Source organism: Phoenix dactylifera, chromosome 2, assembly GCF_051530095.1.
Source record: "Phoenix dactylifera cultivar Ajwa chromosome 2, Ajwa_hap1_PhDact_Kaust_v1.1, whole genome shotgun sequence".
Classification (NCBI taxonomy): Eukaryota; Viridiplantae; Streptophyta; class Magnoliopsida; order Arecales; family Arecaceae; genus Phoenix; species Phoenix dactylifera.
The window spans coordinates 29,415,151-29,487,239 of record NC_143191.1 but is presented as its reverse complement, the minus strand read 5'-3'; the positions used below and the strand labels follow the sequence as shown (position 1 = coordinate 29,487,239).

The 72,089-nt window shown below is 39.3% G+C and overlaps 1 protein-coding gene and 1 long non-coding RNA gene across 3 annotated transcripts; one reads left to right on the top strand and one right to left on the bottom strand.

Moving 5' to 3' along the window:
• Positions 1–23,467: 23,467 nt before the first annotated feature.
• Positions 23,468–26,339, bottom strand: LOC149768272 (uncharacterized). The gene is made up of 4 exons (XR_016399208.1): positions 25,850–26,339; positions 25,062–25,772; positions 24,375–24,672; positions 23,468–24,117 (listed from the first exon to the last, which is right to left on the bottom strand). It is a non-coding gene; the product is annotated as an uncharacterized LOC149768272 (long non-coding RNA).
• A 36,576-nt stretch (positions 26,340–62,915) lies between these two features.
• LOC149768271 (uncharacterized) lies at positions 62,916–65,391 on the top strand. Of its 2 annotated transcripts, XR_016399207.1 has the most exons (6): positions 62,916–63,105; positions 63,196–63,279; positions 63,363–63,539; positions 64,556–64,746; positions 64,905–65,105; positions 65,187–65,391. XR_016399207.1 is itself a non-coding variant. In XM_089928854.1 (5 exons), the coding sequence occupies exons 2-5, from the start codon at positions 63,226–63,228 to the stop codon at positions 64,921–64,923; spliced, it is 441 nt and encodes a 146-aa protein (XP_089784980.1). In that variant the 5' UTR covers positions 62,916–63,105; positions 63,196–63,225; the 3' UTR covers positions 64,924–65,230. The 2 variants fall into 2 exon arrangements, 1 of the variants encoding a protein (XP_089784980.1); XM_089928854.1 differs by having other exon boundaries at positions 64,905–65,230.
• The last annotated feature ends 6,698 nt before the right edge of the window (positions 65,392–72,089 follow it).

Genomic DNA, 72,089 nt, shown 5'->3' with positions numbered 1-72,089 from the left:
GGAGGGGAGGCGTGTGATGCTTAAAAGAAGAAAGAGAGGGGCATAGGCATATAGAATAGAGTGCGGAGTAGTAAGAACCACATGGAAAAGAAATTAAAAAATTTAAAAAAAGAAGGGATATCTGGACTTGGGAGAGGACACCAAAAAGAAGAAAACAATGAAGGGAGAAGGAAAACATGCACATTCTCAACCTGCTGATCAACCTACATGTGGCAAATGGGAAGGAGACATAAAGCAGAAAGAGAGAGAAGAAAAAGGAAGGACTCAACTATGCAAGGCGTTCATATAGGATTGGCGGTCTGGTAGGGAGAAAAGAAGGAAAGGAGGAGGAGAAGAAGAATATAAAGGAAGAAGAACATAAGGAAAGGAGAAAAGGAAAAAAACAGTGGGGAGGAGGATTTAAAGAAGAGAGGTGGGAAAGATAGGTATCGCCACAATTATAGAGTTATTTAGATAGTTGAATATAAAAACAAATAGTATATGCAAGAAAAAAAAGAAAAGGAAAAGAGTATAAATCTATTCTTACAAAGGGTTTTTATCGTAAAGTTTCAAAACCAAAGAGATCTTAGGCATAGTTGTTAAGTTGCACGAAACCTTAAACCCCCATCTTGATGCTAAATATAGAAAACAAAATAACTATGAATGAAAGAGAGTGCTCTTGAGGAAAGCCATGGTGAGCACCATTAACTCCATCATCTAGGTAGTTAATCAATCATAATCATGGTGATCACTATTGGGGTAGCATGTAAAGATTATGATCAAAAGCTTGTTTGAGAGAGAACTACTGTATAGGTGAAGAATGAGAAAATAATGATGGTAAACCCCTCCTTAGTCTCAACCTTGATAGCATCTGAATATTTGGAAGAGAAAGGTCTCTCCAATAACAACCTCTCATTAACACAACAAAATGATGGATCCCTTCAACTTAGACAAATATACAGATATCACCATAATGTTACAAAGCAATAAGAAATTCATCATGGAAATTATCATGTGTTAGCATTTATCTACTATACTCCTAACAATACTAGGAGTGTTTAGGGCATATTTCAACCCCAAATAGAAAGAAAATTAATCTAGGATACTCTTGAATAATGTAAACTAAATAACCTAGAAAAGTAATAACAGTATCTAGTAGCTACAAGCCTATTAAGAATGCTATGATCTATAGAGTTTATGCAATCTATCTATGGATTATGTAAAACATGGATATGCATATATATAGATGCAATTAAAAGTGTAAACTAATGAATATTGTCGTGTACTAACGAACACCTATAGAACAATTGCACACTAATAACTAGACTTTTGAAAGATGCAATAAACTCTTGAAAACAACAAAATATAAGATCTATCAAATACATAATTTTTAAAAAAAAATCTTTAAATGCATTGATGGCATTAGGCAAGTTTAACAATGTACCAGACTTGCGAGTGATAATATTAATCTAAAAAGTTCATGCACGTACACAATGGTGGATAATTAATGAAATTATTCTATTTTAAACTAATAGTTAGGTTGGTTGTTACTCTCTAAAAACAACAAATTTGGAAACATTTAGTGCATTCTTGTAACGACCGAATCTAGAGAAATTCTATTAGATACTTAAAAACGACAAAGATGTCCTAAAAAGTCAATAACAACTCTTAATATATGAATCATGCACGTGCACAAATAGAAGCAACCATTAATTTTGAACTGACAGCTAGATATAGTTATGATCGCGTTCTACTTTACACTTAAAAATAGTTATGACCGCTAACGACAAAGACTAAAGTGGCATATCGATAAAATCTAAATTAGATCTACTCTACTTTCAAATATAACAAAATCTTCGTTGAGGACAACACTGCTAAGAACAAAATCTCCGTTGAGGACAACACTGCTAATATTATGCAATTTGTCATGTCTATTGTAATAACCTAGGACCTCACCTAAAAGACAAGCCAAAAAGTATTGTTTATATCCTTTGACCTTGTATAAATATTCAAAATCTTTCTAGCATAGAAGATCTAAGACTAAATACAAACTCATGTGGATCCTTATATACTCTCTCATTTATGTTCTATTATTCTCGCTAGATTAATGATCCAAATCTAGTCAAATCCAATCTAAGAATTACAATTTACCCATAATTAACTTAAACAGGCCATGTTGCAACTCTCTACTCCACATGAGAGACATTGGTGCACATTGATACCATTTGTAATGCCATAAGATATTATCAAAAAACTAACTAAAAAGTTTATTTCACTCCTTAATCATGTATAAGTATCCAAAATCTATCTTGCGTACAACAGATGTAGGAGGGTCCTTACATTTATCATATAAAAAATTCTAACCATGCACGTATGAATGAAATATGCTAATGAGTTAGTCAATAACTAGTTCTTAGTTGAACAATGAACAAAATGCTACACCTTCGGTTAATCATGGGCCAACCATAAAAAAAAAAAAAAAAAAACCATAGAGAAGTTCTCCTTAATTTGCAAATTATAGGATAAAAAACAAATCATAATTAAAGAGCAAAATCTAATAGGTTGCATAAGATTGTGCATTAGCCTTTCTTTCTTTTTGCCTTTCCTTTCTTTTCTCTTTTTTTTTTTTTTTTTTTTTTTAGTTTGAGCAAGTGTGCATAGAGTTTTTTGAAGAAAGAAAATGTGTACGGACTTGTTGGCGGTTTCTCTCTCTATTAGACCACGTGTACAATCAAACCCAAATGCGTGAACTCCATAACGTTCTTTAATGCCTTCTTATCCCTTATTATCTCAGTTAACCAGGTTTTGCAGCCATTCAGTACCAAAACAAACAGGCAAACACATACATAGGAAAAAGCCAAAATGTCGAGTAAACCAGCTCCTCCCAAACCAATTTGTGTCTTCCAACGTTCGGAAGGGTTACTGCTTTGTTTTGCTGGCATGGCCTAAAACGATGAAATACACAAATTTTTAATGTTCTTTTGACGCACCAAAATTCATGAATCTTTCTTTTAGCAGACCTCACATTTCTCTCCAGTCAATAGAAATGATGGTACTCCTTCACCCGTTTTCCTCTGAAAAAAAAATCCTACTACCTTAGTGATACGGTGATCTGCCACCGTATTTCCCGAAGATTTCCAGGATACGTTAAAATCGAAAATTAAGTAGGAGTCCTTCGGTTAACGATTCATGACCCATCCCAGCCTCTATACAAGGACCTACTGGATTCCTAGGGGACCGCTTGTCATAAGCCCCCTGCATCCTCCTCCCGTAATTATCGGCCCCGAAATCCCCAAGCCTCCTTTCACCACCCTTTATCACTAGTCCCTTGCTCTCGACATGGAGGGGCCATCCTTTCCTTAATGCCCCCGCTCTCCCTCCCCTCCATCGGCCGAGTCATCCAACTCGCTGGTGCAACTGGTCAGGATGCGGAGAGCGGAACATCGACCCAGGGCTCCCCACCAGTGCACCGACTGCGGTCAGATATTCCATGACGATGAAGCCTTAGCAGTTCATCGGTCTCAGGACGACTGCACGACCGCCGATAGCGCGGATGTGCATCGCCTGGGGTCCGGGTCTGTTGTTTTTCGTCGAGGTACGGAAATCATTCGAGGAATTCCAGGCCAGTATGCCCATCCTAATCGATCGGCTCCCAGGTATAGTTTCCCATCTTATGCTCCGGCCGTGGAACAGCCACCTCCGAGCAACTTTTTAGGAGGTGAAAGGAAGCTGATCGACTTGAACAGTATGCCTTCCCTTTCCAGTCTTTCAAATCCTATCGATGATCAAAATCCGATCAGAAATGACCCATTCCATCCTCTTGAAACGAGCTATTCGGTATCTTTTGATGCCGATGATCCCAAAGGGAAAAGGGTTCTCGTGGATCTAAATGAACCAAACCCTAATCCTAGAGAGTTTCTGCCTTTGAACGACCTGAATCGTACTCCTGATTTTGATGTGAACAATTTGGCGCCTCGCCGTGATACAGATCTTCTCACAAAGGATTTAATGTCTCCACTGAGTCCTAACCGTAACAGGGAGAGAGGCCTGCGTCCTCGTGATGGGAGAAATGGTAACAGCGATCAGGCGGGCAACCTTTCGGGCCTTTTAGCCCGTCCTGGACCGGCAGAGGCGACGGCTGCAGTGGAGGAAGATGGCAATCCGATGGCTTTGGACTTAAACCTGCACTTGTAGTGGGTTCCGAGTTTACTTTCTTCTCTTTTTCTACCAGTTGTGGGTATTCTAGTTGGTATGCTTATGAGAGTCCTTCCTGCTCTCAGTTGTTTTTCCTTTCATTCTCATAAATCAGAATGTGCCAGTGTTATCTGTTTCATGCTATGGATGTGCTCTATTGCTCTATAATGTATAGTTGTTGCTTCTTTGTACACATGATTTGCGTTTTCCCCTTGTGATCTTGAAAGTTTATGACAGGCCACTGGTTTTGAATTGAAAACTTACGGGAAGAGCTTATGTAGTTGCATAGTAAAGTTGCAGAGAATCTTCAAATTGGTTATGAGATTATTCAGTTTATTAAATAGTTTAACGGGTCCATTTGCAGATCACTATCTTTGTAAAAGGCTTCTATTACTCTTTTTTTCTTCAAATCCTTTGTAAATAATTTCTATAAATTCTCTTTTTTTTAATAAAAAATGGGTGGCTTTGCCTCCCTCTTTATCAACAAAAAAAAAAATTACAGAAAGAGAAGGGTTTTTTTTCTATCAATAAAATAAGGGCTTTTTTATTCGTAATTTGAAAAGAGGAAGAAGAGGGATTGCGATAGAGACGAGGGACAATTTTTCTCACAAAAAAAAGATAAACACGGCGGACTAAAAGTAACTGACTGCATGCGCTTGGCAGTATTTCTTCCACACAAAACAAGAAACTAAAACATTAAAATTATTTTTTTCTCAGAAAAAGCACGCTAAGTAACATATTTTGAAGTCAAATTCATCACCAGACTGAATTGAAAAATTGTAGAAGCAACAATTGTTTTCAGTTCGGAATTAAGTAATAGTGGTTCTGGGAGACTCCAAGAAGAAGTTCGATATTTAACCAGCCTGAGTTGAAAGGTTGTAAAAGCAAAAATTTTGTCTTGATATCTTCTTTGCTGCTGTTGCTCTCTCGCTTGTTCAAATTATCCTTTTTGCCATAATTTGGTTTAGCTGGAAAAAATCATGTTTGATCAGCCTTGTTCGTTTTTGTTCATTTCTATTTGAGTATCTGGTAATAAGTTCTAGTGTCTTGTCCTAGTTGCAGTTTGAATAATCCCAGTTATCTTAAAACTGCGCACAAGGGGATGATAATGAAATGTTATTTTAAATGCAGCCATAACAAGGTTAAACTGGTTTATTAAGAGCCCATGAACCACTTCTAATTAATTTTTAGAAGAATAACTTCAACATGCAAAGCCATAACAACAAGGATTGATTTAACAGCTTCCATGGAGTGAGAAGTGGAATGGTTTCCTAAGAACTAGACATCTCAAAGAAAGTGATGACAATGTGATTGCAGGAATTTAGAGCCAAATTTGAATCATTTCCTCCCTATCTTTGTCTCTGAAGCCCCTAAAGGAATTGTTTGAAAATAAAACTCGTTGGACAAATAAGTATAACTACTATACAGTCTCTAAAGGGAAAAGTCCTAACAAGCAAAGACAGCAAAAGCAATCTTAGCAAAAAAACAAGGACAGCAAAAGCAAGGAACCCTTCATGATTATTTGCTGCTTCTTTTATCTCATTTCACAGAGAGATTTCTCTAAGTTGAAGCTCTCCATAGAGAAGATTAATCTAACTAATATATATTTGTTTGTACCAAATTCTCTAATTTACTTCCAAATTGACCTTTAAGAAAATGACCACAAGTTTCTGTAGCCTTCATATATTCAAGTTACCTCCTTATATATGCATGACGATGTTAAAAACTTAGGAATGGAAATGATTTTAGCGTTATTCCTTCAAATGTAATATCTGAGAATTTTCCTTCTGCATTTTGTTCTTTCTTTTCCAACTTTGTTAGGATATAAATATTTGTAATCAAAGTCTCTCTTCTTGCCTCTCCTTCTTAAGTAGGCATAGTCTTCCTCCTCCTTAACCAAAGATGGTGTAACCAAATTTAACACAGACAAAGAGGCTTTACTTCCAATGAAGGAGAATAGTGAAGAAGAAGTTTCAAAAATGAAATGAAAATGTAGAATGATTTCACATCTATTGGAAGTAAAATGGTACATCAAGTGTCTTCCACAAATTCTTTTGCCAGCCAACAGCTAACCTAGTATTTCCTCATATTGTGAAAAACCCAGTTGTGTAGTTGCTTTCAAAGCACTTACAGATTATAGTAGATCCAAGAACCTTAAAGTGACACTGCAAGAAACAGATCTTCCGCCTTGATGAAGAAAGTATGATTTGTTCCTCGATTGGCCGGTTATAAGAAAAATATCATATTCATGGCTTCCAAATGCTGGGGCCCAAATACTACATTATCGTCACATGCTACCTTAAGGGAATAACATTTGCTAGTAAAGAATACCTAGCTTAGATTTGATATGTCTTGTGCCAACATTTTTCAAAAAAGGCGGAAAAAAAGGAGCGAATTATTGCATCAACAAGGTTTAAGATTCTGCGCTCACCGAAAAAGATGGAGATCTAATGTCTCAGGTGCTCGCGCCAATGAAGTACTCTTCATCAAGCATTTTATGGTCGATATATCCATGACACTGTTGGTTTATTGGGATCTTTTAAACCTAACATCTTTACCTTGAAAAACCATTGCTCCTTCTTCTACCTTTTCTTCTTCTTCAATCTCAACTGTCTTTATTATTTTCTCCTTCCCCCCCAATGTCAGAATTTCTAAATTTATTTTTGAGACTGAAAGAGGTTCTTGACCGAAATATAAAGCAAGCATCTACAATATTTAAACCATATCTTTTACAAGATCCTCTTTTTTTTGGTGAACTATAATACTTCTTTAATTTCCACAGTTTATTTTCTCCTGGTCCCTCAATTTCAGAATTTCTAAATTTATTTTCGAGGCTGAAAGTGGGGCTTGATTGGAACATAAAGCACCCATACACAATATCTATACCAAATTTCTATGCCTCCGAATTATTTAAATATGAAACAAAAAGGAAGAAGCATTCAACATTGCATGGGCTCGTGGCAGTTAGGTACGCTTCATCAAACCTTTTACGCTCAATATATCCATTATTACTACTAGTTCATGGAATCTATTAAACTTCATTATCACTCTTTATCACAAAAAGCCGTCACTTCTTTTTCCTGTACTCAATTTCCATATTCTAGGCTTATTTTCTTCTTGCCCCAGTTTCGGAGTTTCTAAAGTCATTTTTTGAGACCGAAAGTTGTGCTTGATTGAAATATAAAGCATGAACTTAAAATATTTGTCCCATAACCCATATCCTTGACAACTTTACATTATATATATATATATAGATAATAAGAAGAAGAAAGGGAGAGGGTGTGCGCGGGTGTGTAGGTGTGTGTGTGTGTGTGTGTGTGTGTTAGAGAGAGAGAGAGAGAGAGAGAGAGAGTGCGTTTTACACAATCACATCAAACATTTCATAATCGAGTTTTATTCCAGTTCAACGGATGGAGATAAATCTCCTTGGTGATGCATGGAATACATGCTCTTACATGGCCTTAGAGGTGGACACCTCACCACCTTCTCCTGGAGCCTCTTTCACAGGGTTCTGAGGCTGCGGTTTTGGCGCGGCTGCCTCAGACTCCCCCTTGACATTTTCCTCAGGCTTCCCCACCGAGGTCTCAGAAGCAGCATTCTCCGTGGAGGTGCTTCCTCCTACCAGAGGCTCAGGAGCTTCGTTCTGCTCGGTCAGACGGATTTTCTTACTTGCAGCTTCAAACGTCGCCCAGCATTGATGGCAGATACAGGGCTCAGGCTCCTTCACTACAGCTTTTCGAGGTCTCGACTTCTTCCGTCCCATGGTAAATCGAGAGAATGACGAAGGAGGAAAGGAGGGCAATTTGCAAGGAGAGGTTGAAGGGCTTTATAACAAGTACCGGTTTCCCGAAGGAAGGTTTTTTAGGGCATTTTCGAATCAAAATATTAGAAGTTTCAAGAATCGAGATAACCGCATGAACATGTGGTTATACAAGATTTTAATATTAATAAAAACAATTCAGGAGAGTAAAAGGCTCCAAAATGCTAATTGATACAAATAAATTCAAATTTAATATTCTATGAAGTACTATGAATGGAATATCATTCAGAAAGGAACAATAGTTCAAGAAAAAGGCAAGAGATAAGAACAAACTTAAATGCAGTATTAATGCATGCATTTGATATAGTCATGGCAAACAATTTTTTGTCATTGTGTGCATATTCATGAGTTGAACTCAGCTGACATTTAAAAAATGGTTAATGAGGTTGTTGCATTCGTGGTCTCTTCGAAGTTTACTTTTATGGTAAGTGGTGACCACTAGGGGAGGTTGTGCCAGCTTTAACCCATTTTAATTTTTCGGTAGAAGTTAACTATTATCTGTTTAATGTAACCGTTGGAACTTCATTTGCTTCACCACTTGTTATGGCAAGATGGCGGAACTTTCTATGCGAAGATGCCACGTCTTGCATGGGTTTGTTGTAATGTGCCGCAGGCGGGTTATAAGAAGGAGCCTACTCCATTTCCCCCTCGCTCCACTAGCCAACTAATGAATAACAGAAAAGGGACTTATGCTGGCCCCCAATACAAGAAAAGTTTGTCAGATCTGTTGAACTCCTGGTACATTGTAGCTGATTCACTTCAACCTCGTGAGCAGTAACTAGGATTATTCTGTTTGGTTTCACACCGTCTATGTACTCTAACCATTCTTTTCTTTCACCCACAAAAATATGGTCTCCACTAGACGTATAATGGAGAACCATCTGATATGATAAGAAAGGTAGAAATGTTACAAATGCCTACACTTAAATTAATAATAAGCCACTTATTCATACACTTAAGTTGGTTGCCACCTATTTTAGGTTGCATCCTCAATCTTGACAACTCCATTGTATTTCTTAAAATAATTATAGAAAAAATCTTTAAAGCTTGTATGCACCATAATTATCAGCTGATAAATTTTAAAGTCCAAATTCGATTTAAATTTAGTAAATGGCACATTTACTTTGAGTGTATGTAAAAGAGGTTTTGGTATGTGAACGACATGCACCGGCATTGGGAAGCTAGCTAGCAAAGGTTACATGCATTATACAACTTGTAAGCATATAACAATTTTTCTTTAGAGAAATGTGATTATGTTAAAGTGATATGTTTCACATATACCTCAATATTTAGAACCATTGCATCAAACAAAGTTGTAGTGAAACTTCTTTACCGTTCTAGCTAACAATAATTAATTAAATCTAACGAGCCTCAACGGACTTTCTCTATATCATCATGGTCCACACATAAGCATCACACTTTTTAATTACGTGTCAAAGGGTTGCGTGCCCATAACCATCTCTGTCTTCATCCCATCACCTTTTCATCTACAATGAGCCTGTCTTCCTACCATCATGCACTTTACATATAACAATCACATTCTCAAATGTCCTAAAAGAGAATTCCTCATAACTACTGCTTTGTCTTCAATCCATCCCCATGCCCTCTACCTGTGCACTTGGCTTCTCAGCAGGACCACCATTCTCTCATACTTGTCCCCATCTTATAAACCCTAAAGATACCTCCTCACCATCCCCAAAACAAACTTCCACTCCTCTAATGTTGACTCGCTTCCCTATGCTCCGCCAATATATGATGTATGTACCTAACGTGTATTTATTTTAAGAGTGTGCAACAAGATGGATTTCTGCATGTTATGGTTATGCGTCGATATTAGGTAACTAGCTAGCAAACGTGACATGCTTTATATAATTTTTAAGCTTAAACTATTTTTCTTTAAAAAGAAAATAATTATGTAAAACCTGATTTTTTGCATATACTAGAAAGTTTGGAACTGCTTAAGTCCACTGCAATCACTACTGGTCCAAGTGTTTGTCTGAACAAAATTGTATCAAAATGTTTTTTTTACAGTACCAACTAACATGGATCTATAATAAAACTAGTGAACTTCTTATATACTTCCTATTGTCATGCAATCCTCGCATAGCCACCTTATTTTGATAGGTACAGAAAGAGAATCGGTCATAAGTATTGCTTCATTTTACTTAATTCCATCCCCTTTCCCTCTCTCTGGGCACTTGGCTCCCTAGTTGGACCACCATTGCGTCATATAGTTGTCCTCATCTTAGAATCCCTAAAGATAACCACTCAACATCCTCAAAACACACATGCACCTCCTTAATGCTTACTCCATCTATAGATGAGCCCATACATGATACAGTAGCCAGCACATATTTACTTCGAGAACGTGCAAGGTGGATTTTGCCATGGTTAGGCATCAAAATTGGGCGTCCAGCTTACATTTTTCGACCTTAAATCTTTCTTTTTTCTCTGAAGAAATGTGGTTACGTTAAAAGTGATAGTGTGAAGACCAGGAAAAAAAAATTGGGATTGATGGGCCGGCCCGAAGAGGCCGGGCCCATCATCATTTACAATCGTGCCCTGGGCACGATCGTGGAAGAGGGGGCGACACAGGAGGGGAGGTGATTCGCCGGAGGAGACCGAGCGCCGGAGAAGCAACGGTTCCGAGATCCGGCCGGTCGTGGAGGAGGCCTTAAAGCCCTCTTTCCTTCAGCGAAGACCCCTCACAAGTTGGGTGAAGAGGTCTTGGATCCGTGCGTGTAGATCCGAGTTTACTCACAGATTTTTCCTCCGATTTTTCGCCAGAAAGGTTGCCGGAGCACCTCATCGGACTGAGGTAAGCATGGCTCGCCCCTTGCACTTCATTTGCTAGGTTTAGAGCTATGTTGGTTGGATTTTGGCCGGTGAGATTGTCGAAGAAGAGTCCGAAATAAGGTACCCCTGTTTTGGCTTCTCTCTTCCGGATCTTGCCGCCGCCGGCCACCGGGTTGGCCGGGATCCATGGTATTTGGGAGTTGATCGGGTCTGTGTGAGGATTGGTGAAGGATTACTGGATTTGGTTGGTGAAGGGGAGTGATGGATCCAAGGTCTTCTTCCTCGTGATCCCATCCTCTTCTTCCCTTCCTCTCGTCGGTTGGCTGCCGACGGCGACGACTGTGAGTCGTGAGCCATTGTGGCTGCCATCGGGTGGGGGCCGAGCCACCATCATGGTGGCCTTTCATTAATGATGGAGGAGGGGGAGGGGGGGAAATCATGCCGGTTCTCTTCTTCTCTCCCTCTCTTGGCCGACCACCATTGCCGGCGACTGCAACAGTGGCGGGAGATGTACTCCCATCCGTGAAGAGAGTTGGGATGGTGGTGGTGTCTTCTTCCCTTCTCTCTCATTCACCCTCCTTTTGGTCTTTTCACCGAGACCGACCATCATCGTCGGCATGGCGGCGGCCACAGCTGGCGACGACATGGGTCGATGGTGAAAGGGTGGGGGTTGGGCCACCCCGACTGCCCCTAGATCTGGAGGCATTAAGATGTTTGGGGATCTGGTGATGGGACCTATAGTAGATGTGGATTATGGCTTAGAATAATTAATATTAAATGATTTATTTTGTGATTTATAATTGATGTTGTAGGAGAAGAATCAGCGGTGTCAGGAGGTTTTGATCAGGGGACTCAGCATTCCAGCTCGTAAGTTGTGATTTGAATTCGTGTTGAGTCAGTCTACAAATTTCTGTAAGAATTCTTACAACTGAGCACCTTTATTTATGCATGTATTGAATTTATTATTGGATATATTTTATCAGTATGTTGTTATTAATTTTATGAGCTTGTATGACACATATGAGGTGCACATTTTGTTTATTATGAAAATAGTACAAAATAATTAAATTAGAAAGAATTATCATATTTTTGAGAATACATGAAAATATGTGATGTGATGGAAATTTGATTAAATATATAAAATTAGACATGTAAAATGGATTGGACTAGCCTTGTCATGAGATAGCCTCTACGAGCTTATGCGTAGGATAGCTGCTACGAGCTGATGCGTGGGATAGCCTCCACGAGCATACGCATGGGATAGCCTCTACGAGCTTATACGTAGGATAGCTTCCACAGGCTTACACGTGGAAAAGCTGCCACGAGCTTATGCGTGGGATTTGTACAGTCTTGGACTGGATCATGATCTTGGTTAGTCCAAAGCCAGAAGTGAAAAACTTTGAAACTTAGGAATCAGATTAATATGAAAGTGGATAACATAATGTGTAAAAGGGTATTTATGTATATGTACTAGTTTATATATACTTGTTGTTTGTTGAGTTTTTTTGAATGATGATATAACACTTATTTGTTGCTCGGATTATTTTCTTATTATTACTGGTGTGGCTGTTGGAATTCTTACTGGGCTGGAAAAACTCATACTACACTTACTTTCTTTTTCAGAGGCACTGGATTTGTAGAATCCATCGGATGGGATGAGAAGTGAGATCGATCTGGAGTCAGACTGCTAGATAGTTAGAAGATAATTTATCTTTTGCTTATGGACATTTGAAATTATGTAATCAATCAGTACATTTTAGTTGGTTTGATTTAAATACATAAATCATTAATTTCCGGCATTGTTGTGAATATTGTATCTCTTTAGGCCTTACATGATCTCTAGGGTTTTACTTTAGAGATTATGTGGCCGTGTCACGTGGTCGACCCGAGTGGTGGGTTTGGGGCGTGACAGATAGCTTTGCATATACTTCAAAAGTTGTTACTCTTTTAGTCCATTGAATAACTAATGAAATGGTCTAAGTCTTTGGCTGAATAAAATTGTGGTGATTTTTTTTTTATAGTGTCAATATAACAAGCATTGAACCCAATTAGTCTCTAACAAACTTCATTGTCATGAACTCCATGTATCATCATCATAGTCCAATGCATCCAAAAAGATTACTGTTCACAATCACTGCTTGTCTTCATTCCATCCTTTTCCTCGCGCAGGACGGTAGCTCCTCAATTGGACCACCACTCTCTCATACTTGGCCCTATCTTAGAAGCCCCATGGATAATCATAGTCATCTCCAAAACAAACATCCGCTATCTTAATTCTGACTTGCTTTCCCATACTCCCGCCAGACATCCATATATAATGCGTACACTATATACCTGCCCCACTTTGAGAGCATGCAAGATTGAATTTGGTGAGCAATGACCATTCACGAACTCGCCGTGATCCCATGCGCAATACAATTTTCAATCTTAAGCCATTTTTTTCTCTAAAGAAATGTGAGTATGTTAAAGTAATATTTTTTACATCTACTTGAAAACATGGAATTGCTTCAGTCCTTCACATCACTAACTAAATGGCCTAAGTATTTTGCTAAATAAAATTGTGGGGAATTTCTTCTTGCAATAATAATAGCAAAAATTAAACTTAATTAGTCTCTAACAAACTTTTATAGTCATGCACTCCATGTATAGCAATCACACTATTATGTGTTCCAAAAGAGAATTGTTCGTAAGTGCCACCTGCCTTCATTCCTTACCCGTTCCCTCACCCTCGGCACTTGGTTTCTGAGCTAGACCACCATTCTTTCATAATTGTTCCTTCCTCAGAGACCCTAAAGAAAGCCACTAACCATTCCCAAAACAAACATCGACCCCCTTAATCCTGACTTGCTTCATCATATATGATGTCTTTTCCTAACACAAATTTACTTCGGGAGTGTGCAAGATTGAATTTGGCATGCAATTATTATGCACTGACATTGGGGAACTAGCTAGCAATGGTCACATGCACCATACAAGTTCCAAAATTAATTCATTTTGTTAAAGAAATGTGAATATGTTAAAGTAATATATTTTCCATCTACTTTAAAATGTGGATAGCTTTATTTCATTTCATCATTAAGTAAATGGCCTAAGTCTTTAGCTGAACAATATTGTAGTTTTACAAAACTAGCACAACAAGAATTATACTTTATTAGTCTCCAATGAACTTTCTTTTATGATTCACTCCATGTATGCCAATCACTCTGGTGTGTCTCAGACTCATAACTACTGATTGGCTTCACTCCATCCTCTTGCCCTCTCCCTAGGCACTTGGCTTCTCAGCTGGAGCACCACTCTTGCGTACTTATACGTTTCTTAGAAACCATAAAAATAACCACTAACCATCATCTAAATACATATCAACTCTTGATGCTGACTTGATTTTCCATACTCCTGCTGTACCCCATAGATAATGTATTTACCTAACACACATTCACTTGAGAGTGTGCAAGATTGAATTTGGTATGCAATGATTATGCACTGATATTAGGTGATAAGCTAGCAATAGTTGCATGCACTATACAATTTTCAAACTTAATTTAGTTAATTTTCTAAAGAAATGTGATTATCTTCGAAATGAAATTTTTGCCAAATCTACTTTAAATTGTCAAATTTTTTTGTCCCATTTCATCACTAAATAAATGGCCTTAGACTTTTGCTGAACAGAATTGTACTATTTTTTTTTTCCTTCAATACCAATAATAAGGATTGGACTTAATTAGTCTCTAACAAACCTTTTATGTCTCATAACTACTGTCTGTCTTGATTCCATTCCCTTTCCCTCTCTGTGGGCACTTGGCATTTCAGTTGGACCATCATTCTTCATACATGTTCCCATCGTAGAAATCCTAAAGACAAACTAACCATCCTCAAAAACAAACATCGACTGCCATAAATGCTGACTCGAATCCCTATACCGCCATTCATGCGTATACCCCCATAGCATGCAAGTCTAGACCCTTAACAATCAATTGATATTAAACCTAAAATATACTCCAAATTTTCAATAACTCGTCGAAGGAAAATAGAAAGAAAAGATGATAAAACTGTCTCAACGCTAGGCATTGCATTCTCATTCTCTTGATTCCTGGCAGCCCTCCAACACCAACACCTCTACCTGTCTCCAGAGTATACCCCACTTCCTCCCATAAATTAACGTCACCAACCCCAAGCCTCTGAACAACTCCGCCCCTCCCCCTACTTTTCTTTTTTGTTCTCTCCACTTGCCTTCAATGAGGTCTCTCCGGTCCCTACGCTCCTCCCCATCCACAAACAGGTCCCTTTCCCATATTAACAGGCCAGGGGCGATGGCGAGAACCTCTGCCACTAATGCAGCCACCTTGCAGGCCCGCTATTCCACTGCAGCTGCAATGGCGGAAGCCCTTGCGGTCCATGCGGCCTCTCAATCGCCACAGGCTCAGAGGGAGAGCGACGGCCGGGCCTTCTTCTATCGTTGCAAATTCTGCAACCGGCCGTTCCCCACGCCACAATCCTTAGGCGGGCATCACAACTCCCACCGCCACCTCAAGGTCATGTGGCAGGAAACGAGGGGCCGCTCGGTGAGGAGGAGCCAGGAGATCCGGCCGCTCCAGGCCGCACCGCCCGCTGTTCCTCCTGCTCTGAGTGGGCCTAGCCACCAAGAAGGGACTGTCACAGTACCTGATGTATGGGTTGTGACACTGAACCTGCCTGACGAGCCCACGGGTGCTATTCTGCGGCAAGAGCTCCGCCAGTCGGTGGAGGAGAGGCAAGGTGCTCGCCATGACCCAAACCATCGTGGCTGTAACGCAGTGCGTCCCGAGGACTTGAGTGAAGATGTCATGAAATGGGTGGAAGGTCTGCTGGTTGATCCCGAGGAGGAGGCTCCAGCGCCAGCTCTTGCCGGGTTCAAGGGCGGCGGTGGTTTCGCTGATGGCAGCTCCGTGACGATGGATCTGAACCTTAACCTGTAGAAGGCTTGATCTCTCCTCGCCGTTGCCTTGTCTTAATTTCTCGTTTAGAAGTAGGTACTTGATAGATCAAGAGAAAGGGAGAAGAAAAAAAAAGAGTATGTCAGTGTCTAGATAAGGATTAAAGAAAGTGAACGATATATGTGCATACGTCTTTCTTTAGTCTCCTCAGTATCTATGTTTATTGCAATCCAGAATATGCAGTTCGATCGTCAGTCTGTTTGATAAAGTGGTCTGTCTCTTCTCTTGATCTAGTGATATATTAGTGGGGAATAAATAAATTTCTAGTAAAATGTCTATAATTCTCTCCTTCCATGTGATCGTCAGTCTGTTTGATAAAGTGGTCTGTCTCTTCTCTTGATCTAGTGATATATTAGTGGGGAATAAATAAATTTCTAGTAAAATGTCTATAATTCTCTCCTTCCATGTGATGATAGAAAGAGTTGCAGACAATTTCAAAACATCTTTGAAGAAGTATTAAGTGTGATCGACTACCAGCACATGTTTTGCTATACGTGCTGTCCAAATTGATATCATTTGCTTTAAGTAATTGAATCCATTCGTCACCTCCCACGAAAAAGGTGAATTATTTGGCAGGATGTACTCAAGTTAGAGCTATATAAATTGCGCATTTACCAAAAAAAAAAGAAGGTGAATTTAATGATTACAGGAATATTGCTGCTGTTTCATTTGTATATGTTCTTTATGGGAAGTGATACTAAACAATTTCAAAGCAAATCACAAAAATAGCATGATTCGAAGACTATCCATGATCAAATTATTGTTTTGCAAAAGATTGTCGTTGTTGATTCAAACAGCAAGGCGAGCGTGACAAACTCTGAAATGTTCATGCAGATAATTTTGATTCTATGTCTCTCTAGTCAATCTCCTTTTCTTCCTTTTAGGGGTTTTGATTGGACAATATGAAAATTTGAGGTAGATGGAAACTTTAGTGATCCAATGTTCAGGTACAATGGCATTGAGCAGGGTAGGGTTTCTACTGTTTCTCCAACAACAGAGGCTAGGCAGATTCTACAAAAGATCCAGTTACTATAATAATCATTCAACAAATTAAACTGCATTGACTAGGAAAGATCCCTTAATCCGTAAACTTCCATTGCAATTATCTCGCATGATCTTCTTGGTTATGATCTACATAATTTTTCCATGAAATAAATATCACTTTTCTAAGTAAGAAAGCTAGTGTTTTCATGCTAGAATTTTCAGGGTGCTAGACTGAAGAATTAGCTCAAAGAACATCAACTAACTTGATTTGGATTTGCTAGAACATCAATTTATAGACTTTATCTTTTTTATTAGTAGAAAATTCAGAACCTGGACCTTAATTTGTTTGAGTCCATTTTTCTTACAACTATTTTTATCAAGTTGTATATACATCAACAATGCATTTAGCTGCCTATAAGGATCCATGTAGGCATGTTTAGTCCCACGTTGGCTATGCACTAGGTAAATTTTAACAAAAGCCAAAGAATCCAGATAACACCTTCTATCTAGCCTTTTTAGATGAAGTCCTACATTATTATCAATAGTATCAAAGCAAACTAGGCTTATAATTTATATGGACCAAAAAATACTGCAATATAAGTCCAACTGGATTAACCATAAGTTGATTATGGTATTTGTGATTGGATTCGTAATACTTATGAGTATATTTAAATAGGTTTGGATTTTTAGCCTAGCAAGGATACCAAGACTTAAACAGAGAGGGTGTAGGTAAAGATTCATGTGAGCATATATTTAGTTCCATATTAATTGTGAATTAAGTAGATCTTAAAGATAATTAGAGTTATTATAGTTAAGCACCCTAAAAGAAAAAAAAAAAAAAAAAAAACTCCGGTCCCATATTCTTGTCCACATATTAGAGAAATGGGATATTGGAAATTAAATGTCAAATCCCCAATACGACCCGGGCTGCACGTCATCCCTAAAGCGACTCGTGCAATAGGTAATATTTTGTCTGCATGCGAACTTCTGTTCACTGAAGAGACAAGTGCTCGGGTGGCTTTTCCTGTGGTGGTAACGGGAGGCGTTACACGAGACCCTCTTCTGGTAGCGTCAGCACTAAATGCTTGGTTAGAAGTTTGGAAGCTGCTTATGTTACTACCCACGCAAGTTGCACCCGGACGAATTATAAGAGATAAAGTTTCGCACGGTCCCGAACAAGACTCTTTATAACATTTCGGAGTCTTCCTGGCTATTCAATATTGGATGGCCTTAACTGTGGGCAAGGAATTAAACGCAAAATGGTTGCCTTTGATGAGGACTAATCCTTAAGTAGATGTCAAACAAATGATCTGTTAACTCCCTCAGAATTCCTTCCAGACTCATCACGGAGCTCCAGGCACATGGGTTCCGTTTCTCCCTAACAAACTTCAAACAAACTTCCATCCAGAATGTTCCCAGGAGAGTTATAAAACCTCCGTCTCACGCTCTCTCATGTATTCTGTGGAATGAAATGTAATCTCATTATCTTCTCCATTCTTTTCACTCTCCTTCTTCTTCAACGTACTCCAGTAACTGGAGCGTCTGTGCCAGCTACTGTTCATCATTGTGCCGGGGTATATTAGTCCAGGCTAATAACCTCTTCATGGTATCAGAGCAGGAATCCTCCCTGTGTTTTGCTATGGCATCTCCCGGATCAACAAACAATTCCACTGATGCTCGCAGAAGTTTCTCCAACTCTGCTATCTCCCCAAATCTAAAATTCCTCATCACAAGGATTCAATCCTTGGTTCCAACTCAACTCACAGCTGAGAACTATCTTACCTGGCGCTCACAAATCACTCGTGTCTTCAAGGCGAGTGGGTTTCTTACCTTTCTAGATAATACAGCACCCTCAGTGTCTTCCAATGATTCCGAGGAATTCGACAATTGGCTGTTTACAGACCAATTTCTGTCCACTGCGCTGTACTCTACAATCTCCCCTTCTCTTCTTCCTTTTGTAGTCAACTTAGAACACTGTCACCAGATCTGGAGGACTCTTGAAAATCGTCTGAATTCAGCCACTCGGACACACATTATCTAGCTAAAGAATGAACTGCACAATATTCGGAAGAACAATTTATCAATGCAACAGTACCTTAATGAAGTTCGATCAAAGGTTGATGCTCTGGCAGCTGCGGGATCCAACCCTGAAGCAGAAGACGTCATTCTTTACATTCTAAATGGCTTACCAACCTGCTATGACTCCTTCGCCACTGCCATTCGAACTCGTTCTTCCTCCATCACCCTTGATGAACTATATGCTCTACTCTGTAGCGAGGAAATTATCATGCTGTCTAAAGAAAAGCAACACTCTGTTCTTGATAATTCCTTTGCTTTAATGGCAACCAGAGGACGGGGCCGTGGACGTTACTTCTCCTCCTTTCGGGGACGTGGTCGCTCAAGACCAGGTGGCTGGTCTCCATCCTCTCCCAGCAAGGATTCCACATCTCTCATCGAGTGCCAGATCTGTCATAAGCCTGGGCATTCAGCAGCTCGCTGCTGGTTTCGTATGGATCCCAGTTATCAAGGCAATCCTCGCCATTTCACTCGACCACAAGCTCACCTCGCTCATTCCTCTACTGGATCTTCATCTGGTGATTGGATCATTGACAGCGGAGCTTCACAACATATGACACCAGATTCATCCTTGGTTCATCAGCCCAGTTCCTACTCCAGCTCAGACAAGGTTCTACTGGGAGATGGTTCTTCCACTGATATTACTCATACAGGTTCAGGTATCCTTCATACTCCATTACACAAATTTTACCTACCTATGCTTCTACATACTCCACACATATCACATAACCTTCTTTCTGTCCACAAACTAGCTTTGGATCATAACTGCATCCTCATCTTTGATTCCTCTGGTTGTGTCATCAAGGACAAGCATTCCAACAAAACTCTATTCCAGGGACGATGCTCTGACGGCCTCTACAAAATTCCTTTCACTTTCACCCAGTCATCTCCTACAGCCTATACAGCGTCTACATCCCTCCCATCTTCAATCTGGCATCGTCGTTTGGGTCATCCGGCAAACACTACACTGCAACATCTCTCCAGCACTCTCCGTCTTCCTCGGTCAACTAACTATTCTTCCCTCTGTGAGCCCTGCTGCATGGCCAAGAGCAGTCGTCTTCCATTCAACTCACACTCACGGACTACAAAATCACCACTAGAACTAATCCATTCCGACATCTGGGGTCCCTCTCCTCCCAGCTCCGATAATACCATTCGTTTCTATGTGTTGTTCGTGGATGACTGTACACGTTACTCGTGGGTCTATCCCCTTGCTCGCAAATCGGATGTATTTGATAAATTTTTACATTTCAAATCTCTTGTTGAACGACAATTCAGTCATTCCATTAAATGTTTTCGCTCTGACGGAGGGGGTGAATTTGCTAATAACCGATTCCACTCTCTCTTCTCATCTCTTGGCATCGTCCATCAACTCTCTGCACCATATACCCCAGAACAAAATGGGATAGCCGAGCGAAAACACCGACATTTACTAGAAACTACCCGTAGTATTCTCATTCATTCCTCTCTTCCCACAACGTTCTGGATTGATGCCCTGCTCACAGCTATGTATCTCATTAACAGATTGCCTACATCGACACTCAATTTTCAATCTCCATTCAAAGCACTTTACAACCACCCTCCAGACTACAATTTCCTCCGAACATTTGGTTGTCAATGCTATCCCTGGCTCCTCCCTCAAACCCATAGCAAGCTATCCCCTCGTTCCACACCTTGCATCTTCATTGGCTATTCTCCAAACCACAAGGCCTACAGGTGCTATAACCTAGCTACGGGAAAAGTCATCATCTCCAGGCATGTCCGCTTTGATGAATCTAAATTTCCTCACTCTTCCGCTCGTTCCACAACCTCAGCACAACCTCCTCTTCTGCCTTTTCTTTGTCTTGTACCACCCTCCCTATTACCTAACAATTCACACATCATTGCCTCGTCTCCACACTTCCCACAGCCAGCAACTTCAAATTCCATTTCTACCATCTCACCACAACCAGAGGATCGAGTCTCCTCCTCCTCCACAACTACCACACCTCCACCACCCGTTCGCCACCACATGATCACCAGACAGCAAACTGGTTCCCTTAAGCCCAAACAAATATTCTCACTCCTCAGCACCTCACCAGAACCATCTGAACCAACCTGTTACACAAAGGCAGTCACAGATATGCAGTGGAGAAAAGCCATGTCTACAGAGTTCGATGCCTTACTCAGCCAGCACACCTGGGATCTGGTACCTCGGACTCCCTCCCAACAGGTTCTCGGATGCCGATGGACATACAGAATCAAGAGGAATTCAGACGGGTCCTTAGCTCGGTATAAAGCCAGATTAGTCGCCCAGGGTTTCAAACAACAATTCAGCATAGACTACACTGAGACATTCAGCCCCGTCGCCAAATTCCAAACCATCCGGCTCCTCCTTGCTCTTGCAGTTACCAAACACTGGCAGGTCCGACAACTAGATGTATCCAATGCGTTTCTTCATGGGAAACTAGAAGAACTGGTCTACATGGAGCAACCACAAGGTTTCAGTGATCCTCAGCACCCAGACCATGTCTGCCTGCTTCGGAAGGCCATCTACGGTCTCAAACAGAGTCCCCGGCAATGGTTCGCTACATTTTCGAACTTCCTTCTACAACATGGTTTCAAATCCAGTGTTGCCGACCCGTCTCTGTTCTTCTCCCACCAAGACAATGCTTCAATGTATATTCTCATCTATGTGGACGACATCTTGCTCACAGGAGACTGTCCCCAGGCCTTAACAAACTTATTTCTTCAACTACAAGGTCAATTCCAGATGAAAGACCTGGGCCAATTATCTCATTTCCTGGGTATTCAAGCTACATTCTCTACTCATGGCGTTACACTCAACCAACAATCCTATGCCCTGAAACTTCTACACAAGGCCGGCATGCAGGATTGCAAACCAATGGCATCACCTCTTCCTTTGAAACTACCTGTCTTCCCTAACAGTTCGGCCCCATATTCCGACCCTACACACTACAGATGTCTCACTGGATCTCTACAATATCTGACTACTACCAGACCGGACCTTTCTTTTGCCGTTAACTATCTGTGTCAATTCATGCATAAGCCACTCGAGATACATTTTCAACTTCTCAAGCGAGTACTTCGCTACATCAAAGGCACTGCTGCTCTCGGTCTCGTCTTCAAACCTGGCTCTCTTCAGCTTTCAGCTTTCTCCGACTCAGACTGGGCAGGGGATTTCAATGATCGGAGATCGACCACAGGATACTGCATCTATCTAGGTCCCAACTTAATCTCATGGTACGCGAAGAAGCAACCCACAGTCGCCAGGTCCTCCACCGAAGCCGAATACAGAGCTCTAGCAGTCACTGCATCGGAAATCATCTGGCTTCGTCGCTTGCTATTCGAACTTCAAATACCACCCGGTGCATCAACTCCCTTACACTGTGACAACATATCAGCGTTAGCCTTGGCATCCAATCCTGTATTTCATGCTAGAACTAAACATATTGAAGTAGACTATCACTTTGTAAGGGAGAAAATCCACTCCGGTGAACTATGCACAGCTCACGTCGCCTCCGATGATCAGCCAGCCGATATTTTCACCAAGGCCCTCTCAACTCGCCGCCACCGTACTCTCTGCAACAAGCTGATGCTGATTCCCTCACCATCATCTTGCAGGGGGATGTTAACTCCCTCAGAATTCCTTCCAGACTCATCACGGAGCTCCAGGCACATGGGTTCCGTTTCTCCCTAACAAACTTCAAACAAACTTCCATCCAGAATGTTCCCAGGAGAGTTATAAAACCTCCGTCTCACGCTCTCTCATGTATTCTGTGGAATGAAATGTAATCTCATTATCTTCTCCATTCTTTTCACTCTCCTTCTTCTTCAACGTACTCCAGTAACTGGAGCGTCTGTGCCAGCTACTGTTCATCATTGTGCCGGGGTATATTAGTCCAGGCTAATAACCTCTTCATGATCGAGTTGTTAAGTTTCCCAGTGTGTAAAGAAGCCTAATTTGTAAAAACGACTAGACATACAACGGTTACGGTGCAAGGGCAAATCATTATGTAGCAGAGAAGCAATTATGACTGGGTGTTAAGTGTGTGGGAAAAAGGAGCCTGTTCTTAAACAAAAGCGAGAAATTTTTCTTCGAGGAATCTCCAGCCAAGTTCCCACCAGCAATTGTGAGATTGAAACACTACAAAAGAAAGGATATCTCCCGACGCTTTTTTTGGTCTCTCCCGACGCTTTTAAGCGTTGGCGAATTTCCAGCCCACGCATCGCAAAGCGTGGGTCAGGCGTCGGGCAGGTGGGAGTGGGTCGGGTTTAACCCGACGCGTCAAAAAAGCGTCGTCGCTCTATGCCGACGCTTTTAAGCGTCGTTCACTTTATACAAACCCGACGCTTAAAAGCGTCAGGAAAGCCCAAAAGAGTCGCCAGTTTAAAGAAATCAAAAGGTTTTCACCGACGCTTTAAAGCGTCGGTAAACCTGTTTTTGCCGACGCTTTTTAGCGTCGGCGTAGTCGTATGGTTTACCGACGCTTTAAAGCGTCGGCGAGCGCCACTTTTTTTACCAACGCTTTAAAGCGTCGGGAGAGACCATTTTTTTAAAAAAAATAAAAATACGAAAAAATGGCACCAGCCAAAAATGGCAATTGATAAAGGCGCTCTTGTCAACAAGAATTACAACATCTCAACCTGAGAGAACAAGAGAATTGTCATGTTATTAACATCAGTCATTCCCACAAATTTTCATCATCTTTCCAATTCATGCTTCAAGAAAATGATAAACATCACAAATCCACACTGCTAGCTTCCAAAGAATGGTTCAGATATGACGCTGGCAAGGTACAATTTACTCGACCGAGAATAAAAACTAAAATAAATGGTTCAGATATGACGCTGGCAAGGTACAATTTATGTAGAGGAGGACCGACATGCAGGAAAAAGCTAATTGTTGATGCTTAATATTATGTTTTTTGGGGTTCCGGAAATAGAAAATTTGCTAGTTAGATTCTGAATACCTCAATAGCATCTCCAATATTCACCACTAGAGCTTTTGGAATTGGTTTTACAGGAAACCATTCCCCCTTGTGCTTAATTTGGAGGCCAGTTATATTGTCATCTTGCAAGAGTATGGTGATAGAGCTGCCATCTGAATGTGGACTCACACCCAGAACTAGATCAGGTCTGCAGCAAGTTGGATAGTAGTTCATACGCATAGCTTGTTTTAAAGCCCCATGCAGTCTTAAAAGCCCATCTTTATCCATGTTCATTAGCAAAGAAAGATTGGCAAGCAGCTCAACAGTTATCCTGTTCATTTCCATTGAAAACACTTCAACCGCATCCCTGCCGAAAGGGGTAAAATGATATAGATTAGTATGGAATCAACCGACAGACAATGTATGTGTGCTGAAACATGATTACCATCTATTTATTGAAGTAATGGGCTAATAGCAGTACTAATAATGATAAGAAGAACAATAAGAAGAAACCAGTTTATTAATAGCAGTACTAATAATGTTAACATGTGGCTCCACAAGCGTTCTGGTGCACATCATGCGTCAAAGATAATACAGAAACCAGTCACTGTCCACCAAATTAACCTGAATAGATGGTATATTCCCTGATGCAGAACATGAGCTCAAGGCAGCGGAGCACAACCACCAAATTCTCAAAGCTTTGGCAGCATCTTCTAGCAAATCCAGAAGGCGAAAAAAGTAGCAGTCTTATAAATTGTATAGCTTCAGTTTTGGAACAGTCATCAGTGGCATTGTTAGGAGCAAGATTCGTACAAAGTGCTCGTTGGATATCTTGCTCATGTGAGATGACTGAAATTAGTAACACTCACATAAACTGGATCAATTGGGCAAATATTATGGACTACACGAATTTGTCAAGCTCCTGTAAACATAAAAGATGACACAAAACAAAATTATTTTGATTTTCTTTTTCACTCTTAAGTGATTGAAAAGGGAAATATTAAGTCGAACCTTAACTTCTAGAATAACATTAACATACTTAAAACAGGATGAACACCCATAACCATCAAACCTTCTCCCACCTACTTGGGATTGGCTTATGGATCTTCAATTGCCAACCATTCCCACAAGGGGCTGCCCAGGATATTTAAAACAGGATTTACGTGTATAGTCAAAATTTCTGTTTTAAGCTTGCACACAAAGTTGATCTTGAACTCAAACATATTGAAAAATGATGCTAAATTTAAAGAAAATGAAAGGACTGGTATTTTAAGCAATATGACTCAAAAAATAGATTAGCATTTTACTTACCGATGATAACACTGGGGCCGGGCTCAAGGACAATGCAGCAATGTCATCGTCTACAAGACCTTCCAAACTCCTTTATATTCCTTAATAAAGAGGACATCATCACGGGGATGAGCTTCCTCAATAACAACAACTATTTCATCCCCAATCTGTTTTCCAACTGAAACAATCGCAGAAGCTTGAATCCCTACCTGCAATACTCGTAAAACACTCGTAAAACATTAGTAACACAGAACAGAGAAAAGCTCTTGATTATTCCTAGCAAAAAAAAGCTCTTGATTATTTAAAACAGAAAGAAGCAGAACCAGCGGACTACAGGGATTAAGGCGTTCCTTGAGTATCATCTATAGGTCCAAATCGATTAGCCGGCCACCAGAATGAGACAAGTGGAATCAAGGAACATGGTGCCTACGGATACGGCTAGGGTCACCGAGATCAATCTATCGGCGGAGATCGGCAGCCCTGGTATCCCGGAGGAGATTGGCATAAAGAAGTAGATCACCAGCAGGCCAAGGAAGAAGACTGTGAAATTGGCAATCAGAATCATCATCTGGAATATAAGCGTCGACTGAGCGCCCGCCAGCAAGAACCCTCCAAAGGCGACACAGAGGGCAAACATGGCGACCGCCACCAGCCTGCGGCGGATTGTATGATCTGTCGGAGCTTGGCCGGGGAGGAGTCGTTGGGCGAGGTCGTAGGCAGCCATCGGACCCCCTGAAATGAAATGAAAGAAAATGAGAGAGAAAACAGACGGGAATACCAGAAGGTCTTGAATTGAGATTGCTCACGACCATCGCCTTCCCCTTCGAGGGCGCGGGCAGCGTTCTCCTAACCGTCGGCCCGGCCCTCCTTGACGAGGCGGAGGAGGTGCCCCACGCCGTCCTCCTTGATGATGAGCTTGGTGGTAGTGGAGGTTGTCGCGGGCTAGGGAGGCGAGGTCGGCGGCGGAGCAGGGGCAGCAGCGTGGGATCTCAAGACGGGCTGCGGCGGACGGTGCGGGCCATGGTCGATGCGGCTCGGGCAATCCGGCAGTTCCGGCCGGCCGGGTCGTGGGACTCGGGCTCACGGATCGCGTGACATGGGTGCTCAGGGACAATGATCGGAGCTCGGGAAGCGAGATGGGGAGGCGATCGGAGCTCGGAGACGCCGATCGGAGCTCGGGAGCGAGATGGAGAGGCGATCGGAGCTCAGGGACCCTTTTGAATGAGAGGAGAGCAGAGGAGACAAGACCCTTTTGAATGAGAGGAGAGGAGAGGAGAGGAGCTCGGGACCCTTTTGAATGAGAGGAGAGGAGAGGAGAGGGCATCAATCGTGAGGGTTCGAAAGGATTTGGCCTACGACGACGCTTATAAGCGTCGTCGTAGGTGCAACTTACACCGACCCGTAAAAGCGTCGTCAATTTTAAAGATATACCGTCGCTTATACAAAGCGTCGGTAAAATTTGGCGCTGGTCAAAACTATCCCGACGCTTCTCCCTAGCGTCGGGAAAAAAGGGTCGGAAAATCTATCTTTTTCTGTAGTGAAATATACATACTATAAGCTCTGAGAAGCAAGGGATTTCTAAAATATGATCTTATATATGAAGTACTGAATAACTCTATGGTTTATGGCCTCTCACCCAGGTTTTTGATCTGCTAGGTATCAAATAGATGCAGCTATATGTTAAATTCATTAGTTAGCTTAATCAACCACAGATTATCTGATGTAGTCAAACAAATAGATTTCAGATATCATTCTCCTGTCCGTTTTCTTCTGAATGTGATTAGTTCTACTTTCAGAGGGAATGACGCATGCGAAACCTTAACTCACTCAAGAGAATGGCAGGCAGAATTAGAACCTCGATTCCTAAGAGGAAATCCTTAGGGATGTTGCTATGCATGTAACTAGCATTATTTTTTTATTTTTTTTGTTGAAAGCAGCAATTTCATATAACTCTAACGTGAGTACATCCTGCCAGATCAGAAGAAAGCAAAAAATACAGTGGGGGCGGGAGCTCTACAGTGGAAGTCCAGTAGATCTTTCCTGAATGCCGTGCAACATAAGAGGCGACCCAGTTTACTGCTCTGTTCGCCTCTTGGAATACATGTACTGCCTCAAAATCGTCCATCTCCCTAGCCAACCTACGGGTCTCACGAATAAAAGAATGACCATCACTATAGCTGTCCGCACCCTGAATCCAATCGATAACTATAGATGAATCTTCCTCGAGGTGTACCTGCCTGGCACCGAGCATCCGCCTCGCATAGGATACGCCCTCCCAAGCTGCCCGCAGCTCAGCCCCCACTACTGTGAGCCCTGGTATACACCGGCCACCCGCTGCAGCCAGACACCCAAGGTGATATCTGATGACAAATCCAGCCCCTCCGGACCTCCCATCCAACACCACGCTTGTGAGATACAGAGCTGAAGTCGGCAGCGCCAACCGACTTCAGCCCCATTTTCCCTTTTAGAAGGGGCCAGGCAGGGGATCGCAGATGCGATCCCCTCCGGCTTCTTCGGGCGCAGCGAGGGCGGGGCGCCGAGGGCGTTACGCGGCAGCCCCGCGGTCGTTCCGCGGCCACCCCATGGCCGCACGAGAGGCCGTTGATTTCGCCCCACCGCCGCGATTCTTGCGGTGGGGTTATAAAACCCCCCTTTCCTCCTCCTTTGGATCCTCCACCGAGCACCTCCTCTCCTTCCCCCCTCTCTTCCCTGCTTCTCCTTCTTCTCCTTGGTGACCGGCGTGCCCTCCCGGCCGAGCGCCGTCCGAAACCCCGTCGCGAGTCTCCTCTGTTTTGAGTTCTTCTTCCTCTCCGGAAAGCGCCACCGCTTGGCCGCTTAATCGAACGACCCCGGCCGAGATCTCCCTTCCGCCGCCTCTGCCACCGCCGGTGAACCTGATCCGCCTATCTGAAGTAGGAATTAAGCGAGAAGAGATAAGTAACTTAATGCTTCAAAGTGCTTTTTCTAAATTATTTGGTAAAATAATTATTCGTGGATTAAATTTCGAAATATGTTTTGTATTTAGTAAAATGGGTATAGCATATTAAATTTTATTTGAAAATTATGATATATGATTTGAAATCAATAAACTATGACTGGGCAATTTATGAAATCTGTTTTTATACATATGCATTCTCAACATCGCTATAACCTGTTCTATTCTGTTCTGGCCCGCCAATAGGGATTATACGTTGGACCTCTCGACTTGTAATCTATAAGGACCGATTTCAACACCGTACCGCCGATGATTAGAATAGTGATATTTGGACATCGTACCACCGGTGCTGAATAATAGTGGTGTTTGGCACTTTGTGCAACCCATGCCACTGGGTTATATGGCCATAGCATATTATGTTGAGATTCTGGTATCAGAGTTTTTTTCTGTAAAAATGATAATAAGTTTTGGAAAGAGAAAAATGATGTTATTTGTGATTTATTATCCAGTCATTATTTTGTATTTTGATCTGATATGCTTTGACCCCACTTTAGGGTATTTTGTTGCTTACTGGCTAGTGTAGCTCATTATTCTGTTTTCTGTTTTTCAGATCTAGAGACTTGATCGTACGGGATTGGTGAAGTGCGTTAGATTTTTCGATGATTTCTTCAGTTATTGGCATTTTAGTTAGATTAGCTTGGACATTTGAATTATGTTGGCATATGCTATTTTAAAATTTTGTAAGATTGCTTTTGACCAACTTAAATAATTATGTCATCTTTAAACACATGTAATTGCTTTGATATGATTTGTTGCCTTGCACGCCTGTGCGGCCCGCTGTGTGGCCCGCCGTGCGGGCGTGCGATGTCTGCTGCGCCTCGGGCTCGGGGTGTGACAACGCTACCATTAAAGCTCACCTTGAGATGATCGGGGGGTGGGGGTACCCAAAAAGCAATGACAAACCTGGGCGCTGAAACAGTACAACGAGTACCCAGATATCCCTGGCCATCCCAAGAGAGCACAAGTCGAGACCGGAGGAAACCTCCCCGGCATGAAGCACAGCTCTATCCACCACCATCCTCGCCAAGAACCTCCTGCCCTCAAACAATCGCGCATTCCAGTCCAACCAAATGTGGTAGGCCAGATATGCTCTAAATATCCCCGCCTGGGCAAACCTGGGACTCCGCATGGATACTCTCAGCAGATGTAACAAATCTTGTGCTGACTCCACTGAATAAGGAAGAGGGACAGGTGACCTTCTCCATATCTCCCTAGCCCTGGGACACAGGACATGCTCGATGGTCTCCACAGCGCCTGAACACATCTCGCAATACTGAGGGATTTGCACACCCCGCCTGACTAGCACACTCCGGGTAGGTAGGGCAGCCCCAGGCCACCTTGCAGTTGAAGAATGCCACGCGCGGATGAATCCGCATCCTCCAGATCCACCCTCCCTCACTCTGTCTAACTGGCTCCCCACTGAAAAGAGCCAGGAGATCTCTAGCTCGCACCTGTGACCATCCCGATGGCACCCAGATCAACCTGTCAGACTCCCCCCTGGTGGGCACCGGGAGAGCTAGGATCATCTCTGCCAGCTGCTCCCCAAACACCTCTCGGATCAACCCCATCCTCCACCTGCCTTCATCTGGGATCATCAGATCGCTGACCCTACAGCCTGTTAAGCATCCTGAATCGACCATGGTCGGCAGATGGCTGATCGGTTGCGCGGTCACCCAGCAATCCTCCAATACATCGATCGAGCGTCCATCGCCAACAGCCCATCTGATCTCCGGCAATACCACCTCCGCTCTGGCGCACATCTCCCTCCACACCGGGGAGTGGTGGCAGGCTGCTCTCGCTCCGAGCATCAAAACTCCATACTTAGCCCTCAACAACGAGGACCACATGCTGTCAGACTCCATAACAAATCTAGCGATATGGCATGCCGCTAAAGCCTCCCGCCTCTCCAGTAAGGACTGCACCCCTAAATCTCGGCTGACACACCACCTCCCATGCCAGCAGATGAACACCATCTCTATCACCCTGCCTCCCCCCAGATGAAACTTCTGAGAAGCTACTCAATGGTCTTCAAAACTGCCACTGGAATGAAGGAAGTGGAAGATAGATAAGTAGTGATCAAAAAAAAGACTGACCGAACCAAAGTAATCCTCCCCATCATAGATAGTGAGTGTCTCTGCCAATCCTCCACCCTCTACCTGATGCTGGCCTTCAGAAAAGTACAATCCTTGCCACGCAGTCGCCGACCAGAAAGCAGGACCCCAAGAAGTTGCCTACGGGCGCTTTAAGCGGTATTAATTCCAAGTGACAGCTAAGGTAACTGAATAAGGGAGCTAAGCAGTCCCATGAACAATTTTTGGAGTCTTGTATCTTGTGCTGAGGGTGCAGTTAGGCCCTTTTCAGTCCTAAGAGGAAATCCTTACGGATGTTGCCGTGCATGTAACTAACCTTACTGCAAAACCAACAAGTTGCTTGTTGGCGCTTTAAGCGGTACTCCTAGTGACAACACCGTAGCTGCACAAGGGAGCTAATAAAGACTCCCAATAACAACTTTTGGAGTCTCGGTGCTCCTAGTGACAACACAGTAGCTGCACAAGTGAGCTAATAAAGACTCCCAATAACAACTTTTGGAGTCTTGCTTTTAGGTTGTGTAACTCTATCTTATGCTGCTAGTGGCGCAACATAAAGATCCCTGGCACTTGGTGAAAGTGAATCTTAGGTTCTTCGGTGTTAAGCATGCTGATTTTTTTTTTTTAAAAACCATGGCTGAATCTGATCGGGTTGCCTACGTACCCCTTCATAAGGGGGATCAAGCCATACGTAGTTCTTTTTAAGTTTTAAAACGCAGCGAAAAAATCGAATCAAACAATTTAATTCATGCATGCTTACAAGATCAAATCTAGAAATCAGCACCTTAAGAACACATAGGATTATGCCGGAATCGTTTAAACAATTATGCTAAAACTTTCATGCATGATTAACTATCAGATCTGAAACTTAAGAACTCTATTCTGATTAATCTTCGAATATCCATTGAATGGATTCTGGAGATATCTCCGTGAGGAGCCCCAAAAGAGGATAAAACCTCGGAGAATCAGACCTAGATCTTGACACCATAATAAAAGATTAATGTAGGATTAATACCTTTTATGATGGATGAAACTTGTGGATCTGATCCTCGACTTCGCAGCCACGCACACGAATGGCCTCTACGAGAAGTCCACGCGAAGTTCCTAAAGAGATCCAATCCTGCGGAAGTGCTAGCTTGCGCAGAATTTCTTGAAGCTGAAATTTGATCTTCCAAACGCTATCAACTTTTGATCCGCCTTCTTGAAAGAACTTGGAGGAAAGGTTTAAAAGGATTGAAGAGGACTTAGATCTGATCTAAAGACTCTTATCAGGGACCCCTAACACTAATGGCGCGATGGACTTAGAGGAGGAAGAAGTCAGCTAGATTGAATGTAGAATTTTTTTATGCATGAACTAGGGTTCCTCTCTTTTCTTTTCCCTTTTTTCTTCTTCTTTTTCTCTCTTTTTTCCTTGAATTCGACCACCAGATGATGGAGGTCCTTTTAATGTTGCTCTCCTACCTAACTTCATGCCAACCATCCCATATTTGTGGAGGATTTTGTGGGGTTTTGAATTTTGAATTCAAAATTCAAGTTCATGTGCCATTACATGATGAAGCTTGATCTAATCTAAACCATTCATCATGTTGCCACTTTCCTCTTTCAATTTCGAAATTTCCATGCCCCCAAACAGATTAGAGGGTCACGTGGTGATTTTGTGATGATTAAATTCGAAATTCAACCTTAATTAAAAGTGAGATAAAGATAAGGATGACATATATCATGAAGAGAGAGAATTTGATCTTATCCAATTATTTTCATGAATTTATCTCTCCATTTCGACCCATCTAATGATGAAAGAGGTCCCTGATATTGCCAAGTGTCCCATGGCACCATTAAATAAATTAAATTAATTATTAATCATATTAAAAATCAATTTATGGCGCCTTGCATGGATATGTGACAAGTGGATTTCAAGATCCGAACAGTTTCAGATCAAACCCATTTAATTTAATTAAATCCTAATAATTAGAATGATCCAATTACCATGGGTTGAACCTAATCCAATTAGGTCAATCCCTAATTAAGCACAAATTTAATCTAATTTAATTTGGTCAACCTAAGTCCTCTTGATTCAGACCTAATCCAATCAGGTCAAAAAACCTGATTGAGCCCAGAATTGTATCTAATTCAATTTGGCTCATCCTTAGTCTAATTACTCAATCCAATTGAGTTCATTAGCAATCTAATTACTAATCAATCCTCTGATAATTACTTTAATTATTTTATAAGATAATTTGCCAATCGAATTGACCAAATTATCCCTGAATGATTCTTAATCATTCATCAGCCTTCTTGATCAATCAGGAATCTTCTATGCGTGTGACCTCATAGGTTCGAACCTAAGCCGGTAGTATAGGAACGACTTTCTACACTAATCGATGTGACCATCTAGCAATGGTACCCGACGTCCGGATAGGCCGAATATATCTGAAGCAAATATTCTGGAACCTTGAACTATGGTTACTGTATAATTCAATCCCTTTGACTCCTAATGCCAGGATGACTTAGAGCTCACTGTCAACCCTATAATTAGTACATCCATTATGTGATTAACTTTAGATATCCCGTGACTCCTCACTGGGATTACCCTGGCCAAGGTTTTGCTAAATTAATCACAAGACATTATCTTCTGTTTCCAGGAGGGGTCAATTCCATCTCGACTCACAACTGACTACGCAAGTACTTGACTGCACCCAGTGACCTTCCGTCACTGAATTAGAAATTCAGGTAGTCCGGTACCAAAGTACAATGAGTTGCTTGCTAGTCACAAGTTGCGGTCTCAGGTCAGAGGGCCAAACTTATACCCATATCCACTCAGAACATCTCTTGACAGTAGAGCGTTCCGGAATTGGTCACGTTCAGTAAAATATACTCCTACACTTCACCTGTGTGGCATACCAGTGTCTCCACACTCCTTGGTTAAGAGGACAACCAACGTATATGTCACACAACGACCTAATCTTGATAATGCTGTCGTCCTTGTAACAACATATTATTTGGTCGCGAACTAGTTTAAGGACTCGAAGATAAATCCTCCTTTATCATTAATAAGTCCTAAGGACTTCATCATATAAGAGTTCATTTGAAGATGTAAAATGATGAATAATGCCAAAAAATACTTTATTGATTTGTCAATTCATTTAATCATCAACATGCTGACGATTGATATTTAGGATACAATTCCCAACAATTCCCACTTAGCCTAAAGCCAATCGGCACAGTATCTAATACCCATCTTCGACTTGTGTTCGTTGAACTCTTTAATGCCGAGGACTTTGGTAAATGGGTCAGCCAGATTTTCTTTTGTGTCAATCTTCTGAAGATCAATATCACCTCGTTCTATAATCTCTCGAACCAGATGATAGCGTCGCAGAATATACTTGGTCTGCTGATGTGCTTTAGGTTCCTTTGCCTGAGCTATGGCTCCAGTGTTATCACAAAATATAGGAACTGGACCATCAATGAAAGGTGCCACTCCCAGCTCGGTGATGAACTTGCGCAACCATACGGCTTCCTTGGTTGCATCAGATGCTGCGATGTATTCTGTTTCACATGTAGAATCTGCCACTGTATGCTGCTTGGAACTCTTCCAGCAGATGGCCCCACCCTTAAGAGTAAAGATATATCCCGACACACTCTTGCTATCATTTTGATCTGACTGAAAACTTGAGTCGGTATATCCCTCAAGTTTTAAGTCAGAATCACCATAGACCAGCCACTGATCTTTAGTATTTTTCAAATACTTAAGGATGGTTTTTACAACCTTCCAGTGGTTGCTACCTGGATCAGACTGGTATCTGCTCACTACTCCTAGTGAGTATGCCACGTCTGGTCTAGTACATGTCATGGCATACATTATAGATCCCACTGCCGAAGCATATGGAATTATATCCATACTCTCTCTTTCTTGAGAGGTTGTCGGACAATCCCTTTTAGAGAGGTTAATTCCATGGCCCATTGGAAGATAGCCTTTCTTGGAATTAATCATACTGAACCTCTTCAATATAGTATCAATGTATGTGGATTGGGATAATCCAAGTAATCTTCTAGATCTATCTCTATAGATCTTCATCCCTAGGATGTAAGATGCTTCTCCCAAATCCTTCATGGCAAATTGAGATGATAGCCAAACCTTTATTCCTTGCAATGCACGAATGTCATTTCCGATTAAAAGAATGTCATCCACATACAAAACAAGAAATATGATAACTCAACCATTTGCCCATTTATAAATGCAAGGTTCCTCTTCATTCTTAATGAAGCCATATATTTTGATTACCTTATCAAAACGTATATTCCAACTCCGTGAAGCTTGCTTTAATCCATAAATGGATTTTTGAAGCTTGCACACCTTAGACTCATCTGCAGATATAAAACCTTCAGGTTGCATCATATACACCTCCTCTTCTAAATCTCCATTTAGAAAAGCGGTTTTAACATCCATCTGCCAGATCTCATAATCTAAGTGTGCTGCTATCGCAAGCATAATCCGAATGGATTTGAGCATTGCCACAGGAGAAAATGTCTCGTCATAGTCAATACCATAACATTGACAATATCCTTTAGCAACCAGACGGGCTTTATAAGTCTCTACTTTTCCGTCTGCGCTCCGTTTTTTTTTGAAAATCCACTTACACCCTATGGGTTTAATCCCTTCGGGTGGGTCAACTAATGTCCATACATCATTGACCTTCATGGATTCCAATTCGGATTGCATGGCTCTAAGCCATATATCAGAGTCATACCTCTGCATTGCATCCACATATGTGATCGGATCCTCATCATTTTCATCAAGTTCGATAGGATCCCTGTCCCGGACCAAGAAACCATAGTATCTGTCCGGCTGACGTGGTACTCTATCCGATCGCCTTAATGGTGCATCTAATATGGGTTCTGGATCTGATCTAATCAAATCCGACTCAACTAGTTCAGTAGATGGTGTCGAATCTTCTACATGTTGAACTTCCCTAAGCTCAACATTAGAGCTTTTAGTTCCTTCACTAAGAAATTTTTTCTCTAAGAAAACAGCTCTATTGCTTACGAACAACTTTTGTTCTTTAGCAAAGTAGAAGTAATATCCTTTAGTTTCTTTAGGATAACCAACAAAGAAACATTTGTCAGACTTTGGTTCAAGTTTGTCTGTCTTCAAACGTTTGACGTACGCCGGACACCCCCAAACCCTAAGGTGAGAGAGCATCGGCTTACGTCCAGTCTACATCTTATGTGGTGTTTTATTTACAGACTTACTTGGAACCTTATTTAGAATGTAGCAGGCTGACTCAAGAGCATATCCCCAAAAGGATATGGGCAGATCAGCAAACCCCATCATGGATCGAACCATGTCTAACAGAGTTCGATTTCTCCTTTCTGATACACCGTTATACTGTGGTGTACCAGGAGGAATCCATTGAGAGAGAATCCTATTTTCTCTTAGATATGTCAAAAACTCACTGGTGAGGTATTCACCTCCTCGATCTGATCGAAGAGTTTTAATACTCTTTCCAGTTTGTTTTTCTACTTCATTACGATATAATTTGAACATTTCAAATGATTCAGATTTATGTCTCATTAAATAGACATAACCATACCTAGAAAGGTCGTCTGTAAATGTAACGAAATATGAATACCCACCTCTAGCATTTGTACTCATTGGCCCACATACATCAGAATATACAAGGGTCAATAAGTCACTGGCTCGTTCACCTTTTTCGGTAAAAGGTGATTTGGTCATCTTACCAAGAAGACATGACTCACGGGTTGTCAATGATTCACAATCATTAACATTGAGGATTCCCTCTTTACTTAACCTGTTCATCCTGTTCTTGTTAATATGACCTAGCCTATGATGCCAAAGGTAGACATCCGTGACATTATCTATTCTAGGACGCTTACTTGACGTGTACATTACATTAACAGGTTGTGATAACAAGTAGATGCCATTGCTCAATTGTCCATTCATTACAGTAACACCATTCATAATGATATCACAAGAATATTTCTTTATTGAAATTTCATAACCGTTCATGGCCAAAAGGCCTACGGAAATTACATTCAATAAGAATGTAGGACAATAGTGACAATCACTCAAAACAACTAAATGAGAATTGAAAATAAGTTTGAGATTTCCTAAAGCTAGAACTGGAACAGATCTTCCATCTCCAACATTCAGAAATCTCTCGCTGTTTTCAAATCTCTCATTGACCTGAAGTCCTTGCAATGAATTGCATATATTAAACGGACTTCCAGTATCTAATACCCAGGTCGAATTATCACATATAGAGAAATTACAAGGTGTTATCATATAAATACTTTGATCAGCAACTGATTGCCCTTTTCTCTTGCTTAGCCTGTTCGGGTCAAGTGAGGTAAGGTACTGAGGACAATTCCTCTTCCAATGCCTCTGCTTCTTACAATAGAAGCATTCTGCCTGACTTTGGTCATCCTTAATCCTTTTGGTCTGACTATGCTGAGTTTTCAGCTTTCTATACTAATTATTGAAGTTGGGACCAGTCAACTTGTCATTATCCAATAATGAGCGAAGTGACAAACTTGTGGCCATTTCTACATAAAAGAAAATTTGGCTATTAGTATATGAATTGACTAAACACAGTAGACTTGGACTTTAGTCTAAAGATACTCCCACTATTTTATACAAATTGGTAGCATCTACCTCCAATTCGAAAAATTACTCCTAATTCTTTAGTGGGCACTAGAACCCAATAGATCGCATGTAGGCCCGAGTGTGGCTCGGCTAACCCATATGCACCTATTGGTAGGTTCTAAACCAGTTGCTTCACCAAGCAACTTCTAGTGATAATTTTGTCCTAGGTTCTTCGGCAGGCGTGTGGCGCCTCCACCGAATACCCTAGTCAGGTCCAACCATTAAATGATAGGGTTAAGTCTAATCAACTAATAGACGATCAAGCCCGAGTGTGGCTCGGCTCACCTGACCGCCTATTGAAGGTACACTTAACTCATCATATATTGAATGATAATTCCAATGCTTGATAAGTACCAGGCGTGTCGCGCCTCCAATAATTATCAAAACATTGGACCCATTATCACCCAACTTAATGGGAGGCTATGACCTAGTTATCCCCATAACCATTTCATTTTAAGGACCTAATAATTTTAGAGGATTTCTTAATTAGGATAGATAAGAAGATCCGGTTAGTCTAATTTCTCCCACTGACTTCACCAAATCAGATTAGACTCAAACCGGTTAAGGAGGCACCTAAATCAGTCAAACTGATTTTTCTTATAGGCATGGGCTAACTCGAATCATTAAGTGATCCAATCAAAATGTGATTGACCATGTCGGCCAGGTAAGTGAGATCGGTGGAAGGGATATGCCATTAACTCGGCAAAGACGAATCAGTGCGAGTAGCTCTCAATTAAAAACCACCGGTCAAAACTGTCAAACTTACCTTAGACACCGACTGGTTAATCAATTTCGATTTGATTACTCAAATGACTCGGGCTACACCTCTGAGCCTAAATCAAGTTCCATCTTGGTCTAATCAAAGACACGGACTTGATCCATCTACAACTATTGTAAATTGACCTAGAATTTCCTTGACCTAATCTAGTTACTACTTAATTAGATTTGATCAATTAATTCTATTTGTCCATGTATGATTCTAACCTTAGGTCTAACCCAATCCTAGGAACTTGATTCAAGCTAACCCATATGCCCAAATAATTATGCAATGTCAATTAATTGAGTTACAATTCTATTTCATAACACTTAATTCTCAATTAAGTTTAGACTTATGAAAGTTTTGATCATTGCATATTTATTTTTAATTACATATTAATTACAATCTTTCAATTCTTAAAACATATTTTCAGACCTGAATTTTTGTAATTAATCACATGTAATCAGATTTAATTCATGTTTAAGTTATTATATTTAATGTTCATGCATCACATATACATAACAATATGAATTAATACAAACAACATACATCTTATGTATTTGTTTTTTCACTTTTATTTTTAGATCTGATTTGTTCATTAAAATCAGAGATCATATGAATCATAAATTTTATTTAGATCTAATCTAAATAATATTATGATTTCAGATTTATTTATGTTACAAATCTTAACACAAACATGCATCATATGCATCCAAAATTTCAGATCTAGTTAATCATGCATAATCAGCAATTAAATCAATCATAAAAAATGCTTTAGATCTAATCTAAGCATGCTCATGATTTCAGATTTAATTACAAAAATTAAAATATAAAAGTTTAAACATGAACCTGGTTCTGATACCACTGAAAGTGAATCCTAGGTTCTTCGGTGTTAAGCATGCTGATTTTTTTTAAAAAAAAAACCATGGTTGAACCTGATCGGGTTGCCTACGTACCCCTTCATAAGGAGGATCAAGCCATACGTAGTTCTTTTTAAGTTTTAAAACGTAGCGGAAAAATCGAATCAAACAATTTAATTCATGCATGCTTACAAGATCAAATCTAGAAATCAGCACCTTAAGAACACATAGGATTATGCCGGAATCGTTTAAACAATTATGCTAAAACTTTCATGCATGATTAACTATCAGATCTGAAACTTAAGAACTCTATTCCGATTAATCTCCGAATATCCATTGAATGGATTCTGGAGATATCTCCGTGAGGAGCCCCAAAAGAGGGTAAAACCTCGGAAAATCAGACCTAGATCTTGACACCATAATAAAAGATTAATGTAGGATTAATACCTTTTATGATAGATGAAACTTGTGGATCTGATCCTCGACTTCGCAGCCACGCACACGAATGGCCTCTACGAGAAGTCCACGCGAAGTTCCTGAAGAGATCCAATCCTGCGGAAGTGCTAGCTTGCGCAGAATTTCTTGAGGCTGAAATTTGATCTTCCAAACGCTATCAACTTTTGATCTGCCTTCTTGGAAGAACTTGGAGGAAAGGTTTAAAGGGATTGAAGAGGACTTAGATCTGATCTAAAGACTCTTATCAGGGACCCCTAACACTAATGGCGCGATGGACTTAGAGGAGGAAGAAGTCAGCTAGATTGAATGCAGAATTTTTTTATGCATGAACTAGGGTTCCTCTCTTTTCTTTTCCCTTTTTTCTTCTTCTTTTTCTCTCTTTTTTCCTTGAATTCGACCACCAGATGATGGAGGTCCTTTTAATGTTGCTCTCCTACCTAACTTCATGCCAACCATCCCATATTTGTGGAGGATTTTGTGGGGTTTTGAATTTTGAATTCAAAATTCAAGTTCATGTGCCATTACATGATGAAGCTTGATCTAATCTAAACCATTCATCATGTTGCCACTTTTCTCTTTCAATTTCGAAATTCCCATGCCCCCAAACAGATTAGAGGGTCACGTGGTGATTTTGTGATGATTAAATTCGAAATTCAACCTTAATTAAAAGTGAGATAAAGATAAGGATGACATATGTCATGAAGAGAGAGAATTTGATCTTATCCAATTCTTTTCATGAATTTATCTCTCCATTTCGACCCATCTAATGATGAAAGAGGTCCCTGATGTTGCCAAGTATCCCATGGCACCATTAAATAAATTAAATTAATTATTAATCATATTAAAAATTAATTTATGGCGCCTTGCATGGTGTGACAAGTGGATTTTAAGATCCGAACAGTTTCAGATCAAACCCATTTAATTTAATTAAATCCTAACAATTAGAATGATCCAATTACCATGGGTTGAACCTAATCCAATTAGGTCAATCCCTAATTAAGCACAAATTTAATCTAATTTAATTTGGTCAACCTAAGTCCTTTTGATTCAGACCTAATCTAATCAGGTCAAAAAACCTGATTGAGCCCAGAATTGAATCTAATTCAATTTGGCTCATCCTTAGTCTAATTACTCAATCCAATTGAGTTCATTAGCAATCTAATTAATAATCAATCCTCCAATAATTACTTTAATTATTTTATAAGATAATTTGCTAATCGAATTGACCAAATTACCCCTGAATGATTCTTAATCATTCATCAACCTTCTTGATCAATCAGGAATCTTCTATGCATGTGACCTCATAGGTTCGAACCTAAGTCGGTAGTATAGGAATGACTTCCTACACTAATCGATGTGACCATCTAGCAATGGTACCCGACGTCCGGATAGGCCGAATATATGTGAAGCAAATATTCTGAAACCTTGAACTATGGTTACTGTATAATTCAACCCCTTTGACTCCTAATGCCAGGATGACTTAGAGCTCACTGTCAACCCTATAATTAGTACATCCATTATGTGATTAACTTTAGATATCCCGTGACTCCTCACTGGGATTACCCTGGCCAAGGTTTTGCTAAATTAATCACAAGACATTATCTCCTATTTCCAGGAGGGGTCAATTCCATCTCGACTCACAACTGACTACGGAAGTACTTGACTGCACCCAGTGATCTTCCGTCACTGAATTAGAAATCCAGGTAGTCCGGTACCAAAGTACAATGAGTTGCTTGCTAGTCACAAGTTGCGGTCTCAGGTCAGAGGGCCAAACTTATACCTATATCCACTCGGAACATCTCTTGACAGTAGAGCGTTCCGGAATTGGTCACGTTCAGTGAAATATACTCCTACACTTTACCTGTGTGGCATACCAGTGTCTCCACACTCCTTGGTTAAGAGGAGAACCAATGTATATGTCACACAACGACCTAATCTTGATAATGCTGTCGTCCTTGTAACAACATATCATTTGGTCGCGAACTAGTTTAAGGACTCGAAGATAAATCCTCCTTTATCATTAATAAGTCCTAAGGACTTCATCATATAAGAGTTCATTTGAAGATGTAAAATGATGAATAATGCCAAAAAATACTTTATTGATTTGTCAATTCATTTAATCATCAACATGCTGAGGATTGACATTTAGGATACAATTCCCAACACTTGGCAGGTCCATTGCACATCGTGTGCCCAAGGGGAACAAAAACGGCTAGATGGTCATGATTGGATGAGATAGCGGTACACTTCATTAGAATGTTGCCTATAGTTTTTTGTCTAGATTTCTTCTATTATTACTTCTTTCTTGCATCCATCTATTTTTGAAGAGTTCGGGTTGTATCTTTGGCATGAAAGGATGACTGATCTCCTTTCACAACATCGACCATCGGATCACACCCCACACAGATCTCAAAGCACCGTGAAAGCTTTCGATCATCTATCAGCATAGATGTCGCAGCGACCATTGCATGGTCCAATGGCGGGTTCACACAAAGGAAGGTGAATGCTTCTTTCGTTCCAAAGATTCAACGCCTGCCTTTTTTTTTTTGAAATATGTACGAATATCTCTACGACCCATGAAAAGTGAAGCAAAGACAAGCCCAGAACAAGCTGTTAGTTAGGCCGAGGGTCAGTCCAACTTTAGATCCATAAAAATGAGCCAGACGCAAAATATGGCAGCTGAGCCCAAATCTATCTTTTGGGCTTTTCTTACCTTAACGCTCAAAGTCAGCCCATAAAGTCTAATTCGTAATTTGCTCAGAGTTTCTTGGGCTCGGCCTTAAGCTATTGCAACTGGCCCAACTAGCTACCTACCCAGCACTATCAGAAAGTTCTTGCCGTCAGAACGCCAGCAAGGGTAGTTGATGCACGATGAATGCATAAGGTCCTATTTGATAGATTTGTTGGCAGTAGAGCTTTTAAAAGTAGAGCTTTTGGAAGTAGAGTTTTTTGAAGTACAATTTTTACAAAAAGCTGTTTACTATTTGGTAACTATATTTCTAAAGTGTTATGGAATTTTAACATGTGTTTAGTAAACAAACTGAGAAAGTATTTTTTGGTATGACAAAATGACCATAAAGGATATTGCATAGCATTATACAACAGAATATAATAAAATATAATATGTATTAATATATAAATATATGATATAGTATAATATTACTGTAATGAGATATAATAATATTGTAATATAGTAATATAATATTATATACTGTAACATAATAATTTAATATAATATTAAATTGTTTAACATGACATATCAATGTATTATGATATAATATAATATAATATAATATTTATAGTATAATACGATAATAAAGGTATAAAATATTATAATTATTAACATAAATTAATTTCTCATAATATAACATAATATTAAATTATTTCATATAACATATTAATGTATTATGATATAATGTAATATAATATTATATTTTATAGTATAATATAATAATAAAGATATAAAATATTATAATTATTAGTATAAATTAATTTTTCATAATATAACATAATATTAAATTATTTAACATAATATCTTAATGTATTATGATATAATGTAATATAATATTATATTTATAGTGTAATACAATAATAAAGGTATAAAATGTTTTCATGATTATAAAATAATATAATATTTATAGTATAATATAATATTTTCATGATTATAAAATATTTTTAGTATAATACAATATTATATTTTTTTGTTGGGACTGCTACAGATTTTTATGATTATAAAGGGACATTTTGTCTAATTCTTATATTTTATTATGAATATTTTGGCCCAAAAAAAAAATTATAACTCAAAATAGCTTTTCGACGGGGCCTAAAAATATTTTCCGAAGAAGCTCCAAAAAGGTGTTTTTAGCTTCTTGGCAAAGCTAAAACAACTTTCTAAAATTTTTACCAAACATCTCTATTTATCTAAAAGTGTTTTTGGAGGGCCAGAAAATATTTTTTGGTCCTCCAAAAGCTCTACCAAACGGGGCCTAAATGATGGGTGGGGCCGTAAAGGCACAGTGTGCTTTAGCTTTGGGGCATCATACATGATGACAATCCCAAATGGGAGCCAAAACTGCAGTGCCTATATATATACTTTGGCCTTGGCATGACTTTTGAGGCAAGGATTCTTCTGGCCTGCATCATTTTCATCACATTCTAGTTGAAGCTAAACTTCTCTTTAATTTCTTGAAACATAGAATTAATATAGATAAATGAGAAATTGAGGTTAAAGTTATGGCCAAGATATACATTCTGCATGGATTTTCTTGTTATAAACCTTCATTTATCATCCTAACATAGTGTAAGCGCATAGCGACTCTTTTTCCTTGAATTTCTCACTCTAATTTTAAATATGAATTAATTCTTAGGTATGCAATAGCATACCTATTAACATACAAAATCAATTGTTACAAAATACACAAATAGGAAAACTTTATAAATTCAAAAAGGCTTCTATATACGTTGCTACAAACTTGATGCAGGAGGCAAACCTGACCGATTGTAGACCACTTTCGCCACTTTGAATAAGTTGGTTTAGAAGCAAAATCTACCACATCCGAGACTCTATCACAAATAGAAATTTTGAGAAGATATAACTTCTTATTTAAGAAGACAAAGTTGATATAAGAGTTAAGATCTATCTTCTATTTAATTTTAAGAATTATCATACTATATTTCTATTTTATGAAAAATTGTTTTAGAATACGAGAAATTCTACTTGGAGAAGGGCAAGCTTCACTAGTATAAATAAAAGACTTATACCATAATTTGCACATATTTATGAGGATGAAAGGAAATGGGCTGCAGCCCACTTTCTACCCAGTTTCTATTTTTATGTAGAAGAAGAATCAAACTCAAAATTTAAAGGGTAGACCTTAGGAATATGAAAAAGAAGGCTATAGGCCTCATGTCTCAGTTTTTGTTGATCCTTGATGAAAGAAAAGGAAACCTAGATCATGCTTTTGCCAATTTTCCTACTATTTAAAACTCTGTTCTAGAAATTCATATTGAATGGATTGAAGGAATTTCCTTTTCTTCCTATTCGGATCAAAACTATAGAAAAAAAATCATCCACCTTGACCCCAATTAAGAGCTTGAAATAAGTGTCCCACTAACTAGGCTCTATCCAACAAAATTAGGCCTAATATCTGGCCTAAAGAGAAATCATCTTGGTGGGCCTTTCAGAGAAAGCTACCTGACCATATTTGGGGTTACAAGGCTCCATAACGTACAAGGTTCCCTTTGATGAAGTTGGCCTAATGAGAGTGAGAGAGGTACCAGTGCCAAGCAGCCCCAACCAAGCTTTGGGATGCATTATGAGACGTTAGAAGATTAAACCTTCAGGGCCTCAGCTCTTTATCTTGATTAATCTTTTAAGGCAACGGTTTCTCTTGTGATACTAATATCAGTACTGATGGCAGATAATTATATGGCTAGTCAAGGAGCCACAATTCTGAATGTCCCCAGATACTCAGATTCACCAACTGGAAGTAGTCTAATATTTAATTCAACTACAGATGAAAAAACCATGCATGTTCCTATCGACAAACAAACTCGTGTCCTAATGGAGTCTGTCCTCGGAACCATACTGTACGTCTCTGTGTCTCACATCTCCTATGAAAACTGTTTCTTTTGATATTTGTGTGTGTGTGTGTGTGTGTGTGTGTGTGTGTGTTAATCTACAATCTCCCTAGGCACCAACTGAACAAAGAGGTTCTGAGTTTGTTCAGGAATGGTGGCATTCACACCATATTTGTTAAAACAAAATACCATGACATATAATAAAATAATTGCACCAACAAAATTGTCTTAGTTAAATAAATTAAAGAAATGTGTATTGTTTCCCTCATCAAAAGTTGCAGAAAATTTGCCACATCATTGATTAGCTATTGCATGAAACTAGTCAGAGAGGAAAACATGGCTAAAACCTGGTAGCATTTTCCTATGCTTCTTGAGATGCCAAAAATAGGGAAAAGTACCTGCACATCGTGGCGTCATTAGATCTATTCAGAAACCGGACAACCCGCCGCCTAGCCCACTTAAGCTCTGAGGGTTTTGGACCAAGTTAGCCTTTGATTTTAAGCCCAATGGATCGAGTCATGCCTAAAATATATATGAGCCCGCTTATTAATCTAGTCGGACTTGAAACCCAACCTAACTCGTTGCCTCTTCCATCCCCCCATCCTCCTGCTCCTCCTCTTCATTCTCATCATCCTTCTCCTCCACCACCGTCCTCCACCTCCATCCTCTTTCACTCTTCCTCATCTTCCTCCACTTCCTTCTTCCTTCTCTTCCTTACTCTCTCCTTTCTTCCCTCTTTTCTTCTACATTCCATATTAAAAAAAAAAAAAAGAAAAAGAAACTGATGCCCGAATACATACTAGGCTTGGGCCTCAAAAATAAGTCCGAAGGTCGGGCAGGCAAGGCCCAGACCTGACTATATTAGTTGTAATGGATTGAACCCAGCCCGATATTCGGCCTGCTCGATGAACAATTCTAGGCATCAAGGACAATGAAGAAAAATAAGTCAAGAAACCAATTTCCACCAAACTTTGTTGTCATATTTATTATTGTTTTGCAACATGAAGATTTCACTAAGGTGTATGTATTCCTAAATTGAGGGTCATTAACAGGGTAAAATCTGAGAATGAGCTAATGAGAATACATTTACATAAAATTAATTTTGCTGATGTAGCCAGCAAAATATCGAGATTTTGACAGCAAGAACTCGTGGAATTTATTGGTGCCTTAGGCCCCAGATCATTATTCTTCATATATATTTTATTAAGCATAAGAAACTCTTTTATCACAGCCTATCACTCAATGAACAAACTTTCATTTATCTTAGGGTGGGACTTTAGCTTCTTGTTTCATTTTACCATTTTAACTTCAAGGTTGGTATGATGGTTTCAATTGCTTGCTTAGCCGAAGTCTCTGGCCAAGAATTTTAACAGGAATCATAGTTTTATTACTTCATTTGAAAAAGAAGACAAATAGCCTAGCTTTGATTAAATTCTGTGCACATGGATCTGTTGATGACTCGAATCTATCTTTTATTGTTGGGTCCATTTTACAATTTCTAGAACCAGTTTTGCAATCTGAAAGAAATATTTGCCTTCTCTAATGATGGCCGCAATGTTTCAAACAATTTTCTTAGAGAAATATGGTGGGGATGCCATCACTTGTGCTCGAGCCCTCAACCCCTCTGGGTATCAACAAAATGTGCAAGCAATCTTATATATGTGAATTTTGTTTTTGGCACAGTAAACAAATAAAATTACAGCATTATTAGTTAGTGCATGACAATTTTAACCAAAAAAATTGGGCAAAGAAAAAGTATGAAAATTTTCATAACCATCTCTAATGAAAGACTACATATGCTCGATGCTCTTGTCCAATATCCGTTGGTTTAATCTTAGTCTAATGAGTTTTCATAGCAATTAAGAATTGCAAGCCAATCTTATTTAGCTGCCCATTTAAGAAGCCGACCCAACTCAGTCGTTCTATATTTTTATTGTCATATTGCTCAGGTTATTCGTTCAACAACGTACGTAACTCTACCTTTCCAAACACTCCTACTGATCTTTGGTTAACTTTTTATTGTGAATCAAGGTTCAGCTCTGACTCTACACATGCTGAACTTCACTTCCACTGCAGATGAACTACAACTGAAGACTAACTATTTCCAGTTGATTCAGTTACTTACTGTTAGTTACTTAGAATTTCTGTTACTCAGTTATTCAGTTAATGTACCATTATATATAGATCATAGTATGCAAGAAGGATTCATTAGTTCAGAAATAAAGTTTTGAAGCTTTCTCTTCAGCTTCCCCTATTTCGAATCCTCTTTCACTTTCTTTCTCATTCGTTAGATTTTACATGGTATGAGAGCTTTGAACGCTTCCTCCCATAGCTGCCTCCGCTCACAACAGTGCCGACTCAGTCTCTTCGCCGGTTCAAAGCATGGTCGAAGATCCAGCGAGTCCATATTTTCTGCATCACAGTGACAGCACAGGTTTGCGGCTCGTTTCTTTAATTTTGAATGAAGAAAATTATTCAACCTGGAGCAGATCAATGATCATGGCCTTGAGTGTCAAGAACAAGAAAGAGTTCATTGATGGAAGCATTCCTCAACTTCCAACGAATGATCCACACCATGCAGCCTGGAGAAGATGCAATATAGTGGTTTCTGCATGGATCGTAAATTCTATCCCAAAAGAGATGAGCACTAGCGTGATCTATATGGAAACATTAAGAAAAATTTGGCTTGATTTGAAAGAAAGATTCATCCAAAACAATGGTCCAAGAATTTATCAATTACAAAAGGCCATTTCATCTCTTTCTCAGAATCATGGCAGTGTGATTTCTTATTTTACCCATTTCAAGGGACTCTAGAAAAACTGGCTAACTTCAGACCTCGGCAGCAGAATGAATACCAATCTGAAGAGCAAGTTATTCAATTCTTGATGGGATTAGATAACTCCTACTCAAATATTCGTGGACAAATCCTGTTGATGGATCCTTTACCATCAGTTAACAAAGTATTTGCTTTTATACTTCAAGAAGAAAGACAACGTGAGGTAACGTCCATGATTCAAGGTCCTGAGTTTGCTGCCTTTGCTAGTAAATCCTATGATAAGTCAGTTTATAACCAATCTTCTTCATTCAATTCAAAACCCACTCAAAGGCAGAACAATGTGGGCCAAATTCGCAGGAAAGACAGGCCCATGTGGAAAATCAGGTCATACGAAAGATAGGTGCTACAAACTTCACAGTTTTCCATCCGGTTTCAATTTTACAAAAGGAAAAGAAGGAGCCCCTGCAACAATTCAAGCTTCTAGTGCTGCAGCACCAGATTTTCTATATGATCTCTCTAAGCTTACTATCACCCTGGATTAATATCAAAAGATTTTTTCGGTTTTACAACATCAGCTATAGTCCCATAGGACGAATGCTACTACATAAGATGTACCACAACCTTCAGTAAATCAGGTCAGAAACCTACAAATGGCAGTCAGCAGTGGCCGATCATCATCTATTCCTATTTTCTCAAGTAATTTTGTTTGTTCGATGAGTGTCCTTACTCGAAACTAAGCTCATGTCCCTTGGATCCACAGACCATATGGTATGCTTTACTTTTCACCTTTCTACCATCACAGCCAATATAAATGCCACCGTGAAGCTTTCCACCGATGAACGAATTTCTGTGACACATGTTGGAACCGTCAGAATTTCGTAATTCCTCACTCTAACAAATATTCTTTGTGTCCCAAAATTTTCTTTTAATCTCATTTTAGCCAGCAAGCTCATTGACACACATCACTGTTGCTTGATTTTTTTTATCAGATTTATATTTCATACAGGGCTTGTTGAATTGGATGACAATTGGAGTGGAGAAACTTGAAGATGGCCTCTACCATCTTCAGCTAGATGAAAGCCAAACTGCTGGTGGTACTACAAAATCTTCACTATCGAAATCCTCATCTTTATTGTATTCCTCTGCAAAATCTGCACACTTGGTTGATAGTTGTCATGAATTTGATCTTTGGCACCGTAGACTAGGACTTTTATCCTTTCACAGACTTAGCTTATTAAACATATTTGTACCTAAGATAAATATTAGTCTGAATAACCATTGTGACATTTGCCCTCTTGCTAAATAGCAAAGATTAAGCTTTCCTCACACTGCTTACATTTCAAATTCTACTTTTGAGTTAGTGCACTGTGACATATGGGGACCCTTTTCTACACCCTCACTTGATGGCTCTAAATATTTTCTTAGCATTGTGGATGATTATAGTAGCGCCACTTGGGTTTATCTCATGCACTCCAAGTCACAAACTAGAGATATCATTCGGTCCTTTTATCCTTTAGTTGAGGTTCAATTTTTTGTTAAAATAAAAATAATTAGATCAGATAGTGATAAAGAGTTCAACATGGTAGACTTCTATGCATCAAAGAGAATTATTCACTAACTTAGTTGTATTGATATCCCTCAACAAAATGGAGTGGTGGAAAGAAAGCATCAACATATTCTTAATATTGCTAGAGCATTAAGATTTCAGGCCAATCTCCCTTTAATTTTTTTGGGGAGAATGTGTTTTAACAGCAGTTTACCTTATCAACAGATTGCCAACTCCAAAACTATCTGACCGATCCGCATATGAAGTCTTATTTTCTTCAAAACCCTTTTATACTCATTTAAGAGTGTTTGATTGCTTGTGTTATGCTTCTACCCTAAAAAAGCATAGGTCAAAATTTGATCCTAGAGCCAAACAGTGTGTTTTTATCGGTTATCCTCATGGGATGAAAGCCTTCAATCCAAAAATTTATTCATTTTCAGGGATGTTGTTTTCATGAATTTATTTTTCCTTTTCAACACATTACTTCTCCTACATTGAACTCTTTATCTCAGTCTTGTGATACCATTTTTTCCCCATCCTCCATTATCACTAGTGAGTACTCATATTTGACCAAACCCACTGCTGAAAATACTATGTTCACACATAGTGCTAATTCCCTTGTTTCAGCCTACACACCCACCGGCATGCCCGGTGGCACACCCCATTCCACTTCTCCTTCTGTACTCTCTCCTAACTCAATGCCACAAATCATTCCTTCTCATATTCCTTCTCATAATCAGCCTTTTAGGAGATCTTCTATACTCAATCCTCCATAGTCATTTTTACTCCCAATCAGCATCTTAGAAGGTCTTCTAGGATCAAACAACCTCCTGCCTACTTAAAAGAGTATCATTGTAGTTTGGCATCTTCTACTCCTCACTCTCAATCACTCATTCAGCAGCAAGCACCCTCTGCAGAATCAGGAAAACCTTGTGACATTTCACCATTTCTGAATTATGAAAGGCTTTCCCCATCTCACCGTGCCTTCACCTTATCCATCTCATTTTCCACTAATCCAAAGAATTATGCTGAAGCTTCTATGTCCCGTGAGTGGTATGCTACAATGGAGGCTGAGTTAAAGGCTCTTAATGACAATTACACTTGGACTATTACTTCATTACTTGAAAAAATTAGTGGATTGTAAATGGGTCTACAAGACAAAATTCAAAGCAGATGAAACTAAAGAAAGAAAGAAGGCAAGGCTAGTTGCTAAAGGGTACACTCAACAGGCTGGTTTGGATTATCATGATATATTTTCTCTGGTGGCTAAGATAGTTACAGTCAAGATACTATTAGCAATCGCAGCTATTAAAAATTGGCACTTGTATCAACTTGATGTTAACAATGCATTTCTATATGGGGATTTACGTGAAGAGGTATATATGATTCTACTTTCTGGTTATGAGATTCAGGGGGAGAAAGGCAAGGGGATGGTTTGTTGCCTAAACAAGTCCATATACAGATTGAAGCAAGCTTCAAGGCAATAGTTTGCAAAACTATCTTCATTCATCATCTCTTATAATTTAACTCAATTTAAGGCTGATTACTCCCTGTTTATAAGGAAGAATGGGTGCTCATACACTGTCATACTTGTATATGTTGAATACATAATAATTGCAGGGAATGATCTTTCATATATAAACAACCTCAAGCAAATCCTTGATGCACAGTTCAAGCTCAAAGATCTAGGAATCTTAAAGTTCTTCCTTAGTTTTGAGATAGCCAGAAGCTCAAAAGGGATTTCTTTTTGCCAATGAAAGTATGCCTTAGAGATTTTAGAGGACGCTGGATACCTCAATTCAAAACCAGCAAGATGTCCAATGATGCAAAACTTAAAATTGAGCAGATTTGAAGGAGAACCCATTGAGGATCCTATGGTTTATAGAAGACTAATAGGAAGGCTATTGTATCTCACTATAACAAGACTCGATCTGAGTTATTCTGTGCAAGTTCTAAGCCAATTTCTAGATTCACTAAAACAGCCGCACTTGGAAGTTGCCTATCGTGTGTTGAGATACTTGAAAGCCACACTAGGACAGGGTCTACTCTTTCCATCAAATTTTGAGCTCCATTTGAAAGCCTTTTGTGATACAGACTAGGCAGCCTACTGAGATACGCATCGATCAGTCACAGAATTTACATTTTTTTTGGAGAATCGCTTATCTCATGGAAATAGAAGAAATAACATACTGTTTCAAGATCATCGGCTGAAGCAGAATATCATTCCATAGCTTCCACTTGCTGTGAGCTTACATGGTTGCTAAATCTTCTCAAGGATTTGGATGTCCAATATACGAAGCAATATTGTTGTTTTGTGACAATCAAGCAGCAATCCATATTGCTGCTAATCCAGTGTTTCATGAAAGGAGGAAACACATTGAAATTAATTGTCATATTATGAGAGATAAACTTCAGTTGGGATAATCCGGACTCTCCATGTGTCCGGCACTATACAACTTGCTGATTTATTGACAAAGGCATTTGGAGCTCATAGATTTCACAACTTGATTTGCAAGATGGGTGTTCATAATCTGTACACTCCATCTTAAGGAGAAGTATTGTGAATCAAGGTTCAGCTCTAACTCTGCACATGCTGAACTTCACTTCAACTGCAGATGAACTACAACTGAAGACTAACTGTTTCCAGTTAATTCAGTTACTTGCTGTTAGTTAGTTAGATTTTTTGTTACTCAGTTATTCAGTTAATGTACCATTATATATAGATTATAGTATGTAAGAAGGATTCATTAGTTCAGGAATAAAGTTTTGAAACTTTCTCTTCAGCTTCCTCTATTTTTGAATTCTCTTTCACTTTCTTTCTCGTTCGTTAGATTTTACACTTATCAGCTCTTCTCATAAAACATTAACTTATCAGTTAAGCTAGCATTACTTGCACCGCGAAACCAAACCTTCATCAAATTTATAATGCCAATCCCAAGCAGTTGGTGGCATATCCTTATTATTCCATTAGAAAATGTATGAATGCTTCTTATCATTCATGGCGTGAAAGAGGGAGAGAGATGAGGGGCCATTTCGAGTGCATCAAGTGGGTATTAATTAAGATATCATTTTTCTAATTTTAAATATCAATTGTAGTTGTGGCTAATTGACTTGGGAAGGGCCGTTGACATGCTCAAGTCAAGCTGAGAAGAGACCCCCATGGGGTGTGCACTAAACTGAGAACCTTTTGATACTTGCTGAAATCTAGGTGGCTAGCTATACATCATTATTAGTAGGTGAAATACTGCACATCAATCGTCAAGCAATGTCATACTTTAAGCGTATGAGGGTTGAATGTCCAGGATGATAACTTCTACTCCACTAATAAATAAATGAAAATAAACACTTAAAGCAGCCCATCAACATACCTTATTTGTTCTAATAAATCTCATAACCTCATGGTTGTTCCACTTTGGGTGACTTGGCATTCAAGTTTCAAATTTGATCATCCAAAAATTAATAACCTCGTGCTTTCTTGACGTACTTGGTTTTGTCATATTGGTCCTAAAACAAGTGTTGAATAATGACGTTCTGTAGGTTTTAGCCTGCTGATTGATAAATAAAAATTCCAAAATATCTCATCACCCATGGAGATTATATCATAAAAACATGGAACATCGGACGTGACTTATATCTTGTAACATCATTAGTTCATAAGTTTTTTCGATTTTTTGGTGGAACTAATGGAAGTTTATGTACTATTTCGGGCAAAATTACTTATCTATTGTTTATCACCACTATTAAGTCAATCAAGCATAGTAGTTATATTCATTAGGAATCTGGTTTTACTGTAACTAATCAAGCCACTAAGAATATGTCATGCATGTTTCCTCAGTTAGAAAATGTGCTTTATATTGGCAAGTACTTACATATTCTATATCCAATTCTGTTTTTTATTTTTTCAAGAATTTTTCCAATTCTTTTGAGTGCGAGGTTGCGTAGTTTCAAATATGAGCTGAATAGGCCCCAGCATCTAATATGAGCTTTAAATATTTGGCACATAAAATGTTAGTGTTATGGATGACTATGATCCTCCAACTTTCATAAATATTTTTGTTATTAAGTAATGTGATGGTTACATGCTTATTTTATGATTAGGTGGTCCATTTTTATTATTCTCTAGAAACAAATTAAATTAGTAAACAAAGACTAGCTCTTATCTAATTATTATAAGCTCATTAACTCACCAAAATGATCATTAGAGAAGACTAAACCAGAATGATAAAAAGATAAGTGACTTGTTAGCCTTATCAATCGATTTACTCTGCGATTACTGTAAATTAAAGAGCCGAAAAAAGAGCAGGCCCACGCCGTCCGTTACGTGACGTCCCCTTCCCCACGTCACCCGGGAGGGAAGGATACGCTGGCCCGCGGGCACCACGTGGAAGGATATGCTCATATTACTCTGTGCCGCGGGATATCCGATGCGGTTTTTTTTTTTTTTTTTCTGAGCTGTCTCCGAAGAGACAGCCGGCGCGGCCCTCGCGCGCGCCCTTAATAGTTGTCCTCTGACGCGGATTCCGCCACATGGGCCTCACTGTCGTGGGGCATCGGACGGTCACGGAGAGCGCGGATCGCAGCTTCCCTTCATGGAGGCATCAGCCGGCCTCCATGGCTTTGTTCATGCTTCTGACTCTGAGTTCCAGCATAACAATAAGCAAATATTTTTCCAAAAGTTTTATTGGCTGTTTCTTTTTCTACTCAGGGGTAGATAATTTTATTTGTTTTTTTACAAAACCAATCTAAATAGTTGGGTTGTGATTTTTGATAATTCTTGATCATCATGATTATAAATTTCATTTTTTTATTTAAAGCAAAAAAAAAAGATAATTTAGATAACAATGATGCTTTTTTTAAGACAGTAATTTGTTTTTTTATTGAAGCATTGGACAATGATTAAAAAATAAGACAGCCTATGAATCATACCGGCCAGCTAGGGCGCTATAAGATATGAATTGAGTAGTAGTTCTACCTTCAATTTTTTTTTATTTAAAAGACAAAATTAGAGACTGCTGGTTTTAATTTTAAAAATAAAGCCGAAAAAATATCCAAATCTTTGCCAATCTTGCTTGCTAGTCTACTGCATTAATTTTCTAAGTTAGTTGGTATTCTTTTCTTGCTTTTCCCAGCCTAGATTCCGAAGATGAATTTAAATTTATATGGAGAGTTTAGTGACGCTAGCTCGTCCAGCCCTATGGTTGATGAGATAATGCTCAAGTAGGAAAAGAATAACTTTAAGAACTTTTGTTAGAATAGCTAATATACATGATAAGAAAGCTCCGTTTATCATGTATTTATTAAAACAAATGGCAAGATAGGATTCACAAAGCATAGCCGTCCAAAATGGGTAAGGAAATGCTTACTTGTTGGGATGTGACAAATTAATGTCTATGACAAAAATATAAAAGAAAAAGAAAGACAACAAGAGGATAGCTTAAAAGATCGCTTTGTGTTTTCTGGATACCCAATTTGAGAAGATATATAGTTCAATGGTTGGAATATGTTGCCATCACATACGTGCTACCTAGCTTATTTAAACAACCATTTGGTATAATCATCCTTGTCAATTATTTTGGGGTTTATGAGGATTGATGGGGTTGATGGGAGGGAGTCGGAGTGCAAAACAAGACAAGCGCACAAAGACAAGTAGAAACTTGAATGGTGAGTCTTTACATAGCAAATAAAATATTCCTAGGCTACCCGTACTCAATAATATTTCACATCACACTGAAGAATGAAATCAACTTGGAGATTTAATATATTTTAAGCGAGCACAAGGCACTGATCCTATGAGTTTTGGAGCTAGAAATTTTAAGAAATGTATGAAAAAATTTCGTTTCAGCTCAGGAAATATAGATCGTATGGGCCATACCAAAGGTGGAACTTGGGGATGGTTGGTACGTTTAGGACTCAAGAACATGGATACTTGCATCATTGTCTCTTGTGCCAGCTCAAATATCCCCGCACTGCTCGGATTCCAGTGACTGATTTATGTGGTTCAACTATTTCGATAAAAGAAAAAGAATAAAGCACTGCATCAATTGTTTCCCGATGTTGTATAGTTGTAAAGAGAAGAAATTTTTAATGAAATTGAGAAGCTGATGATAAGATTAACAATGTAGCTAGGATGATGACATTTGGGCAGCACAGAAAACACTTTGAACATGATCCATAGACTCCTTGTACGTGAAAATTTGGGTGTCTTACCGAGCCGTGCAGTTTAAAAATTCTAATTCGGATCTTCAAAGAAGCTAAGAGAGGTTTAAAAGTTTCCTATGACTTTTCATATTAACTAAAGATGTAGTCGTTAGCTGTTAGCTAGCTAAGCTATGAGATCTTGGCTAAACCCTTATTTGTATCTGACAATCATGTTGAATAACTAGATGAATACTTCAGGACATGGAAAAGTTTGCAAATATTTCAAACATGGACCTAAATAGAATTAGGTGGATGGAGATTCATAAAAATGATGCAATAATTTGGTAGAAAGCTCAAGGTATGGTTCTAGATGACCACTTGGAAGATTTGTACCTATTCCACAATATAATCAACTCATTTTATCCTAGCTAGCTTGATCAATTATCATGATCAAATCCAACTCAAGTGAAGTTGAAATGCTGAATGCCCCACCTTCCTCCAGCCGTGGCATCAATCCTCTATAAGGGTGTTCTTGTTATTTAATCAAAGTTGACATGCATGCTTCAGAGTTTCAATTACTAGAAAATTGAAACTAGGGTGGTAAAATTAGCTTAAGTACTTGATAATTAAAAATTATATATATATATATATATATATATATATATATATACAGAGTATTCTTTTCTCTCTTCTTTTGAAGGAAACATGATATTCTTTTCTCCTCCTTGTCAGATCCCACAGTTCACCCAACCAACATTTCTTCCTTCTTCTCCAATCCTAGCTCTTCTCCTCCCACATCAGAATATCAAGGTCTTGCCTCCCATCTATATATATTAAGCCCCTTCTCCACTTCACCTCAATTAAGCTCTCCTCTCTCCCTCTCCCGGCATATACGAGTGCAACTGCCTCCAAACGTTATTTCCACTACCCACATCCTTTCGGACCCCAACTAAAACTTACAACCCCGACAACCGCCACCTTTCGAGTTTCTTCGTTCAGAGTGCAACTCATGGAAGAGCTCACGAATTCAAAGGGGTGCATGAGACTGCCTCGACGACCTCCGACGCTTGGCGTGCACGACAATTCGCATGCGATCACGAAGTTGAAGCCAAAGGTAAGAATAGTACACATATTTGCGCCGGTGATAATCAAGACCGACCCTGCCAATTTCCGGGAGCTCGTGCAGAGGCTCACTGGGAAGCCCACAAAGAGAACTGCCGCTAAGAAGAAGAAGACTCTTCCCATGACGATTAATGGAGAGGCACTGCCATGGTGCAAGCGATTTGAGGTTGCGAGACCGCAGCAGAAGCACGAGGATTCGGGGTGTCGAGATGGAGTAGAGAGGGAGTTGAAGGAGGAGGAGGTGGTGGCGGCGGTGGAGAAAGAGTTGCGGGTTGAGAACAGCACAGGTGGTTTCTTTCGCGACTTGGGAGAAATTGATGGTTTTCTTCAAGGTCTCGGTGATCTTCCATTGCTTCCTTTAAGTTCGTCTCAGATGGATGATCTGACTGGAGAGGCAGTTGTTCCTTAGGAAAGAGATGAAGCAATATGAGGTCCGAATTCTCTCTATTTTTTATTTCTTTTAATGACTCAGGATTGAGATTTGAATTTATTACAAGGGAAATATGAGTAGTTTTTTATTTAATTTTTCTCTCTTTTTCTTGAATTGTAAATGTAATATAGCGTGCTTATGTTATCGTTTCGTTTGGAAATTCCTCCGCCTAAAATCATTTCAAATGTGAAATGATGTTGATACTCATGGCGACCAAGGTGTCTTGTTTTTTTTTTACTCAAAACATTGATGCCTTTCTTCTGTCTTTCAGTAGTACCAGGTATCTATGTGCCCAATCTTGTACAGAATTTCGGCTAGTTAACTGTGCCTGTTGTTAAGAAGGCAAGAAAATATTTTCTCATTTATGTAGAATTGATTGGGGAGCTAATTGGGGCTTAATTGTGGGTATTATTCTTGGCCAGCAAGACAGAGCTAATTAGGGCTTAATTGTGGGTGTTATTCTGGGCTAGCAAGACTATTGTATTCTATATATTGCTATGCTCTTTCTTTGAGCAAACCATGAATGAGAGTGTCCTTCTATGCCTGTGGTTTTTCTCCCTTCGGGGTTTTCCATGTAAAACATGGTCTTCTTGTGTTGATTCCATTCTTTATTATTTCTTTCTTCGTGGTATCAGAGCGGGTTTGAATTCCATAACCTTATCATTGTCCTGCCAGTTTTGCAACATACCGTTCATTCTTTGGAACTCTTGCCCTTCACCTTCAGAATTCATTGAAAGCCACTCTTTGCAAAAGGACAAACTTGTGAGTTTGTCTATTGCGGCCCACTTACAGATTTGTTTTCAAAACTGGTACCTTAGGAAGCAAACACGCAGTTTTTTTTTTTATTTGCTTCTTGGTCTTCATCACCCACTTGCCCAATCGATCGTTGTTGGAGCTGAGGGCTGCGGTGCTTGGCGGTCTACACTTTGTTGGTGAGAAATATTTTTCAACCTCGTATTTGCTTGCTATAATTGCAAAAATTTGGTGTATTTCGTTTCTGGTTTTTTGTTAAATATGACTGCGGAAAATAGCAATCCCGGTATGAAGCTTTCTTCGATTTTACTCAATGGGCTTAATTATGTCCCATGGTCTAGAGCTGTTTATCTATCTCTTGGTAGTAAATACAAATTTGGTGTATTTCGTTTCTGGTTTTTTGTTAAATATGACTGAGGAAAATAGCAATCCTGGTATGAAGCTTTTTTCGATTTTACTCAATGGGCTTAATTCTGTCCCATGGTCTAGAGCTGTTTATCTATCTCTTGGTAGTAAATACAAATTGGGACATATTGATGGTAAGAAATATGCTCCAAAAATTGAAGATTCTAAGTATGATGAATGGGTTGCAAATGATCAGCTTGTTATGTCTTGGATTCTTAATTCTATGGAACCCAAGATTGCTGAAATCTTTACATTCGCTGAGTCAGCTAAAGATTTGTGGAATTCTATTAAAGGTTTATATGGTCACCAAAATAATGTAGCTAGAATCTACCAATTACAGCAGCAAATTTTCTGAATGTAAACAAGAAAATCATTCTTTTACTGAGCATCTTGGGAAACTCAAGAGCATGTGGGATGAACTGTCAATGTATCGCCCACCTACCACAGATATTAACATCCTTCAAAAGCGTGCTGAGGAAGACAAAGTTTTTCAATTGTTGGCTAGTATGAAGCCTGAATATGAGAATCTAAGAGGGCAGATGTTGATAGGAGCTGAAGTGCCATCTCTGTCAAATGTTTGTTCTACCCTTCAAAGAGAGGAAATTAGGAAAAAAACCATGAATGTTGAATCCCAAACTGCTAGTATGCATTTTGAGTCTAGTGTATGTTACTTCCAGGACTCGAAATGATAAGAGAATGTTCAATGCTAGTGGTTCTTCTCGAGGGTCAGAAAAGGGACGTCGATGTGATCATTGTAATAAGTTAAATCATACAAAAGATCGCTGTTGGATTCTTCATCCCCATTTGAAGCCAAAGGTTGCTAACACTGTGAAGGCTGATGATGTGGCTCATCTCTCCTCATCTGATACTACCATTGAGGATCTTGCAAGGCTACTCCACCAACACTATCGTAAGCTTGAATCCTCTACATCTAAAGCTGACCTATCCTCTCCCACACACTCAGGTAACCTCAAAGCTTTTTTTTTAGCACTCTTTGATGACTCTGCTTGGATTATTGATTCTGGTAGTACGGATAATATTACCAATGATCATAGTTATTTGCTTGACTTTAGCCCTTCTATAGAGAAACATACTGTCTCTGTTGCTAATGGAACTTCTGCCCCAATTGAGGGTCATGGTATCCTTAATATTTTCCCAAGCTGTCCAAACTCTCAAGCATTGTATATTCCTTTTTTTCCTTCAAAATTACTCTCTGTTGGCAAGCTCACTCGCACATTAAACTGTGATGTTTTCTCACCCACTAATGTGAAATTTCAGGATCGAGCCACAAAGAAAGTGATTGGTGAAGGCATGTATTCTCATGGGCTATATTTGTTGACCACTTCCACTCAAGCCTTTTTGGTCAGATCTACTTCAATTATTTGGCACAAGTGTTTAGGACACCCATCTGATCAAATGCTATCTTATTTGTTTCCTAGCATGTCTGGTATCCCTCACACTTGTGAGACTTATCAATTGTCCAAACAAACTCGATTACCATTTAGTTCATCTCACACTGTGTCAGTTGCACCTTTTGAATTAATTCATACTGATGTTTGGAGCCCAGCTCCTATTGAATCTTATGATGGTTACAAATATTTTATTATATTTATTGATGACTACTCTCGTGTTACATGGCTTTACTTGTTGAAACACAAAAGTGAAGCTGTTTCTGCTTTTCAAAACTTTCATAAGATGATTGCAACTCAGTTTGGTGCATTTGTGGAAGTCTTACACTATGATAATGGTACAGAGTATATGCAAAATCTTTTTTTTGATTATTTGAGTTATCATGGCATTATTCATCAAACTAGTTGTGTTGGCACCCCACAACAAAATGGTGTAGCCGAAAGAAAAAATCGTCATCTATTAGAAACTGCCAGGTGTCTCATGTTTCAGATGCATGTTCCAAAACCATATTAGTCACATGGTGTCCTTACCTCGGCCTATTTAATTAACAGACTATCTAGTTGTGTCCTTAAACACAAGTCTCCACTTGAAGTCCTGCGTGGTAGAAAAATTGATATTTCTCACCTTCGTGTTTTTGGATGTCTATGCTATGTTCATGTTGCAGCAACTCATCGGGATAAACTGGATGCTCGTGTGACTAAATGTGTATTTTTTGGATACTCTTCCACCCAAAAATGATACAAATGTTATGATCCAAAAAACCACAAACTTGTTGTATCCCGTGATGTGCACTTTGTTGAGACCGAGTCATTCTTTTCTGCATCAGATGATAACTCTAGGATTCAATCACAGGGGGAGTTTCTACCTGATTTGGTCCCTCTTCCCACTATCAGCTCAATGTCTCCTCCACCTGTCCCTTTGGCAAATTCCTCATCTAATGTAGGAGAAAATGATGCCCTATATGATGAAAATGCTTCACTTGAATGTCCCATTGTGGCTCAACCCGAAGTTCGTCACTCAACTAGGCCGACTCGTCCCCCTGCTAAGATGCAAGATTTTTATACCTACCATTCAACTTCCTTTCCCATACAAAGTCTCCTAACCTATGACAATGTCTCTCCATCCTACTTTGCCTTTCTAAGTTCCATATCAAATGAACCCAAAAACTTTCAAGAAGCCAATGCTCAACCAAATTGGAAAAAAGCCATGCAAGAAGAGCTTGAGGCTCTTGACAAAAATCATACTTGAGAAATTGTGACACTACCCGAAGGTAAAGAGAAAGTAGGATGCCGTTGGGTGTATAAAAGAAAGTACAATAGTGATGGAACCGTTAACAGAGACAAAGCCAGATTAGTCGCTAAGGGGTTTACACAAACATATGGAGTTGACTACAAGGAAACATTTGCTCCTGTTGCCAAGATGAATACTGTTCGAGTTTTATTGTTTGTTGCAGTTAATCATGATTGGCCATTGTTCCAAATGGATGTTAAAAATGCTTTTTTACATGGTGATCTGGAAGAAGAGGTTTATATGAGTCTTCCACCAGGACATCCTCAGGAATCTCAGCAACAGTTAGCATGCAAGTTAAAGAAAGCATTGTACGGTCTCAAACAATCACCTAGAGCCTGGTATGCAAAACTAAGTACTGCTCTTATGAGTAATGGGTTTAAGCGAAGTTTAGCTGATTCCTCCTTGTTCGTCGAAAGGGATGGTTTGCACACTATAGTTGTTTTGGTTTATGTTGACGATATTATTGTTACAAGGGATGATAGTGAAGAAATCACCAAGCTGAAATCGCACCTTCATTCAAAATTCGACATTAAAGATTTAGGTGTCTTGAAGTACTTCTTGGGGATAGAGATTGCTCACTCAAAGAAAGGATTATTTCTTAGCCAAAGAAAGTATGTTTTAGACCTTCTAAAGGAAACGGAAAAATTGGGTGTGAAACCTACCTCAACTCCTATTGAAAGTAGCAAACCTACATAAGATGGTAAACCCTTGGAGAATATTGGTCAATTTCAAAGGTTGGTTGGAAAGTTGATTTACCTAACCATTACTCGTCCAGACATTGCTTATGCGCAGTTAGTTTGGTTAGTCAATTCATGTATGACCCAAAGGACATTCATATGAATATTGTTAATAGGATCCTTCAATACTTGAAGTCATCTCCAGGGAGAGGAATTTGGATGCAGAAGAATGGTCATACAAGAATCACAGGGTATACAGATGCTGATTGGGCTGGAAGTCTGACCAACAGGCGCTCTACTACTGGATATTGTACATTTGTTGGTGGAAATTTAATTACTTGGAAAAGTAAAAAACAAAATGTTGTTGCTAGGTCGAGTGTAGAGGCGGAATACAGAGCAATGGCATTCCACTACGAGTGAGTTAATCTGGCATCATGCTCTTTTATGTGATTTGGGATTTAAGACTTCACTAGCAATGGATTTATTCTGTGACAATCAATCTGCAATTCACATTGCTTCCAATCCTGTGTTTCATGAGAGAACAAAACACATCGAGGTGGACTGCCATTTTGTTCCGAAAAAGGTTCAAGCCAATATCATTCAAACTCCTTATCTTCATAGTAAGAATCAACTTGCAGACATTTTTACCAAAAACCTTTCCTCAGCCAAGTTTCATGAAATTTTGTCCAAGTTGGGCTCAATTGATATCTATGCACCAACTTGAGGGGGAGTGTTGTTAAGAAGGCAAGAAGATATTTTCTCATTTATGTAGAATTGATTGGGGAGCTAATTGGGGCTTAATTGTGGATATTATTCTTGGCCGGCAAGACAGAGCTAATTAGGGCTTAATTGTGGGTGTTATTCTGGGCTAGCAAGACTATTGTATTGTATATATTGCTATGCTCTTTCTTTGAGCAAACTATGAATGAGAATGTCCTTTTATGCCTGTTGTTTTTCTCCCTTTGGGGTTTTCCACGTAAAACATGGTCTTCTTGTGTTGATTCCATTCTTTATTATTTCTTTCTTCAGTGCCGCAATGTAACCCTCGGCGACATGATCTTCTCAGTTTTTATATATTTTATTTTTTTGATGCTTATAAATGTGTTTATTTTAAATTGATATAATAAATTTATTTTTAGCAAAACAAAAAAGAATGAACATTAAATTTTTTTTTCATTTTTTTTAAAAAAGATATAGTTAAAATAGCAATGTTGAACTTGAATTCTAAACCTTTCACACCACCGGTGCCTAGCCAAAAGAACCAAATAGACAATTTTGTTAGAACCGGTGCCTCGTAACAATAGTGTTTGATCCCAGTATGATGTCGGGTTGCTTTTGGATCTATATTGACATGTATGTTATTTATGCTTCTCAGGATTCCATTATCCTCTGTTGCTCCATAAAATTACTATTTATTATTTATTGTGATAGTTTCCTCAATGCCAATACCCCAATCACTACAACAAAGTAGGGTTTTGCCAACTGTTTTACGCCGACGCTTTCTCTGTTGCTCCATAAAATTACTATTTATTATTTATTGTGATAGTTTCCTCAATGCCAATACCCCAATCACTACAACAAAGTAGGGTTTTGCCAACTGTTTTACGCCGACGCTAACAGAAAGCGTCGGCAAATTTCGAAACAGCGCCGATATACTACGACGCTTTTGTAGAGCGTTGGGTAAAATTGAAATAAGACGACGCTTCAAAGCGTCGTCGGAGGAAAAAAGGCCACCAAACGCACGGATCCTCTGCCTTTTTCCCGATCCCCTGCATTTTCCCCTCTCTCTCTCGCGCGCGCGCGCGGAGGAAAAAAGGGTTAGGGCAACAAACCCTAACCCTTTCATCCCCAGCCGCCATCATTCCCCCCCTCCTTCCTCCTCGATCATCTCCCCCCAAATTCCCCACCGAGCTTCGGATCCCCCTCCCCTTTCGAGCTTCGAGGATGACCCCGCGCCGTCGAGAAAGGTGTTCTACCCCTCCGAGCTGAGGATACGGCGGTGGCGGCGGGCAGGATGTGGTTCGACGAGAACATACCCTTAGAGGAGGTGTTTGATAATCTGAGATGCACGCGGGAGGGCATGTGTTCTTTCCGTCACCACCTCAACTGATATAGATTTGTGAGACAACCCTCTTGTATGTGCTCTTTGTTTTTTAATCTAGCTGTTGATTTTTTATTTTATTTTTTTTGAATTTGTTTGTGGTTGCAGGAGAGCAAGTTTCTGAAATTCTTGGGGTTCATGTGGAATCCGCTGTCGTGGGTGATGGAGGCGGCGGCCATCGAGGAAGCCCAGGTTTTCTCTGGTGCATTTCTTCTTCTTTTTTATTTTTTTTTTCCGGTGACTAACCCATATGGGTTCTTGATTCTATTCAACAGGGGAAGCCCCCAAACTGGCCGTGGCAGCCCAGGTTACCCTGCTTCTTGATTTCGTGGGGATTATTACCCTGCTCTGATCAACTGGACGATCAGCTTCATCGAGGAGAACAACGCTGGAAAGGCCGCGGCAGCCCAGGTTACTGTGCTCTCCATTCCCTGGACATCGGAAGCGATGAGGTTGTCACAGTTGCTAATTGATAAGGCTTTTTTCCCCTATATAATTGATTAGTTTTGATATTATCTCACCTTCCTTTTGATAATATTTCCTGCTTACTTGGTGAAGTTTACTGTAATGGTTAAGACTGCAAATTCATAAGGAGTGGACCATTTTTGACAAATTAGGAGTAAATTAGGATGGTCTTTTTAGCTGCAAGGAATATCATCAGACTACTGCAATTATTGATAAATCATATGACAGCTTTCTAGTCTAGGGTGTTGTGAATTGGGCTAATCGATATCTCAGTGGTGGTGGAGTTGGGAAAGGACAAGGAATCTTCATGAAAAAATTACTCCTAATAAGCACCAATTCAGGGCAGGGGATAGCAAGAACCAGCTAAGATGTTGATGATCCTTTTAAGTTTTAAGTGTTTACAAGTCTACCGCATAGGACAAGTTTGTAAGTGCCGTATTATGGTCGTGTTGCAGTGTTGTATTATCGAGCCAAATACGAGCTGCTAACAGCTCGGCTGTTTGACAGCCTTAGGTAGGAGGCAATAAAGCAAATTAATGTTTAGGTATCAGGCAATAAGTCCTCTCATGAAAAATGAAATGCAACTAATAGTTAATTTAGGCATGCACTCAAACAGCCCAACTATATGTAATCTTGTATATGATCTGTCCATCTAAGCAATGGATATAGCTCTCCTGTGTAGGGAGCATTTTCATTAACTACACATCTCTTGTTATATAAATGTTAGTATGTATGTTTTCATCATTCAGTAAAACATTCTTGCAGACCCGAGTGTTGAGTTTATTGGTTTCCTTATATATCTTGATAGGTATTCTACTAAAAACATTATTTAGTGAATCATTTATTTGTACTAATAAAATTATACTATAAAGTATTTTTTTTTTTACAAGCTTTGTGGATAAGATTTGATAACATGGCTTCTAGTTCATGTCATCTTGCCCTTATTTCCAAAAATTTTTTCTGCCAAGTTTTATGCTAATATATATCTGTTTGTCTCATCTAGTTCCTGGGGAACATTATTGTGCTTTGGATGCTAGTGGCAGAAGATGTGATTTTGATCAAAGACCTGAGCTTTCTAAGGGAAGTGTGGAATTTGTTGCTCCAACTGAATATATGGTGCGGCCACCCATGCCACCAGTATATTTTTTCCTTATTGATGTGTCAGTATCTGCAGTTCGGTGTGGGTTGCTTGAGGTAACCACTTTTGACTCCGTTAAGCTCGTCTTTATTTCTATGTCTACTTTCATACCCCTGATTGTTATATTCACTTTGTGATCACAATTTTTGTAATTTTACTCCATTTCTTTCATCTGAAACATGGAATTCATGTTCATTTTCAACAAATTATGCAGATTGTGGCAAAGACCATAAAGTCTTGTCTTGATGAGATCCGGCTTCCCTAGGACACAGATTGGCTTCTTAACTTTCGATAGTGCATTGCATTTCCATAATTTAAAGGCATGTATTATTACATTCCAATGATCTGAACGCTGAACATAGTTACTCTGTTGATCTTATGGCAATTTTCTGCTCCTATAATTCCACTTTTGCAGGTAGATACTTTTGTCCTATTTTCTTGATGATGCTTTAGGATGAGCAACCTTGCTATCAATTAACTATTTTTGTTCTTCCAGTCTTCCTTGACACAGCCTCAAATGCTGGTGGTAGCAGATCTGGAGCTGAATCCCGTCCCTGATACTTTGTAGATTGTTTTTTATGGAGTTTGATATGTATATGTTTTTTATATTTTCAAAGTACATTGTAATTCATAACTTTTTATGTAAATTTAATCATATATGACAATATAAATATTTCGAATGATCTGAATGTTTGTGCCAATGTCAATGTGTTCATATTGTATAATGTGTGTTTTATGATATATGTAAATTTATGGAGTTTGATATTTTTAATTTTTTTAAAAAATAATTACATTTTTCGATGCTTTAAAGCGTCGGAATAAACCGTCGTAGTACGCAGGTTTTTACAAAACCGACGGTTTTTACCGACGCTTTTTAAAAACCTTTGGAAACTGTCGTGACGCTTTGGTGACGAAGGCCACCGGGGTGACGGTTTATGGATGGATTCCGTGGTAGTCTCTGACTCCCTCCAACTCAATCAATATCAACAACATGTCGTGACCATGACAGTTTGGTTAGGCTTGGTTGACTTTGTAAGAAAAGATAGTAGGTTGAGGGGCTTCATTGATTAGTAAACCTACGGTGCTGGTAAGGTCGGGACAGAACAACTACCGATTCTTCTCACCCTGGGGGCACTGAACACAGGAGCGCACATTGCCAATCTAATTGGTACTTTCCTTTTATTGATTTTGAGTTCTTGCTGTCAATTACTGATTCTTTAGCGATGTAAAGCCATCAGGCAGTAGACCGGCAAGGTTTACCGAGGTGAAGCTTTTGGCAGGTATTCTTTTATTTGTAGGTTTCTCTACTTCCGAGGGCCTTTGTTTGAGGTGAGGTAGTTGGGATACACCCTGGGAAGCACCATGTGTGTGTTCCCGGTGTCTCGTCTTCTTGTCCCCTTGCAGAGAAGACATAGCAACCTCGTCTTTCTCGACCCCCCGAGGGTTTCCTTACGCGAGGATGGTAGGTGGTGCTTTGGAGATGAGAGGAAGGCTTTCGGCTGTAGAGATAGAGATTGTCGAGTTTGGTTTTTTGGCAGGTTGCTTAGGCTTAGATAAATTCCCTCTTCTTTGTTAGCGTCGGCAAAGCTGGTTTTTACCGACGCTTTTTAGCGTCGGCCACCGTCGGCGAAAACCATATTCGCCGACGCTTTATAAGCATCGGCAAAGCCCGATTTTTGCCGACGCTTTTATATAGCGTTGGTAAAAAGTTTTCCCACTCCGGTATCGCCGACGCTTCTGCGACGCTCTGATTAGCGTCGCCGGATGTTTAGCCGACGCTTATAAGCATCGCTAAAGGCCCTAAAAAGCGTCGGAAAAGGTAAGTTCTCCTGTAGTGAATATTTTTAACAATGTATGGCATATGGTGGAATGGAAATTGAGTACGTAATAGTCTAAATTTCAGAAAACAATGACTCGAATCATTTTCTACCTTATGACTAATGATTTTGTTTGTGAAAATGTCTGCCAAGGTGACCTTGTAAATGGTGATCCAATTTTGTGCCTTAGCATGATCATGATGAGAATATTTTGGCACGATATATCTTTTGTAGGAGAGGATGATAACATTACCTCCTCGTTCTTAAAATGTATCTTAATGTCAGAAGCATCTACTTGTATTCCTTCAACTAGAAGATAGGAGTATCATTAAAAATAACTATTCCATATTACCGATCGCCAATAAAATTATTTTATGTTGGATGGAGCAGGACCCTGCTTTTCGCATGCTCATTGTACAAAAGAGTGTGTGGAATTGGGACTACCCAAAAAATTGGGTGAATATGAGATGGCAAAGATGCATGACACCAACGTTGTAATTATAAATACTAGCGTCCTGCTGCTCTTGTGTATATTAGATGATTTGAAATAAAGAAGAATTTTAAGGGCAATACTTGTAGTTGAACAGCTGGATGTAATAACTAACAATCTAATCATTTATGATCTTTTTGTGGGAAGCAATTTATTGATTAAAAAGTGCCACTACTGAAAAGAAATGAAAATCAAGTTGTAATAAAGCCATGATCAAAAGCATCCGTTCTCATTCCCTCAATGCAAAGACATCTTGCAAGTCTATATATATATGCAGCGTAGTCCCCTGAAGAATTCGAAGGCTAGGAGCCAATTTTTTTTCAGAAATCCAATTCTTGCATAGAGGAGAATTAGTCCAGGAATAAGATATCGCTTCAAATTTGATATAGAGGCCAGCAAATAATGCTTGATCAAAAAGCAATCTACGAATCAGCATTTATAGCTACTGTTGATTAAAATTTGCTCTATTTGTTTCAACAAAGGAAAAAAAAAAAAAAACTTATTTTCTTGGACCGGGCCTTATCTTAGCATAATTAGGTGGGCTGGGCTAAGTTCCGGCCATACCACTTGAACAATGGATATGAAAGGACTGGAAACTGTGTAATATAGTGGACGTGGACCAAGCCATGTTGCAAACTTGCCTAACCAGTACGTGCTAAGCTGAGTCGGCCCATGGGTCGATGGGATCATCAATTAAAACGCTTATGCTAGTTGAATCATAATTTACCCAACCTACTAAAAAATCATCAGCAAACTTCAAACTGGTTTAAATTGAATTGGTTCACAATACTATTCTCTGTAATACATAAATTAAGTGCGATCAATATAACATAGACAATATATCTGTTTTATTAAATCTTCATGACCTTTGTCATCAAACTCTCCTTGAAGAAATTTAAAATTACAGATCTTTGCATACCCTGATCTTATAAGAAGATGCTTCAAATCAAATAACTTCTAATATCAATTTTTTTTATTAAAAAAAAAAAAGGTCATCTAACATGAATTTTTTTATATTTGCCCCAACAATCTAATTCATTGAGAAAAAGGGAATTACGATTTGGAATTGCTTAACTCGAACCTGAACCAAGTGAACTAACAAATCAAGTAGCTATGGGAGAACACTAAAATAAATGATTGGTGAGTGCCAAGGCGGTACCATCACAATGTTGGCCCATGGGCCTGATTTGTACCTCTTTGGTCCTGTGCCGGTGCTGCACGAATATTAAAGCCGACTAAATATCTTGGGTTTTTCCTTTGAGAAAACATGGGAAAGCTTATAGGGAGAGAAATAAACATCTTGGATTTGCTCCCCTCGTACCTAGGATCTTGGTGTCCCTAAGCAAGAGCCTACCAATGTGAGTTTCTTTAATTAGCTTATATTATTCTTTCATTAACATTTTAAAATATTTGAGCTAGTAGCCTGGTGCCTGGGATGGAGAGTGGCCCACTTATCGTGGAGTTAAGGGCCTGTGAGGCTGACCCCAAAGGATTTTGGGCTTCCATCAGGCCTTGCTTTCGAAGAAACTCACATGCAGCCAGTGCAATCCACCATGGCTGACAGGTAGCCCAGTTTCAGGCTCTATAGGTTTGGTCCTTCGATCAGGCCTGTTTCGGGATTTCCCTTTTTTTTATCTTTTTTTTTTCTTTTTTTTGCTGAAATAGATGGTCCAAGTCCATGTAATTTGAGTACAACTAATCATATCAGAGAATAAATATTGTCGAAACAAAGAAGGTATAGTAGCATGATATGTCCAAACCATTCAACCACAGTGATCCACAATATTGGCAGCCATCCAATCTGCTACTTTATTTGCCTCTCTATAGATGTATGGAGCACTAAATGATACCATATATCTGGGAGCAATGAATGTTTCTTATTATTGACTCTGCCTCGATATCGTCACTGAATTGCTTTCTAGGAGAATATGGGTTGCCCCCAAAATCAACCTTGCATGTATGAGACCCGAATTTGGTTTCAGTTTTTACCGCACAAAGTGCAAAGCGAAAAAATCTCATTGCCCAAATTATCTTTTTGATCAGTTTAGCTCCATGGATTGGTAAAACCATTGTGGAATATCTTGTGCCACCAGAAGAGAAGGGATAAAAATTATGTAGACGAGGCCCCTTTTTTATCTGATCACATGAACCGCATCTCTATTTTCTTTCTTTGACATCCAACTCCCCACAGAACTTTCTTTGATTCTTGTTTTGTTTCAAGTTAAGCGTTGAATCTATTTTATTTATTACTTAGCAGTTATTGTAATTACTTATTAGACCAGTTGAGCATGTTTGATCCGTCTGTATACCACTCAGCTCATCTACTCTAACCTTCCTTTCAACCTCCATAGTTTGAGTGATTGATTGGGGGGTCAACTGAGTTTGGGAGAACTGAATGCTTCCATCAACGGAGACCAAGATCTAACATCTATCTACCACGCGACAACGTGGCATCAACGGAGAGGAAAAACGTAGAGAAAGAAAGGTGGTAGAAGAAAGCTCAAATAAGTAGTAGTAGTTGTTAAGCAAACGGAAGCTCCATTTAACTCTACTGACACTCTTTCTAGATCTTAGAAGTAAACAAAATTATAAACTTTAGGAGATCTATCAACGCTATATTTGACATTTTTTAAGTTGTTAGATCCTCGTAGCTAGACCAACCTGCATTTCCACATCTTGGAAGCTATAGGTTGTTGAAGACATGGTTGACGTGCTATAATTTGAAAAGAAGCACCAAATATTAAAAACTATGTAGTTATTTTCCAAGATTCTAATAGGTTGAACTAAATTAAATTTTTATTTTTTTAAACAGAAAAACCTCATTAATCTTGTGATGCTACGAACAGAAATTGTTGATGTATTTGAGGTTAGGCCATCAGCTTCCTAAATTAATGAAATCAATGTTTTTTCAAATTAATGAATTCATTTCTATCATCATCACTTGCATTGTTGAACTACTGATTTGCAAAGTCCACGGGACAGTTGCATTTTCGAATAAATTCATTGAACCGATGGCTATTTTCATGCCAGAAAGATTCCGTTTTCACAATAATTAACTTACAATTTGTGCTTAGTTTTTGTGGTATTACATATTGGATTTTGGGTGGTACAAATCAAAGGCATTGGATTCGTCTACCCTAGTCAAATGGACCAATCCTAGGACCCCCACCTTCATTCACACATGAAACGTAGGCGTACTTTAGTGGATAGTTTAAATGAGCAATATTATTAATTTACCATAATATTATTTTATTTTATTATGATATTTAGTAGCATATTTACTGATACCTCATGGTCTTTGTTTTAACAAAATGGGTTATATCGTATGAGTCCTACAGATCCTATACCAACAGGCCTGCAAGCAAATCATCCTCACGTCAAGGGAAGAGTGTGAGGGGATGAAAAATATTAGTATACCCTTTGATGAGAAAAATATTGAATATCTTGACCTCGGCTTAAACATACTTCTTTGACCTCAATATTAACTTCGGTGAAATTCGAGGTACCACTCTGCTCGTACTAATATAGACCAGCAGTTATTGCGACACTGCAGTCAATGCACAATCGGTATAATTGCCGCCGCGTGCTGCTCACGTGAGACGATTACCACATTATTAACAAGTAGTCGACAGTTACCATAAAGTTAAGGCACGTCGCATCAAATCAGATAGCGAATCAGTATCCTACTCTATACAATAGGATGGCCTAGGGATCCTCAAGTAAGTTCATTTTTTGGAGATTCCACTTGATAAAGTGTTTTCCTTTCATATTATTGTTCTACTATTCTAGCTTAACCATCGAAGGGTTCTCCACCGAAATTCTTCCGACAAGCAAACTTCCTGTAGGTTGACCTAGGTGGCATTTAACTTATTTTTATCTCGGCCACATCTGATCTCACTCAATCCGGTTCTTACTAACCTCAAAGCAAGCCGAGCGGCGTCTCGGCCTTGGTTCAGAATGTAGCAGGTGTTACCTTCTATTTAACACTCATCTTTATATAAAGCTCTAACAAGATAACTAACAAACTAGTTGGGAAAGGATTAAATGAGCTACGTTCGCTTGAATTCAAAGGACTCTCAACAGAAATTTGAGCATAAAACTCTTCTAGAAATAATAGAAGTAAAACTAACCGACATTTTATTTGCTTCTAGTACGTTAAGTTGACGCGGAACCATGCCTCAACATAGCCACTCCGGCTCGGACACATTCTTGTCAACACAAGCTTGGCATTACTCTATCTGGGCCTCGCTGACCCAGTTTGGGTCGGTCTGGGTCTTCACCATATATAAAAAACTATTAGGTCGAATGATGAGTTCATATGGGTGTCCATGGTTGATATAGGAGAGAAGGATAGGCCTTATAATGCATCCTATTAATGCAAGACTGTTTTGAAAATCTATGCACCCAAAGATGCAACTTATTTGCACAATTAAAATAAGACCCCAAAATATATATATAAAAAGTTTCATTCAGCCTGGCTCTAATATTTTGGACCATAAAAATTGACAGCCACAAATCATTTTGAAGCCATGGAAAGGTAATTACCACACTTGCTTATAATTGTGTTATAAGAGCAGCCACCGTCAATCATAATAGAATGAAATTTCATGGTTTTCTTATCAGAAAGAAATTTCACAGTGAATATTTTTAATGTAAGTTAATCTAGAAATAGATTTTTTTTAGAGAGGGAAGTCAGAGATCCTAAAAATTGTTCTATCCAAAAATTGCTATCCTGTTCAACCAACCATATTGAAGGTTCAACGCCTCCGATTTATTGCCTTCCTTTTCTCATCAGTACCAAACTACTCGCAAAACACTGAAAAGAATCAAGCAATAAGAGATGAACACCTAGGTAATAATAATATATAGGGTCCGGTCCTGCCGCTTTCATGAACCTGCTTCGGTACTGGGTGACGTTAACGGGGTTACACACGAAAGGATTTTTTTTTTTTTTTTTTTTTTTTTTTGCCTGAAACGGATGTATCTTGCATTGTGGACATGAATACATCTAAAGAAATCCAAAAAAAACAAGTTCCGAAGTGCACGAAAAAACAAAATCTTTAGTGCTGAATAAAGTGAATGATATACGACC

Coding starts and splice junctions, on each gene's coding strand:
- LOC149768271 (XM_089928854.1), top strand. CDS start 63,226: ATGTGGAATCCGCTGTCGTGGGTGATGGAGGCGGCGGCCATCGAGGAA. Junction 63,280..63,362: donor CGGCCATCGAGGAAGCCCAG/GTTTTCTCTGGT, acceptor TCTATTCAACAG/GGGAAGCCCCCAAACTGGCC. Junction 63,540..64,555: donor TGGACATCGGAAGCGATGAG/GTTGTCACAGTT, acceptor TGTCTCATCTAG/TTCCTGGGGAACATTATTGT.